Source organism: Leopardus geoffroyi, chromosome D4 (assembly GCF_018350155.1).
Source record: "Leopardus geoffroyi isolate Oge1 chromosome D4, O.geoffroyi_Oge1_pat1.0, whole genome shotgun sequence".
NCBI lineage: Eukaryota > Metazoa > Chordata > Mammalia > Carnivora > Felidae > Leopardus > Leopardus geoffroyi.
Window position 1 is genome coordinate 72,049,757 of NC_059342.1, and position 51,271 is coordinate 72,101,027.

At 41.4% G+C, this 51,271-nt stretch overlaps 1 protein-coding gene and 1 non-coding gene across 3 annotated transcripts; both read right to left on the reverse strand.

The window, feature by feature from the left end:
* Positions 1 to 1,027: 1,027 nt before the first annotated feature.
* On the reverse strand, positions 1,028 to 27,637 carry PTGR1 (prostaglandin reductase 1). 2 transcript variants are annotated; one of them, XM_045468673.1, is made up of 10 exons: positions 27,510 to 27,637; positions 25,337 to 25,452; positions 23,894 to 23,939; positions 21,891 to 21,947; positions 16,855 to 17,022; positions 12,925 to 13,042; positions 12,047 to 12,202; positions 8,993 to 9,101; positions 5,044 to 5,162; positions 1,028 to 1,279 (listed from the first exon to the last, which is right to left on the reverse strand). In XM_045468673.1, the coding sequence occupies exons 2-10, from the start codon at positions 25,440 to 25,442 to the stop codon at positions 1,169 to 1,171; spliced, it is 990 nt and encodes a 329-aa protein (XP_045324629.1). In that variant the 5' UTR covers positions 25,443 to 25,452; positions 27,510 to 27,637; the 3' UTR covers positions 1,028 to 1,168. The 2 variants fall into 2 exon arrangements, with proteins under 2 accessions (XP_045324629.1, XP_045324627.1); XM_045468671.1 differs by lacking the exon at positions 27,510 to 27,637 and adding an exon at positions 26,454 to 27,034.
* A 4,910-nt stretch (positions 27,638 to 32,547) lies between these two features.
* On the reverse strand, positions 32,548 to 32,620 carry TRNAT-UGU. Its single transcript has one exon. It is a non-coding gene; the product is annotated as a tRNA-Thr (tRNA).
* Between the last annotated feature and the right edge of the window lie 18,651 nt (positions 32,621 to 51,271).

Sequence of the window (51,271 nt, forward strand, 5' to 3'; positions counted from 1 at the left end):
TGGATAATTTGTAAGACCTAGAATTCAAAAAGTACAAAAGGTTATATAGTGTAAAGTTTCTTGCCTTCAGGCACTCCCCAGTTCTCTTCTCTGGAGACAAATCATATTATCAATTGTTTATTACATCCTTCTTGAGGTTTCTCTCTCTCTCTCTCTCTCTCTCTCTCTCTCTCTCTCTCTCACACACACACACACACACACACACACACACACACACATTTTCTTCTTCCATTTTTTCCCTTCCATTTTTCACTGTAGTCTAATTTACCCCTTACCCTATTTGGAGGCAGAATTGACATCTTCATAATTCTGAATCTTCCTATCCAAAAGCATGGTACCTTTCCAAATTTTAAGTCTTTGTGTTCCTCAGTAATGCTTTAAAGCTCTAAAGTGTTCGTGGGTGGGCACCTGGCTGGTTCAGTCAATAGAGCTTCTGACTCCTGATCTCAGGGTCATGGGTTCAAGCCCCACGTTGGGTGTAGAGAGTATATTTAAAAAAAAAAAAAAAGAGAGCTTGAAAGTGGTCTTCATTTAACTCTCAAACACTTTGGAGGCTTATATCCCCATGTGCTATCTTTTTGTAGCTGTTGGGAATGATAAATCCCTTCCTTGGTCTGTCATATTATTAGACTCAGCTGCAGAGAACCAGTTTGGGCTGCCCTGAGACCCCCATGAGCAATGATTATTTCTGCTCATGTAATCATAAGCAACAAGAGTGATAATTTTATGACTTCAAATTCACTGATTTCTGCAGGGAGATAACTAACACTTACTGGGTACCTAATATAGGCCAGGCATTATGCTGGTATTTTAAATAAATTTATAATATGTACATAACGCAGATGTTACTATCCTCACTTTACAGATCGGAAGAAAAAAAAAAAAAAAGACTCCAAAGTCACAGAGGCAGTAAACTTTTGGCCTCTAAGCCATTATTTTCTCCCTCAACCTAGAAGGAGCTGTAGTAGGCAGTGAAATGACTGGCCATTGTTCACTATGAAATTTTCACTCTCTGTTGCTAATTACATACCACTTAAATGTGTTTTATTAGATAGATCAAACTCATTACAATTTTTAGATAATGAAGGCAGTATATATTTTTACTAAATGGTTACAAAGACGTGGTAATCATCCAAATGAATTCTAGATTCCATGTGTCTTTTTTTTTTCATGTTTTCACTATTGTTTTCCCCAAATTTTCACCTTTCAGCATTCCCATAAACGCAGCTGGCATGTTTTCAAACCCTTCAGTGATGTATTCACGGTACTGGATTTTACCCTGTATCAAAATGACAACAAATATAACAGATTAATTTCATATTCTGAATGATATCCTTTTCTCATCATAGCAACAAATTTATCAGGAACATCATTATCTTGGACATCTAAGAGGGAGGCCCAATCCACCATGAGCGTATAGTCAATCTAGTGGCATGAGCCACAAAGTACACATAAAAGTTTGGTAACAGGTGTTAGGTCACAGTATAACAATAGAAGAAATGTTACAGGAAGTGATTAAGCAATTTATAAGTAAATCACATGGAAAAGTTTAATAATGTAATGATCTCAGAAGAGGTGGAAGAAGATGGGAAAAGGGGCCCCCTTCCAGAGTATTATCTACTTTAATCCTTCCAGTAGCTTCATGATGTAGCATCATTACCTCTCTTTGACCCCTGAAGCGGCAGAGCCTGTTCAGGAATTGTAAATACCATGGCAATCTAATAATTCGTCCTCCCTTCAAGGCCAGATTCTTTCAATATGTGTTGAACATTCACTTAGGAATGTGGGAGGGAAGGGTTTATTTAGTGAGGGTTTTTCAATTCTCTGCTACAAGGCAGTCTACTAAGTGGAACTAATTTACATTTTCAAGGTTTTTATAAAGGGTCTTCTGTGGAGACTGGAGTTACCGGATACCACTTATTTTCTTAACATATTCCGGTGATGGCTTAGTACCCTTTATGAATTTATGGAGGGACAATTTGCTTGGGGTCACTCAACTAATTGATAAGTACGGAGGCTGGGATTTGAGGAGGCCTTGACTAGGAAGCCCCAGATCTTTTCTGTTCTTAAAGGAGGCAAAGAACCTGTAAAGGGGCAAACGCTGTAATCACAAGTTTATAAGTTAAAAGTAGAGGATGAATACTAATATATAGGTGATAATAATATGGTAAATTAAGGTGCAGAATACAGGGCATATTGAAACCCTTTGTACCATCTTTGTGATTTTTCTATAAATCCAAAACTATTCTAAAAGAAAAGTATATTTTCAAGAAGAAAAAGAGATGAGAAAAAAAAAATAAGTAGTTGAGAGAGAAATTAGGCCAATTCACTAGTTACTGAAAACAAAACTGTAATTAGGCCCACTCTGTTAGAAGGAGGCATTAGGAAGACCAGCACAGTGGTTTCTTGTTGTCAGTTGCCATCATGGGAGAGGGCTAGATCAGATTTCACCAACAGGGACAAAGAGGCTCCACACTGGGAGCTTGAAAATCATTCAGCTCTTCCCAGCTTCCTGGAAAGAGCCCAGCTCAGCACTCCAAGCGTTGGACTGGGAAAAACACCAAGCTCCAGTGGCTGCCAGAGGAGCAATCTATTTGAATTGGGAAAGGATGATAAAGCCAAGAGTTTAGAAGTGTGATATCACTTTTCCCCTCCAAAACTAAAATAATGCCCCTTGGTTATTCAGAATTCTGTTGACTAAAACTGCAAATTGTGAAAGATGGGAAAAGTATCACAACATAGGACAGGATTGGCTTCTTCCTGTTGATTGAAAGCCATGGCTATAGGAAGATGCCAATTTGGGACCTGGAAGAGCCACAGCCCCAAATATATGCCTCTCCAACATTTATCCAACAATATTCATCTAGAGTTTACATTGATTTAGACACTATTCTAGGTGGTGGGGATACATCAGAAAAAAACGCATGAATGTTGCTGCCTTCATGGAGGTTACATTCTCACAGGAGGGCGATGGGCAATAAATATACATGAATTATAGTATACATCATGTTAAAAGATAATAATTGCTATGGGTAAAAGTAAGATAAGGAGGATCAAGAATGGAGGGGGACTGCAATTTAAAATAGGGGCATTATGGGGCACCTGGGTGGCTTAGTCAAGTTAAGCGTCCAACTTTGGCTCAGGTCATGATCTGGTGGTTCATGAGTTTGAGCCCTGCATCCAGCTTTGTGCTGACAGCTCAGAGCCTGGGGCCAGCTTCGGATTCTGTGTCTCCCTCTCACTCTAACCTCTTACCTGCTCACACTCTGTCCCTTTCTCTTATTAATATTTAATAAACAAATATTTAAAAAATAATAAAAAATAAAATAAAATAGGGCCATTTTAAAAGTTGCCTCGTTCAGAATGTAGTTATGACTTGAAGGAGATGAGTGAATTAAGGAAGCAGTTACAGAGGGCAGAGGGAAGTGGGGAGGGATCGGACAAAGAAAGCAAGGGGTGAACACTAAGAAATGAAATTAGGTAATGGAGGCCAGATCATGTACAATCTCGTAGGTTTTTTTTTTTTATTAGTTTATTTTTGAGAGGCAGAGAGAATCAGAGTGCCTGTGGGGGAGGGGCAGAGAGACAGGGAGACACAGAATCAGAAGCAGGCTCCAGGCTCTGAGCTGTCAGCATAGAGCCCAATGCAGGCCCGAACTCACAAACTGTGAGATCAAGACCTGAGCCGAAGTCGGTCACTCAACCAACTGAGCCACCCAGGCGCCCCTCGTAGGTTTTACTGTAAGTGAAATGGGGAGCTTTGCAGAGTTTTGAGCATAAGAATGACATGGTTTGATTTATGCCTTAAAAGATCACACTGGCAGCTGTGTTGGGAATTGTCTGTTGGGGCACAAAGTTGGGAGGCCAGACAGAGGCTACTAGGCTAGATAAGAAGGTGGCCTGGACCAGGGTGGTAGCAGTAGAGGTGGGAGAGCTGGACAGATTCTGTGTATATTTTGAAGGCTAGCCACCAGAATTTCCCAACAGATTAAATGTGGTCTGAGAGAAAGAAAGGAATCAAAGATGATTTCAAGGTTTTTGGATTGAGCAACTGGGGGTGGGGGGGTGGGGGTGGGGATAGAATTGCCGTCACTGAAATGGTGAGGTCTGTATATGGAATGGATTTGGCAGGAAAGATCAAGACATATTTAGTTTTTGACGTGTTGAGTCGAAGATGTGTATTACACATCTAAGTGCAGCTGTTGAGCAGCCCAGAGCCCTGGGGAGAGATCCAGGCTGGAGACAGACATTCAGGAGCTGTCAGCATACCAATGATATTTAAAGCCAAGAGCCTGGATGAGCTAAGTAAGGGATAGACAGACTGTGGGCAGAGAAGAAAAGAAGTCCAGTGACCATACCTTGGGACACTCTATTATTGATCTGCAGAGGAAAAAAGAAGTTAGCAGAGGAGGTCCTCTGAGAAGGACAAATCTGTGAGGAAAACCAAGAGCCAAGGGAAGGCAAGGGAAGAAAGTGTACCAAGGACAATGTGATCACCTCTGTCAAACACCCCCCAGAGCCAAGTGATACTAAGACCTGACCACTGCAGTTCACAATCAGGACATCGTCAACCTTGACCAAAGCAATTATGGTGGAGCGGCAAGAGTACAAAAGCCTGATATGTGGGTTCACAAGAGAATGGAAAGAGAGGAACTGCAGACATTGAGTGTCAACACTTCCTGGGGCATCTGGGGGGCTCAGCTGGTTAAGTGTCCCACTTGGGCTCAGGTCATGATCTCATGGTTCCTGAGTTCAAGACCTGCATGGGGCTCTGTGCTGACAGCTCAGAGCCTGGAGCCTGCTTCAGATTCTGTGTCTCCCTTTCTCTCTGCCCCTCCCCTGTTCACACTCTGCCTGTCTGTCTGTCTATCTCTCTCTCTCAAAAAAAAAAAATCACATTAAAAAACAAACACTTCCTGGTATTTTGTTCTAAAAGGGGGAGCAGTGAGATGGACCTGTATCTGCAGTGGAAATGAAGCCTATCGTGTCAGAAGAGAATGGGATCCAGTGTACAACTGGGGGAGTGGCTCTGGAGCTCCTCACCTCTAAGACCCATGTCAGCAAGTCTTTCAGAGCCTTCTGACGGACATCTCCTTGCCAGCGGGTGACAATGAACCCTTCCATGCGGAGTTGCTGATAGATGATATTCTCTGGGGGTGGGCCTGTGAAAGAGGAGGACACATTTAGGTGACAGGGTCCAGGGAGGTGGCTGTGGTGAAAACACAAGCAGTATAAGTCACATCACTGTTCTAGATTTCTCCAGTTTTCTGATCCACGAGGTTGTCCAAAAATCAACATGCCCTCTGTGGTAGACAGAATAATGGTCTCCACAGGTGGCCATATCTTAACTCCCAGAACCTATGAATGTGCTTCCTTACATGGCAAAAAGGACTTGGCAGACATGATTAAGTTAAGGGCCTTTAGATGAAGAGATTATTCTGTATTATACAGGTGGGCACAATATAATCACAGGGGTCCTTGGAAGGGATGCAGAAAAGTCAGAGTCAGGAAAAAATATGTGATGATGGAAGTACAGATTAGAGTGAAAGAGAGAGAAAGAGAGACTTTGGAAGATTCTGTGCTGCTGGCTTTGAAGATGGAGGTAGGGACCGTGAGCCACAGAATGCAGGCAGCCTCTAGAAGCTGGAAGAGGCAAGGAAACAGACTCTCCTCTTGAGCCTTCAGAAAGAATTCAGCCCTGCTGATCCATGTTAGACTTTTGATCTCCAGAACTATAAGGCAATAAATCTGTGTTGTTTTAAGCCACTAAATTTGTGGTAATTTGTTACAGCAGCAATAGGAAACTAATACACACTCAGTCCTTGCCCAGGCCAGGAAGCCAGGGAATATTCAGCCTGCACATGCCAGAAGCAAGGCCCACCAAACACTGCCCAATGGCAGTCCATAGAACACTGTTCTATGGAACAGAAGTGGGTCCTGAAGATAACGTGAAAATGTTCCTGTGCTAATCAACCATAAATACCCTGATATTCCCGACATGTAGAATGTTCTTTTTCAGAATCACATGGAAGGCTTATGAAAAGAGATTGCTGGCCCCTCCCCCAGTTTCTGATTGTGGATATGGAATGGGTCCCAAGAATCTATATTTCTAACAAATTCTCAGGAGATGGTGATGCTGTTAGTCCTGAGCCCACACTTTGAGAACCACCAGCCTAGAAGAAGTACCAGCCTACTCTGCAGCCTATCAAGAAGGTAGTACTCAGGGCCCCTGGGTTGCTCAGTCAGTTGGGCATCCAACTTCGGCTCCGGTCGTGATCTCATGGTTCATGGGTTCAAGCCCCATGTCGGGCTCTGTGCTGACAGCTCAGAGCCTGGAGCCTGCTTTGGATTCTGTCTCCCTCTCTCTCTGCCCCTCCCCCACTCACACGCTATCTCTCGCTCTCTCTCTCTCTCAAAAGGAAATAAACATTAAAAAAAAAAAAAAGGTAGTACTTTCTTGTGTGAGAAGAAAAGGTTGTGTTGGTTGCCTGGCTTATTTTCCCAAGGATCCTGAGTGACCAGAAACTGAGGGAATGACACCTGAACATAGTCTTAAAAGTTTCAGGAAGTCAGGTGAACATGCCTCTGAAACCTCAGCACCAGATGAGCCGAGGTGACTGGCAGAATTTATTTGCGGCATCCTTGATAACTGGCATCGCTCAAGCTGAAAGTTCCTACTCCCTACTTTGGAGAAAGTCACATTAGCAGTCAGAAAAATAAGGCCTTGTCCTGAACCAAAAGAAACTGGTGCAAGAGGAGTGAGATATGAGGGTGACACAAGACAGCAGCACGTCCAAATGTCAGGTTGCCCTTGCAGAGAGGGTGCTTCTTTAGGAGATGCACACCAACCATATTTCTCTTTAGGTTAAGAGCTGGAATCCTCATTTCCTCATCTTGGAAGAGGATGAAATACCATTTTTGGGCTTATCCACCCTGATGGGAATATAGTTTCTTTATTGGGAGCAAGAAGAATGTGGCATTTGAACGTGGCATTAATGCTGGGGCAAATAATTACCTCTGAGCTATCCTAACAGTGATATATGTTAGAATTTCTGGAGCTCAGAGGCAGGGCAGGATCTCATCTAAAATGAATGGACAAGGCCAGCTGACGTCTCAAAGACCTTCAACTTCCAAACTCTAAGTTTGGGTCCAGATCAAGTTACTGGACCCAAATATTTGGCTGTACCTTATTGGACTAGGGTCAAGAAAATGCATCCTGGTGCTTTGCTCAACGGACAGGCAGAAGATTTCCCAGGATTCTAGCTTAGCTTCAATTAGAAAAATAGAGGGGGGAAAATTCCATAGCAATAAGACTGCCAAGTGCACCTGGAGTCTTTTTGGAGATGGTAGTATCTTTGATTTTTCCCAGTCCAAGAGGAGTCTGCAAGCTGTCCTTTCTCAGTCCCTTCCACTCTCGCTCACCTGTCTCAGTGCAGTTGTGGGATTGTTAACTAGCAGGGCTGTAGGGTTTCATTCCCATGAGTGAAGCCCATCACAGAAGCCCAATTTATTTATGGTTATCATCCCAGATCTTGATGATAATCTCTAAGATTCCTTTTGCTCTTTTTTTTTTCTTTTTTTGGACCACAGGTCAATCTATAATCTCACCAACAGCACAAAATCGTTGTAGTAGGAAAGGACTCTGTAGGAGGAGTGCAGAAGGCCTGTCTTTGAGTCTCTTGCTAATAGGATTTAAAGAGCCTCTGGCCTTCTTGCCCATTCATCTCCCCATTCATAAAACAAGAGGCCTGCACGACATCTCTCAGAGAGTTAGGATTTCACAAATAGAGTTCTCTAGTTGATACTGCTTTTGGACCTCTGTGGGTATGAAGAGGGCAGAGGGCAGTCTCAGCATAGGAAGAGTGGAGAAGTGGAGATGGATGCACAAAAGAAACAAAATAAGGACAGTCCAGGAACAGAGGGGAAATGCATGCTTCTCTCCCTTTCCATGGAAATTGTCAGTCTGGGGGAGCCAGTGTGTCCTGAAGCTCTAGGAGGCACTGCCCTCCACTGTCGGAAGGAAATGGCGGCCTGTTGTTTGCTTCACCCACATTGAGTCATCCTCTCCGATCCCCATTCCTCCAGCAACGTTCTGGATATCCTAAAGAACCCTGATATTGCATGAGCCAGACCAAGGTGTTCTGTCTCTAAATCAAAGCATGGTTGTCTTTTCATAACTTTGCCCAAAACAATAGGTAAACAATTAAAACTTTTAACAATTATCAACATTTCTTCCCTATTTTCAGATTCTGTTATTTCTCTATATTAAAATCTAACATAAGCGGGGCGCCTGGGTGGCGCAGTCGGTTAAGCGTCCGACTTCAGCCAGGTCACGATCTCGCGGTCCGTGAGTTCGAGCCCTGCGTCGGGCTCTGGGCTGATGGCTCAGAGCCTGGAGCCTGTTTCCGATTCTGTGTCTCCCTCTCTCTCTGCCCCTCCCCCGTTCATGCTCTGTCTCTCTCTGTCCCAAAAATAAATAAACGTTGAAAAAAAAAATTAAAAAAAATAAAATAAAATCTAACATAAGCTATTTAGCACAAACATATAAAAATACATAGTTTTAGTTTAATAAACACTACTTCATCAAGAATATCAGGAAGTCTGGGGAGCCTGTGTGGCTCAGCCAGTTAAGTGTCCAACTTTGGCTCAGGTTATGATCTCGCAGTTCGTGAGTTCAAGCCCCAGGTTGGGCTCCATGCTGACAGCTCAGAGCCTGGAGCCTGCTTTGGATTTTGTGTTTCCCTTTCTCTCTGCCTCTCCCCTGCTCACTCTCTCTCTCTCTCTGTCTCTCAAAAACAAATAAACATTAAACAAATTTTTTAAAAAGAGAAAAAAGGAGAAAATTATTTTTTAATTATTTTTTAAAAAGGAGAAAATTATTATCAGGAAGTCTTTTTAATATTTTGATAGTCACTGGCCTATATACCATATCCGTGAATTTTCTCCTTGCCCAGTCTTTCTACATCTGTGATCGTGTGCATGAGCTCATTACCTGGGGGAAGTGGGCGAGTAGTATTATACACAGAGATGGCCCCACAAATAGCAATCCTTCCAAACTTCTTCATCTGGGGGATAACAATGTTTGAAAACTCTCCACCTACCTAAACAGGATGAAAAAAAAAACAAAAAAACAACCAATCCACTTTAATCTAAACACTAGAAGATTCAGGACAATCATTAAGTCACAATTACCATTTCATAACATTTATTTTAGAAGGAAAAAAATCAGACTGAATTAGCACAACAGTGCAGAAAATTGCACTTGAAAGGGACATGTGAGGTTGAACATTTCTGTTTTACTGTAGGAACATACCATATATAACTTATACATTTTACTTTATTATATTTTGGGGTTTTCTGACCAGTTCAATAATCTCTTTGCCCCTATCTAAAACCATGGAAAAAAATAGTCAGAAGGCACATCAAGAACAAAGCTGGAAGACTCATATTTGACAATTTCAAAACTTACTACAAAACTGTATCAATCAAGACAGCATGGGAGCAGAAATATAGATCAACAGAGCTAAGTTGTGAGTCCAGAAATAAACTCTTACTTTATGGTCAGTTGATTTTTGACAAAGTCCCAACACAATGAAATAGGGGAACAAAACAGTCTTTTCAACAACTGGTACACAATTACTGGCTATGGTAAAGAATGAAATTGGATCCCTCCTTACACAATACATAAAAATTAACTTAAAATGTATCATGGGCCTAAATGTATAAGCTAAAGTCATAAAACTCTTACAAGAAAACATAGGAGTAAATCTTTGTGACCTTGGATAAGGTAAAGCCTTCTTAGACATGACATCAAAAGCCCAAACAACAAAAGGAGACATAAATCAGCCTTCATCAAAATTTAAAACTTCTACAGGGCTCCTGGGTGGCTCAGTTGGTTAAGTGCCCGACTTTGGCTCAGATCATGATCTCGTGGTCTGTGAGTTCGAGTCCTGCATCAGGCTCTGTGCTGACAGCTCCGCGTCTGGAGTCTGCTTTGGACTCTGTGTCTCCCTCTGTCTCTGCCCCTCCCCTCCTCACGCTCTCTCTCTCTCTCTCTCTCTCAAAAATAAATAAACATTTTTTAAAAATTTAAACTTTTGTGCTTCAAAGGACACCATCAAGAAAGTGAATGAAAAGAAAAGAGAAGGTGAAAGACAACTCACAGAATAGGAGAAAATTATTGCAAACCATATTCAGTCAATCCTCATTATTGGTATATTCCGTAGTTGAGAAAGAGACTACTTGCTAACATTTATTTATATCCTTCAAATCAACACTCACAGGGCTTTCCTGCTCATTTGCAGACGTGCCTAAAGCAGTGAAAGATGCACAAAGTTCCCAGCTAAAGTAAAAAAAAAAAAAAAAGTCGAGGTTCTCTCTCCTTTTTTCACCTCTCCCAGAGATTACCAAGGAGGGAAGGCAGAAGGGCACAGTACAGAGTAGTTCAAAAAGCTCCAGCTCTGGGGTTGGTTGGATGGGGTCTGAATCCCAACTCTGGGAGGATCAGTTTGTGGGGCAGCCATAGGCAAACTTCTTAACACTTCTGAACCTCCTTTTCTCTTTTAAAAAATGAAGAAAAGAAAAGCTGTAGGAAGAGTTGTTTCTAGGATTTAAGATTGCAATGGAGGTAAAATATATACATGTATGTACATACTTGCCCTAGAAGCAATGCTCGTTGTTCGTGGTGACTTGATAGAACATAACTACCAGGAATACTGAGAATTGACTGTATCTGATGAGGAACGTATCATAACTCTTATAAAGAACTCGGGTGGAAGAGAGCCAAAGCATAAGAGACTCTTAAAAACTGAGAACAAACTGAGGGTTGATGGGGGGTGGGAGGGAGGGGAGAGTGGGTAGTGGGTATTGAAGAGGGCATCTTTTGGGATGAGCACTGGGTGTTGTATGGAAACCAATTTGACAATAAATTTCATATATTAAAAAAAAAAAAAAGAACTCTTGGGGTGTCTGGGTGGCTCAGTTGGTTGAGTGACTGACTTCGGCTCAGGTCATGATCTCATGGTCCGTGAGTTCAAGCCCCACATCGGGCTCTGTGCTGACAGCTCAGAGTCTGGAGCCTGCTTCAGAGATTCAGAGATTCTAGGTCTCCCTCGCTCTCTGCCCCTCCCCCGCTCACGCTCTGTCTCTAAGAATAAATAAACATTAAAACAAATTTTAAAAACTCTTAAAACTCAACAAATTGAAAAATGGGCAAAATATCTGAGTAGACATTTCTCTAAAGAAGATATATAAGTGGCTCATAAGCACATGAAAAGATGCCCAATACCATTAGCAATTAGGGAAATGCAAATCAAAACCACAGTGAAATACGACTTCAAACCAACTAGTGTAGCCATAATCAAAATGATAGTAAGTGCTGGCGAGGATGTAGGGAAATTAGAACCCTCATACGCTGCTGGTGAGAATGTAAAATAGTGCAGCCATTTTGCAAAATAGTTTGTCAGTTCCTCCTCAAAATGTTAAATATGGAGTCATCACATGACCCAACAATTCTACTTATAGGCATATACCCAAGATCATGAATGTTCACAGCATTATATGTAATAGCCAAAAGGTGAAAATTACTCAGATGCTCATCAATCGATTGATGGATAAATAAAATGTGGTATATCCACACAATGGAATATTATTTTTCAGCCATAAAAAAGGAATGAAGTACTGATACATACTACAACATCGATGAACCTTGAAAACATGCTAATTAATGTACAGTGTAAGAAGACAGTCACAAAAGGCACTTTGGCGGGGGGGGGGGGGGGCGGAAATGGGGAGTAATTACTGAGTACAGCATTTCTTTTTGGGATAATGAAAATGCCCTAACATTCATTGTGGTGATGGTTGTACAATTCTGTGAATATGCTAAAAACCACTGAATTCAACACTTCAAAATGGGTGAATTATATCTCAATAAAGCTGTTTTTTAAAGGCATATGTACTTTATATATTTTAGATGGAACTCTAGAAAGCTATTCCCTTGTATAGTACTTTGTTAGTAAATAAGATATTAAGTCCATTTCGTGCTTACGTTATCAAAATAACAATCGTAACCATCAGGAGAGGCTTTTTTCAAAGTTTCTTCCAAAGATTCTACTGTTTTGTAGTTAAAGGCAACATCATATCCAAGCTTTTTAAGGTAGGCAACTTTTTCATCAGACCCTGCTGCCCCAACAACTTTGCAGCCCTAAATGGGGAGAAAAAAATGGAGACCATTTATAAGCCAAAAGCATGGACTAACTCACCTTCCTAGCTAGTATGGTCAGGTTCCCCAAGAACACCCTCTTAGGTACTGAACCACATACATGAAGATACCATAATGGGCCAACAGACCCATAGGTGAAATTGGTCCCTGAATCAGCCTACAACCCAACGTTAACTTTAGCTTGTCTCTGACCAACCAACAGATTCTGGTCTATGTTTATGTGGTTTACAGCTTGTTTCAACTTACTGACTCGACAACCTATTCATCTGACTCTCATTTCTTTATTTTGGGTCTTCTCTTGCAGTGACTTGCATGCTATCTTTTGGAACAGTGGTGCTTTAGACTATAATTTGGGCTCAGCTCTGGAACTCTCAGCCATCTTGTCACTTCTCCTGGTGACTGCCCCTTTATTCTTTGATTTGGGCTCAAGCATTGGACTAGATAGAACCTGTCTAATCATAGACTCATAGAGGAACTGGAGAGCATTCTGAAAAGCACTTTCAGGATGAGCTAGAGATTGTATTGGTACACAGAGTAGCACTTCAGAAATCTCTCTTGCATTCTCAATGTATCTTCAACTTCCAAGCAAGACCCACTAAACAAAACTCCCTGAGATCAGAGAAGGTCTGCTCTGTTCACTGTTGTATTCTCAGTGTACACTGTGGGTATTGAGTAAATGTTGGGTAATGGAAGAAGACACTTACCTTGAGCTTAGCTATCTGGCCCACAGCAGAGCCCACTGCTCCTGCTGCTGCATTAACCATCACTGTTTCTCCACCCTTCACACCACAGATGTCAAGTAGGCCAAAGTAGGCTGTTAGCCTGAGGGAAGAAAATTAAAGATATGTGGGTTGATTTGTGGCTTTCTCTTATAAGTTGTTCAGATATATCCTGAAGGTCTTCTCAACAGCCCAGTGCCATGGGTCCAATAAAAGACAGAAAATATAGGAATTGAATATTACCAGCCACTAATGGTCCACCTCCTCCTTCGTCACTCCTAGATAGGAATAAATATGATGGGAACCAGAGAAGAAATGGAGAGTTGGTTGGAAAGGGGCTGTACCCTGTCTATCCCTAGGCCAAGTCTCAAGAGCAAAAGAAGATTCTAGGACTCTGGGGGTCCTAGAATAGAGAGCTTGTGCTTCATTCCTATATACGCCCTGGGGAGATGGTGAACTTCATGGGGAAAGCCTCCATGTCATCATGGTGCCATAACCATAGAGCAGATGAGAGGATCCAAGAGAAACACCTTGAGTTTTCCATGGCTCCTAAGTGGTATGGAAGAGCTTCTGAAATTTCCCCATCTCATCCTAAGTGAGATGTTGAAGTTAGCTTGCAGGGAAAAAACTATGGGGTCTGCAAAGATGCAGCTCAGAGAGTACTGACAAGAACTGAGTGAAGAAACCACCAGCTTGGATGGCCAGCTTGGAAGGGGATGTCACTGAGGACTCAGTGGGAAAAGTTACACTTTGAAGCAGGAGAACAGCATAAGACTAAGATAGATCAAGACCAAGAAGTTATTGGGGCACCTGGGTGGCTCAGTTGGTTAAGCGTCCAACTTCGGCTCAGGTCATGATCTCACAGCTCATGAGTTCGAGCCACGTTGGGCTCTTTGCTGTCAGCACAGAGCCCACTTCAAATCTTCTGTCTCCCTCTCTCTCTGCCCCTCGCTTGCACTCGCTCTCTCTCAAAAATAAACATTTTTTATAAGTTAAAAAAAAAAAAAAGATCAAGAAGTTGCTGTCGCCCCCCTGCTGACATGGAATCTGTTAGCCCTGGAAGCTCTGCATCAATCTTGGGGAGAAGAAAAAGAAAATTCTGAGTTTTGAACCTGAACAATGTGAGAAATCACTAAATTAAACTGAGGCTCTGTTTTACTACACAAGCCAAGATGCAGGCTTGGGATAGAGATGAAGTACAGCAATAGAAAAATTTTGAGTTTTATAATCACGCCTCTGAGTCTAAGTCAAAAAAATCTATATCCACTGTGGCAATTGCTAAGCCACTTGCAAAATTTCAGACAAATTCATGTAAAGTTGTTTCTATAAGAAACAAACTATACATTAGCCTTTGCCTATATCCGGGGACCCATTAGAGTTGGACATTAAAGGCAAGGTAGTGAAAGGCATAGAAATCTACACATTTTCTGAGGACCCAAAAGCTAATATTCCCAGTAATTTTCAAAAGATGAATGGAGCACCATCTGCCTCAGAATCACCTGGAGTTTTATTAAAAATTTAGATTCCCAGGCCCCACACCTTAGACCCACTGGTCCAGAAATACTGGGACATGAACATCTGAATTTCCTAAGAGTAGGTGATTCTTAGGAATTTAAGCAACTGAGAACCACCACCTTAATGAATGCCGAAACAAAGCACAGTGGGTGAGCTAGCATAACCTCAAAAGAGAAGCAGAAGGTGCATTTTCTGATTATATCATTCCACTCATGACAATCGTTACCACCCCCCCAACCCCAATCTCCCTTCTAGAAACCCTAAAATCACCTCTCAATTAGACATACTGCCCTAGGAGACACAAGGCCTCTCCCAAACATCATATCCTTTTACAAGTAAAATGGAGAAGCCAACAGTAAAGCAATCTTAGAGGAAAAATTAAAGGTACTCTTGGGACTAAGGGGGACTTAACATATAACAGTTTGGAGAGCAAAACACATGAACTCCTCCAGCTTAACTGAGAAAACAGAGGTCCACTGAAGGAAATAATGCAAACCTGGAGGGAATGCTAAATCTCTGGAGCCTGGACAGCTGAAAGGTACCCTAGGTTTAAAGTTCAACTTCTTTTTTTATAATGTTTATTTATTTATTTTGAGAGAGCAAGCGAGAGGGGGAGGAGTGGGGAAGAGACAGGGAGAGAGGGAGAGAATCCCAAGCAAGCTCCACACTGTCAGCAGACAGCCCCACAGGCTCACAAATTATGAGATCATGACCTGAGCCAAAATCAAGAGTAGGATGCTCAACCCATTAAGCCACCGAGGCACCCCAAAGTTCAACTTCTTTTATGGTCTATAGCAGAAGTTCTAGCACTCTTGAAGGGCCGACCTATCCCACTGGTAAGTAGTCCAGAATGGCAGGCATTGCTCAAAGAATGGGCAGTGTGTCACTACAGAAGGTTAGAAGCATAGGATAATGCCTCTCCCTCAATCAGTAAGAACAAATGGTATGAAGTTGATTGTTTATGGAGTAAAAATGCACTCCTTGGGGGTTTGGAACAGGGTGAATGAGAAGTACACACAAATGAGTAAGTTATCCTCTGTTTTAGGATTCAAATCTCCTAATATGTTACAGATTACTTTCTCCCCATCTAAGTCATGGGAGACTTGCTCCAAGGTTTCCTCATGTCTGCCTTCACCCCTGCATTCCTACACCTGGCTCACAACTTAGAACGACAGGTGGGATAACAAGGTGGGAGGAGAAGCTCTCCCTGGTAGAGGTTATGGGGCAGGTAGGCAGGACCTGGAAGTGCTATAATTCTATTTAGTGCTTATTTGAAAGTAAGAAGGGGGCGCCTGGGGGGGCTCAGTTAAGTGTCCCGCTCTTGATCTTGGCTCAGGTCATATCTCAAGGTTCGGGAGATCAAGCCCTGTGTTGGGATTCTCTCTCTCCCTCTCTCTCTCTGCCTCTCCTCTGCTCATGCTCTCTCTCAAAAAATAAATAAACTTTAAAAGAAGACTAAAAAAAAAAAAGCAAAAAGGTATTAAGCACCCTCTAATTTCACATTAATTTCAACATTGCCTCTTGGTCACGGCAATACTAAGGAGTTCATAATCTGAGTGCAATATGAAGTTGGGGTGTATGGGACTGGTTTTTGCTAGAAGCTGATCATTTGAGGTATACATATCCAGTTCATTCTTTAGAAGTCCTTCAAAGTATGAAAAAGAAGGAGGGAGGGAGGGAGGAAGAGATCAAATAACTTAGAGAAAGAAAGGAAATACATGAATTTCAGGCTAAAAAAGTTTTGGGGGATTCCAAAAGAAATTCAATTGACCTTGCTTCTCCAGGCCACAAAGGGAAATTTGGAGCCTAAAGTACAGCTGAGATAGGATGAACTGACCAGGAGTCTTCCTGAGGGACAAGGCCAAAGGACTCTTGTGGAGTTTAAGTCTGTGTCAGCTGAGTGACTGTGCAACCATACTTGTGATTCATCTCATTTAAACTTCAGATCTCTTTATACCTCAGGAGATTCAGATGTGCATAGGGAAAGGTGAGGAATGAGAGACAGCACAGAAAAGCCAAGGTATATTGAATTCTCTTCCCCTTTTTAAACTCTGAAATGGAGACAGAGACCCTGAAGCCAAGACCCTTCCAGGGACAAAAGGAGCTGGTCCCTTTGTGTTACCATTTGCCAGCTGCTAAAGAGGGATCATGCCCCATGCTGCTTCTCACTGCCGCTCTCTGGTTCTGAGGGTCTCTGGCTGGATTTTTCCCTTTCTTTCCTTTCGTCCAAGGCCAACTCTAACCCATCTTATTCCCTTCTCAGTCCCACCATTTACTCTAACCAGCCCCTGAGCCTAGAATATCTTGGGTCTCTTCTTGTTGACCACATTCTAGACAAACTATTTTGGAAAACCAGAATGTCAGATATTCAAATAAATAAAACATACCCATGAAACTCACCCTGTCATGCCAACTGTTCCCAGAGCCAAAGACACTGGTAATGTGTCTGGCCACTCTGCAGGCAGTTTTTCCAGATCTTTCCCATCAGAAATGGAGTGAGTTGTCCAGCCTGAAGAAGCCACTACCATAGTTCCTGTTGGGAAGGCTGAGTTTTTACTTTCCACAACTCTGAAAGATAAAGCACATTAAGATGTGGGAAACCTCTTTTCTTTCAAGGGAGTTAGGATGCTGCATGGTTAGTATTCCTAAAAGGGCATGGAAGTTAATATTCCATGATTGAATACCCCACCACATCTCTCCATCTTATTCCTAGCCATTGGTTTCTCCTCCTCCTTGAGAAAAAAATATGGGCCATTAGAGAGGAACTCTCTGAACTGGTTCAACATCTGTCTCTGTCCTCACCCACTCTCTTTAAGCAAGAGGTGTACATCCTCTGGTTCAAGGTGTTCTGTTCTTCAGGTGCCACCCTCCATCTCCTAGCCCCTCCTCTCTCCTGAATATTTAACATTGTCCTCTCCACTGCCCCTTTTCCCTTTTATATTCAAACTTCTTCACCGCCCAATCACTTGACAACCCAATGCAACATGGCCTCCACCCGTTACTCCACTAAAGCCACAATTTCTGATTGCAAAATCTAGTGGACACTCTTCACTCATCATCTGATTTCACCTTTCAACTGTATTCAGCACTCTGGGCTACCCAAACTCTTCTTCATTGGTTTCCACAATACTGCCTTCACTGGGCTTTTTGCCTCTCCCTCTAAGCTGCTCCTTTCCTGTCTCATTTGCTGATTCTTATTCTCCCATCTTCTCCCACTGTTACCATTTTTTTTACTGTCTTTCCCTTGATCATAAAATTATGTAACACATTTATTTTAGAAAAGTTATAACATATAAAATAAAAAATCAGTTCTAATCCCATAATACAAAGATAACTGCTAATATTTTGGGATATGTTATGGCAATCTTAATGATATATTTAAAAATGTGTATTATAAGAATGCAAACTGGTACAGCCACTGTGGACAGCAGTATAGAATTTCAAAAAATTGGGGCGCCTGGGTGGCGCAGTCGGTTAAGCGTCCGACTTCAGCCAGGTCACGATCTCGCGGTCCGTGAGTTTGAGCCCCGCGTCGGGCTCTGGGCTGATGGCTCAGAGCCTGGAGCCTGCTTCCGATTCTGTGTCTCCCTCTCTATCTGCCCCTCCCCCGTTCATGCTCTGTCTCTCTCTGTCCCAAAAATAAATAAACGTTGAAAAAAAAAATAAAAAAAAAATTTTTCAAAAAATTAAAAATATAATTACCATATGATTCAGTAATTCCACTACTAGGTATTTACCAAAAGAATGGGAAAACACTAATTGAAAAAGATGTATGAACCTCTATGTTTACTGCTGTACTATTTACAATAGCCAAACTATGGAAGCAACCCAAGTGTCCTTCCATAGATGAATGGAATAAGATACACACACACACACACACACACACACACAATGGAATGTTCCTCAGCCATAAAAAAGAATGAAATCTTACAATTGCAACAACATGGATGGATCTACAGGGTATAATGCTAAGTGAAATAATAAGTCAGTCAGAAAGACAAATACCATATGATTTCACTCATGTGTGGAATTTAAGAAACAAAGCAAATGAACAAAGAAAAAAAACATACAAACAAAAAAATAGATCCTTAAATATGGAGAACAAACTGATGGTACCAGAAGGGAGGTGGGTGAGGAGATGGGTAAAATAGGTGAAGGGGGTTAAGAGTACACTTATTGGGGTGGCTGGGTGGCTCAGTCAGTTAAGCATCTGACTTGATTTTGGCTCAGGTCATGATCTCCTGGTTCATTGGATTGAGCCCCGCATTAGGCTCCATGCTAACAGTGCAGAGCCTGCTTAGGATTCTCTCTCTCCCTCTCTCTGCCCTTCCCTGCTTGCGCTCTCTCTCAAAATAAAGAAAAAAAAATTTTTTTTTAATTTTTAATATTTTTGAGAGAGAGAGAGAGAGAGAGAGCACAAGCAGGGGAGGGACAGAGAGAGAGGGAGACACAGAATTTGAAGCAGGCTCCAGGCTCCGAGCTGTCAGCACAGAACCTGACACGGGGCTCAAATCCACAAACTGTGGGATCATGACCTGAACCAAAGTCAGGTGCCCAACCGACTGAGTCACCCAGGCCCCCCAAAATAAATAAAATTAAAAAAAAATTTTTTTTAAAGGAGTACACTTATTGGGATGAGCAATGAGTAATGTATAAAATTGTTGAATCACTATATTGTAACTAATATAACACTGTATGTTAATTATACTTGAAAAGAAAATAAGTGCATTTTAAAAATGTTTATTATATATATTTACATAATTGAAATCACCTTATGTTTTGCAAGCCAGCTTTTCTCTCTCTACACTAGCATATATGACTTATACTTTTTCTCATGTTAGTAAGAATCCTTTAAAAACTGAAATGAATTTCAGGGCACCCTTCTGGCTCAGTCAGCAGAGTGAGCAACTCTTGATCTTGGAGGTGGGAGTTGGAATGCCAAGCTAGGTGTAGAGATTACTTAATAATAAAATCTAGGGGCGCCTCGGTGGCTCAGTTGCTTAGGTGACCAACTTTGGCTCAGGTCACGATCTCATAGTTTGTGAGTTTCAGCCCCATGTCGGGCTCTGTGCTGACAGCTCAGAGCCTGGAGCCTGCTTAGGATTCTGTGTCTCCCCCTCTCTCTACCCCTCCCCTGCTCACGCTCTGTGTCTCTCTGTCTCTCAATAATAAATAAACGTTAAAAAGAAAAAATTTTAATAATAAAATCTAAAAAAAACCTGAAATGAATTTATTATACCAGTATTAGACACTTAGGTTATTTCCAGTATTTTCTCAATTATACTTCAATTAATATTCATAAATATGAATTTATAATTTTCCTAGGCAATATTCCTATAAATGGAATTACTAGGTCAGAGACTATTAAAACATTTGTTAACTCTTGTTGCATACATATTGCCAAATTCTTTTCCAGAAGGTTATGCCAACTTTTGCTTCCACCTTCAGGGTATAAGTGTATCATAACAACATTTCCATCCCTGAGTACTGTCTTAAAAAAAAAAAAAAAAAAAAAAAAACAGACAACTTTGCCAATTCAGCAAACACAGACATATGTTGTTCATATCTTTGATCATCAGCAAGAAATGTATACGACCTATATGAAGAAAATGGTTAATGGGCCATAAGACAAAGATGGATAAATGGAGAGGTATACTTTGTGCCTGGAGAAAAATGTACTAAAGATAACACATTTCCTCTAAATGAATCTATAAAGTCATTGAAATCTCAAAAATCCAAATATAATTTCAATAAATGGTGTTATAACTGGCTTGTCACTTGGACATAAATACTTCACCCATATTCCAAAATAAAAATTAAAGGATCTGAAGATTTAATTATAAAAAATTAGCATATAAAATACCAGAAGAGAGGCACCTGGGTGGCCCAGTTGGTTAAGCGTCCAACTTTGGCTCAGGTCATGATCTCATGGTTCATGAGTTTGAGCCTGGAATTGGGCTCTTTGCTGTCAGTGCCAGTCCACTTAAAATAAAATAAAATACCAGAAGAAAACATGAATAAATATTTTAGTTATTTTGGATGGGAGGATGCCTTTCTAATGATGAAATGAAACCCTGAAGCCACAATTACAAATATTAATAATTGTATCACATAAAAATTTTAAATTATGACTGGACACAGGGGAAAGATAAAGATAAAGACACAGATATTTGCAACACTCCTATTCCTAACATATAAAAAGGCTTGTACAAATCACTAATAAAAGATAAAAAGACCTAAAGGAGGAAAGGAAAGGACATAAACATAATTCACAGAAAAAAATTGATAATTAATTTACAAAAAGAATGTCAACATCACTAATATGAAAGAAATGGAAATTAAACTAAGCATGAAGTATCAACGTGAATTCACCTCAGATTGCCAAAATTGATGGTAAGCAATGGGCGTTTATTTGGTATGAGAAAGGTTAATACTATCGGTGGGAGTGGATATTCATACAATATTTTTGAAGAGCAATTTGACATTAAATCCTCAAATTAAAAATGTGCATCTCCTTTGACCTAGAATTTATGCTTCTGGGAATTTAATGTGAAGCAATATTTATCCAAGTAGGCAAAGAATACACAGACATGCACATAAAGATGTACGTATATTCCCTGCAGAACTATTTGTAATAGAAAAAATAGGAAACATTTGCTATCAGGAATAGATTACTTAAATGACAGATAACAGTGGAATAATTTGCAGCCATTAAAAGGTAGGTAGTATATTTATATACTATCAACAAAAGATATCCATATTAAGTGAGAAAAATAAATTTGCTGAAGGGCATATAATACTGCTAGTTAAGAAAAATTATAGGGGCACCTGGGTGGCGCAGTCGGTTAAGCGTCCGACTTCAGCCAGGTCATGATCTCGCGGTCCGTGAGTTCGAGCCCCGCATCAGGCTCTGGGCTGATGGCTCAGAGCCTGGAGCCTGTTTCCGATTCTGTGTCTCCCTCTCTCTCTGCCCCTCCCCCATTCATGCTCTGTCTCTCTCTGTCCCAAAAATAAATAAACGTTGAAAAAAAAAAAAAAAGAAAAAGAAAAATTATAGACATTGGTTTGTGTACTGAACAATTTTTGAAATAAGAATACATTAACAATAGTCATCTCTAAGGCTCAGATGATGGAGGAACTTTCAGTTTCCAAAATAAAAAATTGTGGTTTATTGGAATTTTTACTATAGTCATAAACTGGACAAATGCAATTTTTTAACTAATTAAAAGCAAGACTAGCAAAGTGAAATTGCAGTGATGACAACCTCACAGTCATCCCTCCCTCACAGGAAAGGGGCAAGATGTCCCAAGTTGCTTCCAAGGTCAGTGAGTGAACCATACAGGCTGAAGAAACTGTAGGGGCGATGGACAGACTCAGGACCCAACAGAAGGTAAAAGAGAGATGTATTTTTCAAGCCCTGGGACAAATAGAAATACCTGGCCACTTGCTGCCCCATCATCGTATCACCCTCCTTCAATCTTTTGGCTGCCACTCTGGAAAAAAAAAAAAAAATTCTTAATACATAACAGCATCAAGGGAAAACCATCTTGAGTTTCAAGCCAAATGGAAAATCAGTGGGAAAGTATGTGCTGATACACGAAGGTAATATAACTGGGTGAAATGCGGGAGAGCTGCTAGAAATAAGTAGTTCTGCTCTGTGACCCCAAAGAAGCATTCTGATAGTATTTTTCTGGGAAATGAACATGAGAATCTTACCATCATATTCCACTGGGGTTGAGTTTCTACCAATGACTTAAAAGATGACAAAGACACCACTGGGTACTTGTTACTCAAATCACAAGCTGTGATATTGTGATTTAGAATTAGAATTATTATATTCTGTCTATATCCTGTTTCTGGCAGAGCACCTAAACCCCTGGGATTTCCTAATTAATGAGACTGATAAAGGTATCTTTTGTTAATGAAGTGACTTTTGGAAAGCACCTAAGGATGGGAGCTGGTTGCCAGAACCAACCATGTGATTAGAGGGCTGTAACTTTCATTTCCCTTATCCAGATCTCAGGAAGGGGAGAGGGACTAGAAGTCAAATCAGTTGCCAATGGTTAATGATTTAATCAACTGTGCCTATGTAATGAGCCTTCATAAAATATGTTCAGAGAGCTTCTGGGCTGGTGAACACAAGGAGATCTGGGGAGAGTAGTGCCCTTGGAGAGGGCATGGATGCTCCTTACCCCTCCCCACATACTTTGCCCTATGCATCTCTTCCATGGGACTGTTCCTGAGTTATATATCCTTTTATAATAAGCCAGTAATCTAGTGAGTAAACTAGTAATCTAGTGAATAAACTAGCTTCATGAGTTCTATGAGCCACTCTAGCAAGGAAGGTGTCGTTGGAAACTCCAAAGTACAGGTAACAATGTGGACTTGAGTCCGGCATCTGAAGTGTGTGGGGGCAGTCTTGTAGGACTGACTCCTTCACGTGTGGGATCTGACACTATCTAACTGTAGATACTGTTAGAATTGAGTCGAATTGTAGGACACCCAGGGGTTATCAGAGAATTGGTTGGTATTGTGGGAGGAAAACCTACAAATTAGAATTATTATTGCAGAATCGTACTCGCCACACATAAAGGGATGCTAGTTAACATTTTGAAACATTTTTTACATTAAATTTGAATCTCTATTGATCAGCTCTGAAAACAATCATTTTAAAGAATGATGACTACATTATTTACCTAGGCAAAAACCACTGAGAAGTTAGTGCCCCATAAAGGCCTTTTATTCCCTCCCCCCTCAAATTGTTTCCTGAGTACACACATTTGATTACAAGAAGACAGGTAAATGGAAGTCAAGAAAACCTTATTTTAGTCTTACCATCTTCCTCTACACAAATAAGTGCCAGTAGTAAAATGGACAAATTGGATTTGTCTTAATTTTTTGGGAAGCAATTCTGATAAGCAATTTGAGGCAAATTGTGTACATTAAGATAGGAGATGATGGTAAAATACAGGGGCAGGGTAATCCCTCGTCAACCTTCTCACACCTTTGCTGGCAGAATGAGCATCCATGAATCTTATCGCTGATATTATACTGGGACAACAGGGGGAAATGACAATCAGTTGGATATTTGAAAAGATGGACTATTTCAGGGGCGCCTGGGTAGCTTAGTCAGTTGAACATCTGACTTCAGCTCAAGTCATGATCTCATGATTTGTGAGTTCGAGCCCCGCATCAGGCTCTGTGCTGACAGCTTGGAGCCTGCAGCCTGCTTCAGATTCTGTGTCTCCCTCTCTCTTTGCCCCTCCCCCGCTCACTCTCTCTCTCTCTCTCTCTCTCAAAACTAAATAAACATTAAAAAAAATTATAAATTTTTAAATTTAAAAAATTAATTAATCAATTAATTAATTAAATAAAAGATGGACTATTTCAAAACAAGGTCCCAAACACAATACATGAATTTTTAGGAGGAAAATAATACCTCATGTAAGGATCCACAGTGAGGAACAAAGCTTCCAGCAGGACCTCTACAAAATAAAGCATTCCATAGGCAATTAGGTACTCAACACTCGATGCCTTTCTTGACTTTGGCACTCTAAATAAACACAGATAACCTTTCTGCTTCAAGGTTGCCCTTCCACCAGTACGGAAGAGACAAGAGGGGCTCTCACATTTGGTCCAGCCCAGATCATCATCATCATCATCATCATCATCACGTTATTTACTCAGCACTCCATGCTTTACATGGATTATTCTAGATGATATTCTCAGCGATTACTGTTTTCATTTTATTTAGGCCTAGGTTAAGGAACTTGATCAGGGCCACATTTGTAATCACTATGTTACAATGATCATATAAGGTTTCACTAACAGCCCCCATCAGTATTAAAGAATCTATATTTTGTTGCAGTGACCTCATGCACACATTCTCTGGAATTTTGAATCTGAGTCCTGGCTACCCCAATTTAGATGGGACTGAACTTTGCCATGCTATTTGATTGCATGTCCTTTTCTCAAAGCCTGCCTGCCTACCTGTAAACACCTTTTATTGTCTGTTCTACAAAGCTAATCTCCAAACATGTTATGGCATGTGCTGCCATTTCTCTCCCCTAGATTTCTTTAGGTTTACCTTGTCCTTTCACTTTCCCTAAGGGGATGGGAGACTCTTCAATGAAGGAAGAGGGTTTATCCCTCCTGTCTGTGTATAGGATAATCTGAGCTTTGCACACAGCTGCTAGGTATTGCTTTCCCCACTTGCTTATCCCATCATCAGGCTTGCCAGGACAGAGAGGAAATCCTCCCCAGAGTCTGGTCAAAGTCATGAACAATGTACCCAACTGTGAGTTTCAATTATTCAGGAAATCAGAGGGATCCCACATGACATGAAGGCTTCACACAAGAACACCCTGAAAAAGTCTCTGTGGCAGATTGCAAAATTGTCACAAATGCTTCCCATCTCTTTGTGTGGGGCCTCTTTGCCACTCCTCCCAACAAGAAGTCTATTTCTCAATCCTTGAATCTGGACTTGGCTAATGTGACTTGCTTTGCATATTAGCAAACATGATATAACTTGAGGCATGAAAGTACTTGCACATTGGAGCCTGCCAACTCCTACTGTTCTAGATCAATGAGGCCACTGTGAAAACAAAGAGCTCAAGTCAGCCTACTAGAAGAACTGAGACACACACCTCAGCAGAAAGCTTGCTAACCACCAGACATATGAGGGGGGCCCATCCTACATTAAACAGTCAGCCCAGATGAGACGTGAAGAGTTACCACCAACTTAACCCAGCCCAAATTGCCAACTCACAGAATTGTGAGCAAATAATGATTGTTGTTTGACATCACTAAACTTTGAGGTACTTTTGTTATGAAGCAAAGGCTAACTGATACAGTTTTTTCCAACTCAAATCTTAGGACTTACCTCCATTGTTTAAGGGTGGGAGTTCAACTGTTTTCAACTCAAAGTTACCATGAGTGGGGCTGCCTTCGAAGTGCTTCTTCAGGGTCCAGCTCTTAGCATAAACCATCCTGAAGTTCCTGGAACACAGTAAAGATGTAGTCAGCTACCACGAAGTGACTGGATTATTAAGACTTCCTAGCCATTGCAATGAAGACAGACAGGAGGGTCTACTCATCATCTACTTCTCTTCATTATCATTTAATACCAACCACATTTATTATTTATTATATTTCTATTGCTGTGCAAAACACTTCAAATGCATTATCTCATTTTATCCTCCTAAGTTCCCTATTAGATAGGCATTATCACTGCCAGTACCAATGAGGAAACTGAGGCTTCTTCAGAACTCTCCAAGGCAAGGGAAAATGTAAACCAACACAGAAATTCTTCTCAGCTACCGCTAGGGTTTCACCAGGACACTCAACAGCCACCTCATGTGCAAATATTCTGTTTCTCACCTCACATAGAGCGAATCCTGAGAAAGAGTGTCAAACACAAAGAACCGAAGGGAGGAACACTCACATCTTTCAGCCAGATAAAGCAACATTCTAAGGCAAACAGTCTCATCCTGCTGAACACCACGGCGTGGCGCTGCTGCTCTGCTCAGTGGTGAATTTACTCTGGCACCAAAAGGGAAATCCAGGGTTTAAACTTGCCTTCACAGGGAACCAAGAGAGATGATCCAGGCTGCCCTGAGCTTTGGGATCAGGACATTTTGCTTGGACCGATCTACCCCGCATCATGTGGGAGCCTCTCCTTCCCCACGTGTGTACTGCCAGCTGACAGGCCTGTCCCCCAGCAATGTAAGCAGAAAGAGGGGTTGACGGATATAAAAAGCTGAAATAGAGCTTTGCCGACACAGAAATCATTTTAGGCCCTCCTGACACTACTTACCCAAGTGCACCTTCTTCAGAATTTCCTAGGAGGTGTTAGAATTACAAAGGAATGCAAAAACCTCAGAAGTTAAGGATTTTATGGAAACAAATTGTCTTTGCCGAGCCAGAGAATAGCCTAACCTTATCAGAGACAATAAATCAATGCCAAAGCTCCCAGCGCTGTTTCAAAAGCAAAGACTGACCTCATGCACATGGTTGGGCTGTTCTTTGCTGGATTGAAACCCTTTGAGCACTCAAATTCCGGGCTAATTGGAGCCAGAGAACTGACGATGCCCACCCTTGCTGACCCTCAAGACTTCAATCAACTAGGACCTGGACTCCGTCGACTCGGGATGACCTTTGCCCCAATTCATAATGAATTTGCCTTTGCAGAGCCCCTTCATGAATATGCATGTATCATTAGCTTAAAACCTCCTCACTTTTCTTGTTCGGGGAGACACTACTTTGGGAAATATCCCTGGTGTTCTCCTTTACTCGCAAATAAAATCCTTCCTTTTCCTATTCTTTGCAGTCAAATGCTCTACCCCTGAGCTATACCCCCTACTTTTCCTATTCTTTGGCTCGGTTGTGTCTTTTCACTGAACACCCACCAAGAGGCGACCCCAGTTTAGGGTAACAGCAGGGCCCTGGACATTTCTGCATTGCCAGGGGAGCGATCCCGGCGGGCGGATCCGTAGTCCTGCTCTTCTACTTCTTTTCCCAAAAAGGCAGCTGAGAGCGAATTCTGAACTCGCTGCCAGTCCAGAAGCCGCCCCCCCCCCCCACCCCGGAAAGAGCGTAGCCGAAGAGGCCGCAGAGTTCACGGAGTCCCACCCACCAGAGGGAGATGTCCAGATGCAGAGTCCGCAGGCGCGCTTGCTCCTAGCTTCCCACCTCGTCGGCCTGCACACACCCGTGCCCACTAACCGAATTCCAACCCCTATCTTAATTGTCCTTCCACACTTGTCCCAGTTCCGCGGCTCCACAAGTTACTTGGCCAGCCGCCGCCGGGGTTGGGCAGCTATGCTGAGAGCCCGGAATGCAGACAGGCCGTGCCCTTCCCTCCAGTAGGTCTCTGATTTCTCCAAGAACGTGCTGGGACTGGGAGGAACCGATTCAGACATCTGGCTTTCTAGTTTCTTCCTAGCCCAAGACTCAGAGGTTATGCAGCAAGAGGTGAGGGAGAGCAACGCGCAAACGCTCCACAATAGGGAATTCTAGAAAATCAGCAGGAAAAAACGGTGAGGATGTTTACTTACGAGAATACGCGGGCTCCACTACCTAGACACAGAACGTGTTTGAGGTTGTGCAGTGGATCTTCCACCTTAAATCCAGGCGGGTCCCGGGAGAGGGTGGGGCTTCCCGCAGGGGCGGAGCTGCTCCTGCAAGAGTGGTGGAGCCCGGGCCTGCAGAGGGCTTCGGAAGGGAAAGCCAGGATTACCCAGAAGTGTTTGTGTAGGGCGTGATTCCAATGATAATGGCCTCTATTGGAGCCCTGCCCAGGTGGAACTGTGCTTCCACTAGCGTCCTAAATGGCAATCCGGTGGAAAGACTCCGCTTAGAAGAACGAGCCTTGGCGTCCACTGTTCAGGAAGGAAAGAGCCAAACGCAGGGTCCCCCGGCGGCCGCAGCCCAGGTCTGGCCCAGTGCTGCTTTCGATCCGCAGGATCCTCCTCAGATCACAGTTTGCCTGGTGTCCACACCTCCACCCCGTGCCCAGTCCCCACGTCTCCCTAATGAGCACCTGTTTACCTTTCACAAGTCAATACAAAGGTCCCAACGTCTGTGAGCTGTGGTCAGATTCCCCCAGGCAGAAGTGAGTGCTCTTCACTGAGGCGACCTCCGAGTCAGAACATCTAGCCCTTCACAGGGCCTTTCTGGGACTCGGGGAGGAGAGGAGAGGTGGTCTAAGGGAGGGAATGTACACAAAGCCAAGGTGCTGGTTTGGGCTACCCTGATTCGAAGCTGGTGTGTCTCCCTTTTCCGAGTGGTGCAGCTTTGAGGGAGTTCCTCAGCCTCTTCCTGCCTAAATTCACCCCTCTGCAAAAGGGGGATAAGACAGTGCTTTATGGGGGCTCCCCCTAGCTGCCCACCCCGCAAAGCCTGCGACTCTTGATCTTGGGTCTGAGTTACAGCCCCATGTTGGGTGTTTAAAAAAATAAGTAAGACATTAAAAGAAAAATAGTGCTTTATGAACATTAAATATCTTCTTTCCACCGTTTCTTTTTTCTTCTAGAGAGAGAGCTCACCAGTGGGGGAAAGGATCCCAAGCAGGCTCCGTGCTGAGCAGGGGCTGGATCACGTGATCCTGGGCTCTTACCTAAGGGGAAATCAAGGGTCCAGAGCTCAACAGATGGAGCCACCCACGCGCCCCTTACGTGCCTTTTTAAAGAACAAAATGAGTTCATAAAGCTCAAGTGCTTAGAGATTACCACACAGGTGTGTGGTAAACTCAATAAACCTAGCTCGCAGTAACAAAATCTTTGGACTTCCCCGTTGACCCTAAGTCAGTCCCAGGAGCCCCACATTGTGTCTGATTCAATCATGTATCCCCATCTTCTAGCCCAATTCTTGCCAGCCATGTCATGTAAATAGTGAAACAATGCAAAGATGTTTAAGGAATTTTAAAACTACCCCTTAATTTCCTCCATTACCCTCTCACTAAGCTAACTCATGTTACCAGTGCAGTATTTACCTTTCACTCCCTTCTCTGTAGCCAGGCAGACATATACATAGAGAAGACTTTTCCCCCTGTTTTGACATCACTGGGATCATTGTCAACATGGTACTCTGTATCTTTTTTCCTTTTTCTCCTTCTGCATCTTTTTTTCTTTTTTTTCTGATTTAACATCAGGGACCTGTCTCCAAGTAAAGACATACAGATGTAACTCATTACTGAAATAGTTCTTAGATAATATTTCATACTTTGGGTGTATGATACTTTATTTTATTTTTTTTTTAAAGGTAATTTTTTTTTTCAACGTTTATTTATTTTTGGAACAGAGAGAGACAGAGCATGAACGGGGGAGGGGCAGAGAGAGAGGGAGACACAGAATCGGAAACAGGCTCCAGCTCTGAGCCATCAGCCCAGAGCCCGACGCGGGGCTCGAACTCACGGACGGCAAGATCGTGACCTGGCTGAAGTCGGATGCTTAACCGACTGCGCCACCCAGGCGCCTCGGGTGTGTGATACTTTATTTCTCAATGTTGATTTTTTTTTTTGAGATGGTTTCTAATCTTGCTTTGCTTTGTCACTATCAACAGTGTTGCAATAAATGCCTATCTAGGAAGAGCTTTATATTATAATGATTTTATTCTTATAGGCTGGTTTCCCAAAACTGAGATTGTTAGGTCAAAGAATATGTGTTTTTAAATTTTTTAAAAATGTTTTTATTTATTTTTGAGAGAGAGACAGAGCACAAGCAGAGGAGGGGCAGAGAGAGAGGGAGACATAATCTGAAGCAGGCTCCAGGCTCTGAGCTGTCAGCACACAGCCAGACGCGGGGCTCGAACTCATGAACCATGAGATCATGACCTGAGGTGAAGTCAGAAGCTCAACCAACTGAGCCACCCAGGCACTCCAAAGAATATGTGTTTTTAATATATTGAGTTGAATCACATGAAACTATTGATACTCAACCACTGTGACCTAAAAAAAAACACAATTTCAAAAGGTTAAGCCTAATAACCTTGTTTTCCAAAAATAAATAGCAATTTACATTCCTCTCTTTAAAAAAAAAAATGTTTATTTATTTTTGAGAGAGCATGTGCGCATGAGCTTGGGGGAGGGGCAGAGAGCGAGGAGAGAGAAAATCCCAAGCAGGCCCTCAGTGCAGAGCCCAACTCGGGCTGATCTGCATGACTGTGAGATCATGAGACTTTGATCTCATGACTGTGAGATCACGACCTCAGCCAAAATCAAGAGTCGCCACCGAGATGCCCCAGCAATTTACATTCCTACCATCAATGTATGTGAGCTTCTGTTACCTAAAGCCAATAATCAGGACTGGTGTTATTGTTGTATTCACTTTTTGCCAAACTGATCAGTGCAAATGAATTTATGCCCACAAACGGCTGAGATCTGATTTTATTCACACTTGTACCCTTGTACCTACCTGTAGTATCATTTAGAATATTTGTTCTTCCAAGTTACAGAGGACTCACATTGGCTTAAAAATATGGCTCATGAGACTGAAAAGTGCAGAAGTAGAATGGGCTTCAGGGTTGGTCTGAATCAAGACCTGGCATATTTCATCCTTACCTACAGCTTTATGTGGCATCAGCATAATCCTAAAGCTTGCTTCCCTTATGGTAACAGAATGGCTGCAGCAGCTCCACTAACCTAAAGGAAAGAAAAATACCCATGTCACAAAATTCCTAGCCAGAGTCCTCTACCTCTCATTGACTGAAATGTCTCTAAACCAATCTCTGGCCAATTAAAGACTGAAAAGCTTGGGCCTGGGTTACCTAAACCTATCATATGTCATCAGGGATAGGATTCCTCTTTTCCTTTTGCCAGGCTTTCAATTAACAAGGCACTGAAAGATTCAGAACTCCAAGAGAAAGACTTCTCAGTTTTCAACATAAAATGGCACTAAGTAATAATCAGACGTTAGCGGTACAGTATTGTCAGTTTTGTAGGAAACCTTGTTTGTTGGCTTCGAAGGCTTTCAACAGAAGAATTGAAAGAAATCTGGGTGTCCCTGAGAAAGTATGTTGGATTTCTAGAACTGCCATAACAAAATACCATAGGTTGGGTGGCTCAAACAACAGAAATTTAGTTTTTCATGGTTATGGAGGCTGAAAGTCCAAGATCAAAGTGTTGGCAAGTTTGGTTTCTCCTGAGCCCATGCTTCGTGGCTTGCTGATGGCCACCTTCTTTCTGTGTCCTCACATAGTTTTTCCCTGTGTACACACATCCCTGCTGTGTCTCTCTTCTTTAAGAACACAGGTCATATTGGAGTAGAGCCCCACCTAAGAGTCTCAGTTGAATTTACTCATCTCTTTGAAGGTCCCGTCTCCAAATACAATCATGTAAAATTAAAGCTCACTCATTTATGACTTTATTGAACTTTAATTAACTCTTTAAAGGTTCTGTCTCCAAATACGATTTATTCTCAGGTACTGGGGTTGGGCTTCAATATATGAATTTTGGGGGAACACAGTTCAGCTCATAACAAAATGTATGTATGAAAAGTAGTTGGATGCACACTGTGAGGTATAATGCAGCAATCAGAAGCACTGGGTTAGATGTACATAAAGCAACTTGGATGGATCCTAAAAACCCAATGCTGCCTAAGAAAAGAACATCATATGCCCCAACACAGTGGGGCATATAACTCAATATCATTTCTACAAATTAAAAGTATATGCCCAGAGGGGTGCCTGGTTGGCTCAGTCTATGGAACATGCAACTCTTGATCTTGGGGTTATGAATTTGAGTCCTACATTGAGTGTGGAGATTACTTAAAAACAAAATCTTAAAAAAATAAAAAATAAATACAAGTATAACCTCCAATATGCATTATGCAAGAACATTTACAAAAAAAGACAAACTATACATTAAACACACCACTCTAATTGTCTATAGTAGAAGGAGGAGAAGAGTAGAGGACGGGTCTTTTTTTAAGTACATAAATTAATAAGAGAGAGAGAATTTTGGACAGACCAGTGATGATGATACACCGTAAATTATGATGAGTATGAAGAACTCAACCCTCTGGCCCTGAGGTCCAAAATCAAATATGAACAGTGAAGAAATTAGGATACCTCTCTTCTTAGCAGGGTGACAGAAAGCTTTTGCCACAGTCCAGCTCCACAGACACAAGACAACCTATGTCCCTCTTTTTCCTCTAAAATATTTGGCCCATATGGTGACATCCAATTGCAACATATCCTTTCTGATTTGGGATGCAGAGAGTTTATGGTTTTCTCTATTATCCAACGGAAACATTGCAAAGTAACCAAAGTGGCAAGCATGTACAATTAATGGCAAAGAGCCAGATATAAACACTTAGAAAAATATTTCATGCTTGGTATTGCCTGTCCAATATCCACTTACCCCTCATTTTTCCTACAAACATATCCTAATTTTGTTCAGGGTAGCAGTGTGCCCAGTTAAAGAACTCTGCTTTACAGATTCCCCTGCAGCTGGGGTTTTGACACAGTTCTAGTCAGTAAGATAGAAACAGAACTCTAATACCTAATGGGTAGGGCTTTTAGGAAAGTTATTGTTTTCCTGATTAAGATGAAAAGGGACAAACTTAATAGACATGATTTTTTTTTAAGTAAGCTCTAAGCCCAATGTGGGGCTTGAACTCACAACCCTGAGATCACAAGTCACATGCTCTACCAGCTGAGCCAGCCAGGTGCCACCAGATATGCATCTTTTGTCCTTGGTCTTTCTTCCTGCTTGGGATGTGGAGATACTGCCCAGTGGTACAACAAACATTTTGTGACTATGGAAGAAAGCCTTTCACTACAGACAGCAGTAGAAGAAGAGAAAAGGTGTCTGTTTTCCTGAGCAGTTGCAGAAGCTCTGGACTTTCTACTTTGGACTCCTTGTTATATAAAAAAAATAAATAAATAAAAAGGTTTTCAAGCCATTGTGATTTTGGTTTCTGGAACCACTGAATGCAGCCCTACATCTGGGGAATGGAACAAGATAAGCCTGTACCACCATGCTCCTGTTGTGAGAATTTATCAAGGCTATCTTTCTTCTAGATAAAGAGAGGACAATCATGACTATTGGTCAAGAAGCCCCTTCTGCCTGTGGGGTGAGAATTTCCAAAGCTTACCTGGCATGCATGGACTAGATTTTGGGGAAATATGTGCAGTGCTCACTACATTATTAAACAAGATTGTTGAAAAGATTGTGACATGGGATATAAAGTACCGGCAAGTGGCAAGCCTCCAAAACATCTTCATTTCCCTCCCCTCTTCTCTATCTTGTTTTTTTTTAAGCCATTAAAAAATACTTATTGACACCTTTTAGAATGGATAAAATAAAATAAAAGACAAGGAAAAAAAAAACAAGAAACAACAAGTGTTGATGAGGACGTGGAGAAAAAGGAACCCTCATGCACTGTTGGTAAGAATGTAAACTGGTGCAGCCACTGTGGAAAACAGTATGGAGGTTCCTCAAAAAATTAAAAATAGCAATATTATATGATCCAATGATTCCACTATTGGGCATTAATGAAAATAAAAACACAAACTTGAAAAGACAGATGCACCCCTACCTTACTGCAGCATTATTTATAACCAAGACATAAAAGTAACCTAAGTGTCCATCAATAGATGAATGTACAAGGAAAACAGCACACATGCGCGCGCGCGCACACACACACACACACACATACACACACACACCAGAATATTACACAGCCATAAAAAGGGATGTGATTGTGTCATTTGAGACAGCAAGGATAGACCTAGAGGGTACTATGCTAAGTGAAATAAGTCAGACCGAGAAAGACAAATACCATATGATTCCTTCCACTCACAAATGGAATCTAAAAAAATTGAATAAACAAACAAAAAGCAGAATCAGAACTATAAATACAGAGAACAAATCAATGGTTGCTAGAAGGGAGGGAGGTGAGTATTGGGCAAAATGGGTGAAGGAGAGTGGGAGATATAAGCCTCCAGTTATTGAATGAATAAGTCATGGGAATAAAAAGCACAGCATAAGGAATAGAGTCAATCATATTGTAATAGTGATGTAATGGGACAGAGGTAGCTATACCTGTAGTGAACACAGCATAATGTATAAGTGTGTCAAATCACTAAGTTGTACACATGAAACCAATGTAACACAGTATGTCAAGTATACTCAAATTAAAAAAAAAAAATTACTTCTTGAGTACCTATTGTGAACAAAGCATGTTTCAGGTAAGGTACATCAGAGTTCAAAAATGAGAAAGACACTCTCTGATATTGAATATTGGAAGAGCTGATAAAATCACAGGTATGAAAAGTCTTTGTAAAGCAAATAAGAGTTATAGAAAGAAAGTGCCAGGAACAAAGTCTGCCTTGAACACTTACTTTCTTGACATTAAATGGAAGGTATGGATAAGATGTGACCACTCTGGGCCAACCAGAATCTCTTTCTCAGTCAGTCATTGTGGCTCAGGCTTATGAATGAAGTGAGTGTCATGATGATTAAGCTCAATCAAGGCTGTTACATCATCACACAGAGTTAGTTAGAATATGTCTTAAAGGATTAAGGAAGATTTTCCCTTACTTTGCTTTAGGACAAAATCTTACTCAATTCAGTGCTCTGATGTTAGGTTTCAAAGAGCTCTGATCTAGCGAGCTGAGGGAACACTCCACTTAAAACAATACCATCACACAAATAATAAGAGTATGTATCTGGGCAAATAATTCAGATAATACAGATGTGTAGAGCATAAAAAGCAAAAGTCGTTATCTGTTTCGTGGAAATTACTTGATGGCTTTCTATGGCAATGCACTTTAAAAACAGATAGACCTGTCTTCCCTTTCTTTTCTACAACTTCCATTGCATTGGTCCAGTGAGATAAGGCTTGTGAAATTATTAGAAAACTGGATAGTAATATTAGTCTCATAAGTGAAAGAATCCCTTAATAAACATAAGACACTATGTTTGGAGAGATAACAATTACGCCTCTTCCCACACAGAACTATGACGTGTGGCTGGTGCAGCACCAACTAGGAGCCTTTGGTATCTAGTATTTCTTTCTTCTTTTTATTTATTTATTTATTTTATTTATTTTTAAAAAATTTTTTTTTTCAATGTTTATTTATTTTTGGGACAGAGAGAGACAGAGCATGAACGGGGGAGGGGCAGAGAGAGAGGGAGACACAGAATCGGAAACAGGCTCCAGGCTCTGAGCCATCAGCCCAGAGCCCGACGCGGGGCTCGAACTCAGGGACTGCGAGATCGTGACCTGGCTGAAGTCGGACGCTCAACCGACTGCGCCACCCAGGCGCCCCTCTTTCTTCTTTTTAAATTAAAAAAAAATTATTTTAGAGAAAGAGATAGATTGAGAGCACAAGAGGAGGAGAGGGGCAGAGAGACAAAGAATCTTAAGCAGACTCCACACTCAGTGGGGAGCCCAACGTGGGGTTCAATCACACAACCCTGGGATCTTTTTTTTTTTAATATAATTTATTTTCAAGTTAGCTAACATACAGCATATACAGTGTGCTCTTGGCTTCAGGAGTAGATTTCCACGATTCATCACTTACATACAATAAACAGTGCTCATCCCAACAAGTGCCCTCTTCAATGCCTATCACCTCCCCCCCAAAGTTAGCCCCCAGCTTGTTCTCTGTATTTAAGAGTCTCTTATAGTTTGCCTCTCTGTTTGAAACTATTTCTTCCCCTTTCTTTCCCCCACGGTCTTCTGTTAAGTTTCTCAAATTCCACATATGAGTAAAACATAGGATATCTGTCTTTTCTCTGACATTTCACTTAGAAATAATACCCTCCAGTTCCATATACGTTGTTGCAAATGGCAAGAGTTCATTCTTTCTCATTGCCGAGTAGTATTCCATTGTATATATAAACCACATCTTCTTTTATTTTATTTTATTTTTTATTATATGAAATTTATTGTCAAATTAGTTTCCATACAACACCCAGTGCTCATCCCAAAAGATGCCCTCTTCAATGCCCATCACCTACCCTCCCCTCCCTCCCACCCCCCATCAACCCTCAGTTTGTTCTCAGTTTTTAACAGTCTCTTATGCTTTGGCTCTCTCTCCCACTCTAACCTCTTTTTTTTTCTTTTTTTTTCCTTCCCCTCCCCCATGGGTTTCTGTTAAGTTTCTCAGGATCCACATAAGAGTAAAAACATATGGTATCTGTCTTTATCTGTATGGCTTATTTCACTTAGCATAACACTCTCCAGTTCCATCCACCTTGCTACAAAGGGCCATATTTCATTCTTTCTCATTGCCACATAGTACTCCATTGTGTATATAAACCACAATTTCTTTATCCATTCATCAGTTGATGGACATTTAGGTTTTTTCCACAATTTGGCTATTCTTGAGAGTGCTGCTATAAACATTGGGGTACAAGTGCCCCTATGCATCAGTACTCCTGTATCCCTTGGGTAAATTCCTAGCAGTGCTACTGCTGGGTCATAGGGTAGGTCTATTTTTAATTTTTTGAGGAACCTCCACACTGTTTTCCAGAGTGGCTGCACCAGTTTGCATTCCCACCAACAATGCAAGAGGGTTCTTGTTTCTCCACATCCTCTCCAGCACCTATAGTCTCCTGATTTGTTCATTTTGGCCACTCTGACTAGCATGAGGTGATATCTGAGTGTGGTTTTGATTTGTATTTTCCTGATGAGGAACGACGTTGAGCATCTTTTCATGTGCCTGTTGGCCATCTGGATGTCTTCTTTAGAGAAGTGTCTATTCATATTTTCTGCCCATTTCTTCACTGGATTATTTGTTTTTCGGGTGTGGAGTTTGGTGAGTTCTTCATAGATTTTGGATACTAGCCCTTTATCCAATATGTCATTTGCAAATATCTTTTCCCATTCCATCAGTTGCCTTTTAGTTTTGTTGATTATTTCCTTTGCAGTGCAGAAGCTTTTTATCTTCATGAGATCCCAATAGTTCATTTTTGCTTTTAATTCCCTTGCCTTTGGGGATGTGTCAAGTAAGAAATTGCTGCGGCTGAGGTCAGAGAGGTTTTTTTCCTGCTTTCTCCTCTAGGGTTTTGATGGTTTCCTGTCTCACATTCAAGTCCTTCATCCATTTTGAGTTAATTTTTGTGAATGGTGTAAGAAAGTGGTCTAGTTTCATTCTTCTGCATGTTGCTGTCCAGTTCTCCCAGCACCATTTGTTAAAGAGACTATCTTTTTTCCATTGGATATTCTTTCCTGCTTTGTGAAAGATTAGTTGGCCATAAATCTTTGGGTCCAATTCTGGAGTCTATATTCTATTCCATTGGTCTTCTATTTTTAATTTTTTGTGGAACCTCCACACTGTTTTCCAGAGTGGCTGCACCAGTTTGCATTCCCACCAACAGTGCAAGAGGGTTTCCATTTCTCCACATCCTCGTCAGGAGCTGTTGTTTCCTGAGTTGTTCATTTTAGCCACTTTGACTGGAGTGAGGTGGTATCTCAGTGTGGTTTTCATTTGTATTTCCCTGATGATGAGCGATGTTGAGCATCTTTTCATGCATCTGTTGGCCATCTGGATGTCTTCTTTGGAGAAGTGTCTATTCATGTGTTCTGCCCATTTCTTCACTGGATTATTTGTTTTTATTATTTATTTTATTATTTGTTAAGTTCTTTATAGATTTTGGATACTAACCCTTTATCCGATATGTCATTTGAAAATATCTTCTCCCATTCTGTCGGTCGCCTTTTAGTTTTGTTGATTGTTTCCTTTGCTGTGCAGAAGCTTTTTATCTTGATGAGATCTCAATAGTTCATTTTTGCTTTTATTTTCCTTGCCTTTGGAGATGTGTCGAGTAAGAAGTTGCTGCAGCTGAGGTCAAAGAGGTTATGGCCTGTTTTCTCCTCTAGGGTTTTGATGGTTTCCTGTCTCACATTTAGATCTTTCATCCATTTTGAGTTTATTTTCCACAACCCTGGGATCTTGACCTGAGCTGAAATCAAGAGTCAGATATTCAACTGACTGAGCCACACAGGCACCCCAGTATCTAGTATTTATAATCCTCATAACAGTCCAGAGAAGCAAATGTTATTATTATCTTTCTCAGAAGCCTAAAGAACCTGAAGTTCTAAGAGGTGAAATCAGTTAGACAAGCTCACAGAGCTAGTCAGTAGGAGGGTTGAGATTTGAATCCTAGTTAACATGCTCCAAAGCCCTGCACTTTTCACTGTTCCGTGTTACCTACCAATATAAGTGAGATGGATTCCTCTTGTAGGCAAGAACAAACGTGGGAAAGATCACACTTATGGGATCTCTGTAAACAACTATTAGTAATGTTATTTTGTACATACAAATATACTTGTCTTGGAATGTCACTCTCTCATCTTGGTTTCCTCTCTTAGTCCCTCTTCCCACCTTCCTCTCCACTTGGCTGGTGTCTGATGTAATTCTGTGGCAGAGCTCCTTTCTGTCGCATGAAGGCTGTGGCTGGGACTGGGACAGAGAAAATACAAAATGAACCTGAAATACCTTTTGGTACCAGTAAGTAAGAAAACACATAAAATGTGATGGGAACAAAAAAGGACATGGAACATGTTAAAAGGATACAGAACCATCTTAAAGGAGCTTCCCTTGGCCGATTCTAAGACAATTTGAGCATCAAAACAAGTAATGAAATTGACAGATTAGCACCCATATGATTAACAATAACAATTAATACATTAGTGGAATTAACATATTTTATTGCCCATAAAATAAGTTTCCATGAGTTTATAAATGTAGAAGCAAAGAAAGATCTTCGTTGGAGCACCTGGGTGGCTCAGTCAATTAAGCATCTGACTCTTGATTTCTACTCAGGTCATGATCTCGAGGTTTGTGGAATTGAGACCTGGCTTGGGCTCTGTGCTGACGGCCTGGAGCCTGCTTGGGATTCTTTCTCTCCCTCTCTCTCTCAAAATAAATAAATAAACTTAAAAAAAGAGAGAGAGAAAGATCTTCTTTATAGTAAGAATGTAAATGTGGTTGGGGGGCACCTGGGTGGTTCAGTCGGTTGAGCGTTCCACTTTGGCTCAGGTCATGATCTCACTGCTTGCAGATTTGAGCCCTGCATCAGACTCTGTGCTCACAGCTCAGAGCCTGGAGCCTGCCTGCTTCAGATTCTGTGTCTCCCTCTCTCTCTCTCTGCCCCTCTCCCACTCATGGTCTCTCTCTCTCTCTCTCTCTCAAAAATAAATAACATTAAAATTTTTTAAAAATAAATGTGGTTGGAACGACAAAATTAGAATGTCACCATTCTGCAACCATCGTATTAATCATTGGTTCAGGCAAAGATCATGGAAGCTAAAACAAATAGGTGAAAGTTTGTTTCAGAAAAGAATACACCTAAAAGTTTCTCTTCACACATTATTTATTAGGGGAAAAGGTAACTTTACAGTATAAAAACCTGGCAGATAAGTGGCCAAAGTTAACATTAACAATAATGAGACAGATATTATCTTGTTCTTTCTGATATTATCCATTGAAAAGGACCTTGCATCGGTTCTGTGGTATCCTGACAGAAATGCATGCCTGGAGTTAATTATGAGGAAACAGAAAACTCAAATTGAAAGAAGACCTTCTACAAAATAATTCGCTTGTGATCTTCAAAAGTGTCCAGTTCATGGAAGTCAAGGAAAGCCTGAAAGATTGACTTTCTAGATCAAAGAAGACTAAGAGACATGACACTTAGATGCAGCGCAGGAAACTGGATTGGAATGGGGATTGCAAGACAGCTCTAACTGCATGATAGAAACAGCCGGTGAGATGTGAATATGTACTATTGGTTAGAACAGGAGCTGGCAAACTGTGTATGACCCTCTGGTCAAATCCGGCCTACAATTTTTATATAGCTGGCAAGCAAAAAATGGTTTTAACATTTTTAAAAATTATGGAAAAGAACCACAAAACATAAAGTTTATCATCTAAGTCATTTTTAAGTTCCATAGTGTTAACTATATTCATGTTATTGTGCAACAGAGCTCTAGAACTATATTTGGAAAACTGAAACTCCATACCCTCCCAATGACAACACCCCATTGCCATCTCCCCCTAGCCCTTGGTACCCACAAGTCTATTTTTTATGTCTACAAATTTGACCTCTTTAGATGTCTTCCATGAGTGAAGTCACATAGCTTTTGTCTTTTTGTGATGTGCTTATTTCACGTAGCATAATTTTCTTTTTAAAAACTTAAAAAATATTTGTTTAATGTTTTGTTTTATTTATTTTTGAGATAGAGACAGAGCATGAGTGGAGGAGGGGCAGGGAGAGGGAGACACAGAATCAGAAGCAGGCTTCAGGCTGTCAGCACACAGCCCGATGCGGGGCGCAAACCCACAAACCGCAAGATCATGAACCGAGCTTAGCCGACTGAGCCACCCAGGTGCCCCATCTTTTAAAAAACTTTTTAAAGTTCTTATGTATTTATTTTGAGAAAGAGAGTGAGCATGGGAGGGGCAGAGAGAGAGAGGGGGAGAGAGAGAGAGAGAGAGAGAGAGAGAGAGAGAGAGAGAATCCCAAGCAGTCTCCACATTCAGCACGGAGCTGGGTTTCCTAAGCTCAGAGTTCCTCTGCTGTGATATACTGCACTGCACGTGCAGTATTCACCTGGGCTCCCCTATGTTGCCCCTGTGGGCTAGGGTGGGGTGCAGGTGGGGAGCCAATGTGAACATGAACTTCATGCTGCTTGCTGGGCTATAAATAATAAAGTCCTTTTTCTCTGACCAAGGAGTCTGTGTCTTCTGCCATCATCTGTGAAACTGTGGCAGGCTAACTTGCTAGCTTGCAAAGGAAGGTAAAAATCTCAACCCCTTCACGGTTCCTGACAATGACAAAGTACAAAAGCATGCAGTCATATATAAGGAAGCACAATTTGGCAAACAAAAGTGATTATAAAAAGTAATTTCATTTTTCACTCCTATCTCTAAATGAATATTTAAAGGATTCAATTCATAATTATCTTACTGTACAACCATGGCACCATCCAGCTTCTTCCACATACAATTATGGTCCCCATCTTATCTCCTGATTTGAAGGATACTCCAGATGACCCATGGAATCTAAATCTATCTGGCCATTATCCAAAATCACCGATCGGTGGCCAAGGGGTAGAGTAAAGAGTGTTTTAAGAGAACTGGCATTTCTGAACTCCCTCCAATATCTCGACTGACCCCTTCCTCATTGATTCTGGTGTGTGATGCACAATTCCTAGCATCTTCTTCCCAAACACCCAACTTCAGAGCAACTATATAGTTTTGTCCCTGTTACTTCTCAGTCCACTCAGTACCACTGACATCCTGATGGCTGACCCAGGCCTAAAAGAAATACAAGTCACCAAGAAGGACATCTAGGAAACCCTGAGTGTGTGAGTGTGTGTGTGTGTGTGTGTGTGTGTGTGTGTGTGTGTGTGTGTGAAACACTATTAGAACAATGATTAGTGGTACTAGCTCCAGACAGACAACCTAAGTGGTGGACACTGCCTGGTTCTTCCATCATGATTTACATATCTTCAAGCCTGAAGGAGGAGCACAGTTACTTGAGTTCTCTCAACATGATGGAAGTTGGGGGCACCTGGGTGGCTCAGTCAGTTAAGTGTCTGACTCTTGATTGTGGCTCAGGTCATGATCTCACAGTTGGTAAATTCAGCCCCATGGCAGGCTCTGTGCTGACAGTGCGGAGCCTGCTTGGGATTCTCTCCCTTACTCCCTCTCTGCCCCTCCCCTGCTTGCACTCTCTTTCTGTCTCTCAAAATGAATAAACATTTTCTTTAAATGATGAAAGTTGTCAGACCAAAGCCCTTTGGATCCCAGTGTATTTACTCTGTCTTTCGCCATTCTTTGTCACGCCAAGTTTAACGAGGGCACAAAACAGATAACAAGAGAATGTTGCTCCGGAGAGGCTGGACTCCTGGTAAGTCCCAGTACACAGAGGATGGCTGTGGGGATGGATCACCAGAGCTTTGCCCCTCCTCATGTGATCCCTTGATCAGCAGCATCAGCACCAGCTGTGAGCTTGTTAGAAATGCAGAATTTCAGGTCCCACTTCAGACTTACTGATTCAGAAACTACATTTTCAACAAGATTCTTGGATGATTCAGATGCATATTTTACAGACTGAGAAGTATTGCGTTAAAGCTTTCTATGTGGGAAACCCACAGAAATACAAGTTCTGCTTTGTTAATGATGACCTGGGTGTGAGACAGAGTGGGTGTAATCTAAATGGCCTTGTAGCCCCTAATACTCTTCACACATCATTGTGGGTTTTGCTCCATCATCCCAGGAAATGTCTCCCAATCCTGTCTGGCATTCTGAAGCCATGTAATCTGTTCTGGGGTCTCTGATTGCTATCTCCTTATCTTGTACTGGGTATCATCTCCCTGATGATTAGCTGTCTGCTCCACCCAATTCCACCTTTCATCCTCACCTCCACATGGCCATGGGACAATCTCATCCTGCCTGCATCCCACAAGCCCCATGTTAGCCCTCCCAAATTCTGCTTGTGTGGGAGTGGGGTTTAATGACACACACCCACCTCCCTGCTAGAGTTCTACACGCCCAGCTAGAAGCCTTTGGCCAGGAAAAAGTGAATCAGTAAGAAAGTGGTCTATAGGAGCACCTGGCAGCTCAGTCAGTTGAGTATCTGACTCTTGATTTCAGCTCAGGTCACGATTCCAGGATCGTGGGATTGAGCCCCACATTAGGCTAGAGCGTGGAGCCTACTTGGGACTCAATCAATCTCTCTCTCTCTCTCTCTCTCTCTCTCTCTCTCTCCTTCCCTCCCTCTACCCCTCTCTCCTGCTTGTGTTTGCTCTCTAAAATTAAAAACAAACAAACTGTCTATGGTCTTTGATCTTTCTGGAAGGCTTGGGAGAAGAAACATCTCTTGGCTGGGTCCCATAGCAGAGGCTAAGGGCTCTGGCTAGACACTCCTGGGCATGTTTGTTTTGGCTGAGGCTGAAATGCAATGCTGGTGTTTGCTACTGCCTTCACTACACTTGTCAGGCTTCATGAAAAGCCTCTTGACGGGAAAGGAACAAGGAATGAGGCGTTGGCAGAGTCGGCAGGGCATAAAGCTCAATTTTAATAACCTATGGGTTCTTTTATTTATGTGCTTTTCTTTCCCCGGTTTTGACATTCTGACTTTTAATTACCATTATCATAGTGGGTATGAATTTTAGTCCAACTTAGTTCAGGTAAGATTCCAAGGTTCTTCACTATAATTACTGCCTAGCAAATGCCTTCAGCTTCCTTGCTTTTCTCTTCCTTTATCAGTCACCTTGGCATAATACTAACCCTGAGTAAAAATGATTGCCTTTTTCACATCTGCTCATGAGCAGCTAAACATTACTAGAGAAAACCACACAACCACTGGTTTGGCTCAACCCCACCCAACAATCCCAGTCATTCTCCAATAAATTTGCTTTCTCACACAGTGTGATAACAATTTTATATTTTCACTTCTGTTCTCAAGTCTTATCCCTTAAGAGATAATCTTACCTTAGGTTTCATTAAGAAAATAGAAACCATTAGATCAGAGACCTTGACTTTTCATGGTCAAAGTTACAAATTTCTCTGCATGTGTAAACATCTTCCCTTTTCTTCCTCTGATGATGGGGGAAGCCATCTCCTCCTACTGAAGGTTAATGAACTTGGATTGCATCCCTTCTAACTTCTTAGGCTACTTAGGTTATTTCTTTTCTCCCGCATAATCAACCTCTTTTGTATCAACTAGAGTACTTTCGACAACAAATAAAAAGGCAAAAACCCCTTGTAGACTAAAGGCTCTCAAATTTATATCCCCTGCTTCCACTCAGGAGCCATCCATATCTGAGTGGGTATTATGCTAATTAGTAAATTCCTATGTCCTTAAACTTCCCATGTAAAACCTTACCATGGAGAATATTTCTGAAGTGACTGTTTACCTAAGTTTACACATTATTTCGACAAAAAGTAAATAGATATATGTTTGTACATCGGAAATGTTTTTCCTCCCTTTAAAAACAGAGCCAATGCCAGTGTTTAAATTATATGTTTGGTGCAAAATCCTCGTAACCACCATCCTCTTATGAAGCATGCCAGGGAGTGGGTGCTGGAACTGTGTTTAGCTTTCCCCTTTTGTCTATGCAACCAATGAGGTTTCGTTTCCCTTATTAGATGCTTGGTTTTAAAAAGTGCTTCATTCAAGAATTCTGAGGGAAGGCTAAGAAAAACAGAAACCATTGTAAATTATGGGGTTTATCCATCAGACATTTATAACAGACTGTGCAGGAATGGGTAGCATCCTCTAGTGGACAATTTGGAACTGGCATCAGTCTCTGTTAGGTGCTTTGAAACCAGTTAGAGGTACAGGGCCAGGTTGAGTTCTCTCCAGAATTTCTGCTCAATGAGATTTTATCTGTGGTTTCCTGGTGGTCAGCAAATACACAACTGGCTTCTGTCTTCCTGATGACCTAGCAGGTCCAGGATATAAGCCCAGTAAGAGTGGGGTGTGTGTGTTGTGTAATGTTTGTCCTTGCCTTCAATAAGAATAACAGAGGAGGGGAGAATTGTAAAATGAGTTTCTCCACATTAGTGACTGAGTGGGCTAAATAGTTAAAAGGCAAATGGATGTTTAAAAAAGCAAGAATTAATACAGTCAGATACTACCACTCTCCCATTCTTCAAGTGGGTGGCTGGTAGAAGAGATAAGGAAGAAACAGATATTAATTTTGAAAAAGATAGGCATATGTAAAGAAAACAAGAGAGAGGGTATATTCATATGAGTCTGACAAAATTTAAAAATGGGTTTGGCAATGAAATTGGTGGTGTTCTGACTCCATAAATCACCTCACTCACATGACCAGACCTCTGGGCTAACAGATATGACCAAAATGAAGTTCAAGAGCAATGCTGGTTTTGAGTTAGCCTTTTTTTTTTTTTTTTTTTTTTGCCTTCCTAGTTTTAGAACATTCTTAAAAATATTTTAAAAAGATCTTATAGTACCAATTCCTTGCCTTAGAAGTATAGAGAACTTTAAAACACTATAATATCCCAAGTTGTATATAGAATGGTTGTTTTTCAACCATTTATTGATTTGGGGGTATGTAGGTGTAACTTTTGTTCACTTAATTCAAGTCAACTTTTGGGCCAAGCAATTCAATGTAAGTGTGAAAAAAAGTATGCTCAGTTTGAATGGGAAGACCTTTTAAAAGTCTTATACCAGAAATTATAACAAGGTTTTCTCTCACTTCAGGTGACTTTTGGCCAGACTGACCAGTAGTCATCTAGCATAGTGGTACAAATGTCATCTATCTGGGAGTGTGAATTACAACACCCCACTGCTCTAGTTGGACAGTGTAGATCCACTAGGCTAAAATCCATGGTTAGAGCAGTTTCTTATCTTTACTGTTTCACCATTGGAGACACAGAAAAAGCCAATCGACTCTAAATTATTTTACCCAGATTATTCACCTGGTAGATGAATCAATTTGTGCATCAGTTGAAATGTATTTATTGAATGCTAATTACATAAAGACACTATAAGAATACAAAGAATTAGAAGGCATGGCCTTAGTGGCTTCTTTTTAAAGTTAATTTTTATTTTGAGGAGGGGAGGGGCAGAGAGAGAGGGAGAGAGAAAGAATCCCAGGCAGGCTCTGCACTGACTGATCTCATGAACCATGAGATCATGACCTGAGCCAAAGTCAGACGCTTAAGTGACTGAGTCACCCAGGTGTCCCCTTAGTGTTTTTTAATAGAATTTTTTTAATTCTTAAAAAAATTTTTTTAATGTTGATTTTTGAGAGAGAGAAAGACAGAGAGTGAGCAGGTGAGGGGCAGAGAGGGTGACACAGAATCTGAAGCAGGGTTCAGGCTTTGAGCTGTCAGCACAGAGTCAGATGTGGGGCTAGAACTCATGAACCATGAGATCATGACCTGAGCCAAAGTTGGATGCTTAACCAACTGAGTCACCCAGGCACCCCTGTAATAGACTTAAAAAAAATTTTTTTTAACATTTATTTATTATTGAGAGACAGAGAGACACAGGGCATGTGCAGGGGAGGGGCCGAGAGATGGAGAGACACAGAATCTGAAGCAGGCTCCAGGCTCTGAGCTGTTAGCACAGAGCCTGACACGGGGCTCAAACTCACAAACCGCGAGATCATGACCCGAGCTGAAGTCGGACACTTAACCGACAGAGCCACCCAGGCGCCCCTAATAGACGTTTTCAAAGAGCGATTTTAGGTTCACAGCAAGACTGAGAAGAAGGTACAGAGATTTCCCATATGGCCTTTGCCCCCACATATGCATAGCCTCCCTTATTTATTAACGTCTTCTACCAGAGTGGTACATTGGTTACAATTAAGGAGCCTACATTGACACATCATAATCCCCCAAATGCATAGTTTATACTAGTGTTCATTCTTGGTGTTGTACATTCTATTTGTTTGGACAAATGTATAATGACATGTACTTGTCATTACAGTGTCATACAGAACATTTTCACTGCCCTAAAAATTTTCTGTGTTCTGCCTTTTCATCCCTCCCTCTTGCCTGGCAACCACTGATCTTTTTACTGTCTCCATATATAGTTTTGCCTTTTCCAGAATGTCATATAGCTGGAATCATACAATATGTAGCCTTTTAAGATTGGGTTTTTTCACTTAGTGATAGGCATCTAAGCTTCCTCTATGACTTTTCATGGCTTGACAGCTCATTTCTTTGTAATACTAAATAATGTTACATTGTCTGGAGGTACTTCAGTTTATCCATTTCACCTGCGGAAGGACAGCTTGGTACTTCCAGGTTTGGGCAAGTATGAATAAGGCTTCTATAAACATCTATGTGCAGGTTTTTGTGTGGACATAAATTTCCACTTCCTTTGGGTAAATACCAAGGAGTGCAATTGCTGGATTATATGGTAAGAGTATACTTAGTGCAGTGTTTTTTTTTTTAATGTTTATTTATTTTTGAGAGAGAGAGAGAGAGAGAGAGAGAAAGACAGAGAGCAAGTGGGGGAAGGGCAGAGAGAGAGGGAGACACAGAATCTGAAGCAGGTTCCAGGCTCTGAGCTGTCAGCACAGAGCCCAAAGTGGGGCTTGAACCCATGAGCAGTGAGATCATGACCTGAGCCCAAGTTGGACACTTAGCTGACTGAGCCACCCAGGCGCCTGTTTTGTTTTGTTTTGTTTTGTTTTGTTTTGTTTTTAAGATTACTTAAATTACTTAAGTAATCTCTATGCCCAATGTGGGGTTCAAACTCATGAGCGTGAGGTCCAGGGTGGCATGCCCTACCAACTGAGCCAGCCAGTGTCCCAGAGTATGTTTAGCTTTATAAGAAAACATCAAACTGTCTTCCAAAGCATCTGTACCATTTTACATTTCCAACAGCATTCAATGAGAGCTCCTGTTGCTCCACATCCTTGCTAGCGTTTGGTGTTGGCAGTGTTTCAGATTCTGGCCATTCTAATTGGTATGTAGTGATATCTCATTGTTGTTTTGTTTTGTATTTCCTTGATGACATATGATGCAGAGCATCTTTTCATATACTAATTTTACATTGATATACTTTCTTTGGTGAGATGTCAAGATCTTTGGCCCACCTTTTAATCAGGTTATCTGTTCTCTCATTGTTGAGTGTTTTATTTTTTTAAGATTTTTATTTTTAATCAATCTCTACACCCAATGTGGGGCTCAAATTCACAACCCCGAGATCAAGAGTTGCATGCTCCTCTGACTGAGCCAGCCAGGCACCCCTCTCTTTGTTTAGTTTTAAGAGTTATTTGTATATTTTGGATAACAGTCCTTCATCAGATGTGCTTTTGCAAATATTTTCTCTCAGTTTGTGGCTCATCCATTCTCTTGAGCTTGCCTTTCACAGAGCATAAGTTTTTAATTTTAATGAAGTGTAGCTTATCAATTATCTCTTTCATGGATTGCATCTTTGGTGTCGTATTTTTTAAGTCACCACCATACTCCAGTTGACTTAGCTTTTTAAACCATAATTTCATTTTTTAAATATATATGAATTAAGGCATTTCTTCCTCCACTTTGAAGGGAGTGATTTAAATTTTGAGACTTTCTGCTATGTGTGTAAATTAATTATGCTTGTACTTATAAAATTTCAAATGTTACTTTTATTTTTTTTTAAGTTAATTTATTTATTTTGAGAGACAGAGTGAGAGTGAGAGCACAAGTAGGGTAGGGGCAGAGAGATGGAAAGAGAATTCCAAGTAGGCTCCATGCTGTAAGTGCAGAGCCCAATGTGGGGCTCAAACCCATGAACCGTGAGATCATTACCTGAGCTGAGATCAAGAGTTGGAGGCTTAACCAACTGAGCCACCAAGGCGTCCCTCAAATGTTACTTTTAATAGAGACTTACCTTTTGGAACAAGTTTGTGTGCTTATTCCAAATGTAACAAGTTAACATCAAGTGAAATAAAGTTTATGGAAGTCTCAAGACCATGCTGACGCTATAAAATCAATTGTGTTCCATATGACTTTCCACTATGGTTTATCAAAACCTAGAAATGATGCAGAGTTCAATCTCAATTACCAGAATCCTAAATACAGTTGTCATCAAGTTGCTAATCACAAACTTGGTTAGCCTATGAACCCACTAACTCATTGAAGTCATTTGGCAAAGGGTTATCTGTGAAGAAATCACTATTTACCATGCTTATTATTTCTCCTTTCATATACCTTAGGAAGAAATTCAAGGTACAGATAATTGGTCTGTAGAAACTACATCTCAAAATTCCATCTGTGATCATCTAATATTGAACTTTGGACTATAATAAGTGGAACCAAAGGCCAGAGTTTAAGTAATAAGGATATTTTGGCTTTAGATGTTATTACTCAGATAGGTTATAGTGGTCAACCAAACCTACCCAGATGATTTTTCTGATTTATTGAACATGTTTTTACCTAAGCAGTTGAGTCACAGGTAATAACAGCCTCAAACCCCAAAAATTTGATGACTTTTCAGTTTCCTTCATATTTACATAAACACCAAACTTGGCGTTTTATATATTTCTAGGAACTTTTGCATCTCATCCAAATTTTCCAATTTACTACCCATATAGGAGTTTTCCTGATATTTTATTCCAGATTCTGATTCATGGAGTTTCCTATAGTGAGAGAGAAGAAGTGAGACATAGGTGGGTCAACACTTTTAGAGCACCTTGTTCACCTCTCTGAGTAGGGTAATTCTTACCAGGATGTAGCCCCCTGACCCTGGTCTGGCCTGGCTTTTTGTGACCCTCCTTGGCTGACCTCTGGTTTGCCTTACCTTCCCTCGGAGTTCTAACCCTGGATTAGGGATACTCCTTCATGGTGCCAGCCATAGTGACTAAAAGGGGGCTAAAGAGAGCTCTAAGGGGTACAGAGCAAAAGAAGTAGTAAATGCATTGCATGCTTTAAGAGACACAGCATTTCTTTTTGGGGTGATGAAAAGTTCTGGAACTAGATCATGGAAATGGCTGTAGACCACTGTTAAGGTACTTAATGCCATTGAATTGTACATTTTATTTATTTATTTTAAAATGTTTATTTATTTTTGAAATAAAGAGAGAGCAGGAAAGCAAGCAGGGGAGGCACAGAGAGAGAGAGAGAGAGAGATGGAGACAGAGGATCCAAAGCAGGCTCTGTGCTGTCAGTGCAGAGCCTGATGCCAGGCTTGAACCCACGAATGTGAGATCATGACATGAGCCAAAGTCGGATGCTTAACCAACTGAGCCACCCAGGTGCCCTATTTTAATTTTATTTTTTAATTTAATTAATTAATTTTAAGTAATCTCTACACTCAACATGGTGTTCAAACTCATGGCCCTGAGATCAAGAGTCGCACACTCTTCCGACTGAGCCAGCCAGGTGCCCCTGAACTGTACATTTTAAAGATGGTCCAGATGGTAAATTTTATGTGTATTTTACCTCAATAAAAAGAATTAATCTCAGATGTGGGGCAAGACACTCCTCTGAGTTTCTGAGTTCCTTGTTTCCTTTTCCCCTTAGCCTCAGGGGTAGCTGTTACCCTTTTCATTTACCCTTTCTTTCTTTCTTTCTTTCTTTCTTTTTTTCTTTCTTAATGTTTATTTTTGAGAGAGAGACAGAGACAGAGTGTGAGTGGGGGAGGAGCAGAAACAGAGGGAGACAGAATCTGAAGCAGACTCCAGGCCTACTGAGCTGTCAGCACAGAGCCTGACGTGGGGCTTGAACTCACGAAACATGAGATCATGACCTGAGCTGAAGTCGGTTGCTTAACCGGCTGAGCCACCCAGGCACCCCGTATTTACTATTTCTTTTTAATAAAATTTACCATCTTAGCCATTTTGTGCAGCCATCACCATGATCTAGTTCCAGAACTTTTCATCATCCATTAAGCATGCATTTATTATATATTACTGTAATTCCTTTGGCTCTGAGGAGAGAGTGTGGTTATCACTGAAGCAGGCTGCCTGCTGCTGTGGCGAAGAAACTGCTGAAAGCTAACAGCTGCCGCCCGTGTGGTGACTAAGACCCTGACTGGAGATTTATCCATTTCCTAGGACTGCTGTAACAAATCACCATGAGCTGGCTGGCTTAAAACTACAGACCCTTACTCTCTCACAGTTCTTGAGGTTATAATTCTGAAATCAAGCTGTTGGCAGAGTTGGTTCCTCCTGGGGCCTCTGAGAGCAAACCTTTCCATGCCTCTCTCCTAGCTTCTGGCAGCTGCTGACAATCCTTGGCATTCCCTGGGTTGGGGTAGCATAACTCCAATCTCTGCCTCTGTCTTCACATGGTCATTTTCCCTGTGTGTCTGGCCTCTTTCTTATTAAAGGGACATGAGTTGTTGGATTAGAACCCACTTGTATCCAGCATGACTTCATTTTCTTTTTTTCATTTTTTAAAAAAAGTTTATTTAAAGAGAGACAGGGAAAGCACGTGAGGTGGAGGGACAGAGAGAGAGAGAGAGAGAGAGAGAGAGAGAGAGAGAGAGAATCCCAAGCAGGCTCTGTGTTATCAGCACAGAGTCAGCCTCTGGACTCCATCCCATGACCATGAGATCATGACCTGAGCCAAAGTCAAGTCAGATGCTTAACTGACTTAACTGCCACCCAGGCACCTCCAACATGACTCCATTTTAACTAATTACATCTGCAAAGCCTCTATTTCCAACAAAAAGTTCACATTCACAGGTACAAGAGGTTAGGACTTGAACATGTCTTTTGGGGGGAGACATGAATCAACCCATAGTAGGAGCCATCACCAACATGGTGGCAAAGAAAGTGGTGCTGAACAGGGAATTTTGCATATTGATCTGTTTGAGAAAAAAAATGCAATGCTCTTTTTCTTTTCCAGCCTTGCAGTATGCCCCAGCACCCTCTGTAGGTAGAGTTTAACA

Excerpts from the sequence above, each read along its gene's own strand:
- PTGR1 (XM_045468671.1), bottom strand. Across the intron at positions 23,940-25,336 it reads CCCACCCTTAAACAATGGAG|AGGTCCTGCTGGAAGCTTTG; the intron begins GTAAGTCCTAAG and ends TTTATTTTGTAG. Across the intron at positions 13,043-16,854 it reads GGAACAGTTGGCATGACAGG|GCTAACAGCCTACTTTGGCC; the intron begins GTGAGTTTCATG and ends TTCTTCCCTCAG.